Consider the following 65,715-nt stretch of genomic DNA (forward strand, 5'->3'; position numbering starts at 1 on the left):
TAATATATAGTTTTACTTATCTTTCTTCAAATATTTATTACATATAATTTAGTTGATAGAGACTTTTTTCATATGATCTTTTTATAAAAGTAGTTTGATTCTATAAATATTTAATTTTCTGTCATAATCTATAATATCAAGACAAAAGTTTTTTTTTTTTGAAATAAAAAGCTCAACACAATAAGGTGGAGCATCAACGTCTCAACAAAAAAGTACTAAACAGATGAAATAAACTGATTCCTAATCATCTTCGACAAAAGTCATCAACAACCCAAAAGATCAAATACCACTCTACTCTTTGTAACTCTTAATCGACCTGCTGACTACTCCTGTAACACCTGATTCTTGATTCCTGAAAATTCTGTTATTCCTTTCCAACCAAGTGCTCCAAATGATAACAATGAAACCAAACTCACCAATATTTTATTAATTTGACTACACGATTGACCCCCTGAACCACGTAAACTTACGATCATTCAGCTTTATATCCACCAGTTCGATAATGCTGTTAACACACTAGCGCCTTTTCTTTCTTCCAACTGCACAACCTCATTGAAGACACCCATGTAGCAAAGAGGAACTTGACATATTTTCGATAAAAAAAACTCAACTCTTCCCACACAGCGAGCTTCTCTTCCCTTGTATGGGCACCATACACCAAGCAACCAGCACAAATAAAAATTATTGTTTGTCAATTCCCCTTCTATACACAACCATCTCTCTTCTTTGTAACAATTACTTAACCTAAACATCATAATATCCCACATTATTAATAAACCTCCAGAAGCACCTTCTGATCCCACAAATTCCAAACTCACCACATCATTACCCCAAAAATGTACTACATCAAACTTAGAAATTATATCCTTCTTTGTCTCTATCAATCCTAACATAGTCACATTATTTTTACGCTTAAATTTTTTTACCATTTTCCACTTTTCACACCCCCTAAACTCCTCATATTCCACGAACTAAAATCATTTAAAAACTCTATTACACACCTTATTTCGGTTTTTGGGGCGGCACCTTCTTGCTTTCTCTTTCTATTTTGCTTGCCTTTTTTTTTTGTGCCAATACTTCATTCTGAGCTTGGAGAATAGCCATAATGTCCTCATCCTCATCATATAAAACAGCTCCTGATTCGACAGCCAGATCCCAAGCAGCCCTATTTTCAGCCATATCTTTATCCCAACTTCCTCCATGTTCATCTTGATTAGTTTTACCGTCTACATCCTACTCTGAGTCCTCCGAATCTTCTAAGTTCCTTACAGCCCTTTCATCATCCAACCCAGTTTTCTGCACTACTGTATTTTCATCCTCTAAATCTGAATCTTGCACTGCATCACCCCTCATCAAACATATGCCAACATGATGCTTACTACTCTCGTCCAAACTAGCGTGGATCTCATTAACTACACTTGGTGGAATGTTTTTCTCCACTGTGCTGTTCGAACAATTCTCCGCACCTCCGTCAATCTCTGTTCCGGCTTGATTCTGCTTGTCTGATGCATAAGGAGCTTCACACTCCTCCCTGCCCTCCACGCCATCAAGTTTAGCACGGAGATTATCACCTCCGCCACTAGCAGCTGACTTCCGCACTGCTCCCAGACCTGCCTCGTCGGCGCTGTTCACTGTGTCATCAACCCCTTCGTGAACTCCATGACCAGCCACGCCCCTCTCTTCACCGTCGCCCGCAGCAGCAAGCAAGGAGGCCCTTTTAAAATGCACAATGACATACTCTCCGTCGCACCACACAGCCACTTCACCGCCACACCCCACTAACATATTGGGCCTTATATGCTTCAATTCAGCCCCAACTGAACTTTTGTTCAACATCAGATCAATCCCTTCTTTCCGTTTATCCCCGTATTCCCAAGTCTCCGTTCTTTCAGAGATTGCTTCGTTACTAATTGTTTGAGATCCCATAGATTCCGCACTCACCATAACTGGCGGATACACCAAAGGATTATCCGTTCGCGTTTTCAAAAAAATCCTCATGCCACTCATCCAAATCCTCAATAGCAAATACCTTTCTATCCTTGTCATGCTCTGCCTCCCGTAACCCCTGTGGCATCATTACCACCGCATCCCATCCCAACTCCAATGGTTCCCTCTGAATTTCTAGTTCTTCACTTCTATGGTGTTCCAAGACAACTCTCTCTTTCTCGTTCACTTCAATGTCCTTTTCTTTAATTTTTTTTTGTTTTCCATCAAGAGACTGCCTGACATCTTCATAATGCATAGTGGTTTTTTTTCATACATCAATCCTCCTCCTGTACTTAGCCTCACCCACAAAGATCTCTTTGCTCCTTAATCGCATTCCATTCATCTCCTTGATGACCTTTAATGCCCTTCCTTTTGTAGTATACCTAATGAAAGCAAACAGATGGATCCGACCATATTTCTCCTTACGTGCCAAATAGATGTCATTTATCCTTCCTTACCACTTAAATATATGAAACAATTCATTCTTCGAAATATTGCCAGGTAAATTATCCACAAAAATTGTAAACGATTCACTCTCCAATCGGAGATAAAATCTGTAGATCTTTTTTAACATGGGGCTGTCTAATTTTATTCCACCTGACATTAGACATAGATAGTTTATAGAATACAAGAAGTATTTACTCTCATACTTTTATTGAAGCACCATTCTGGCACTCTTCTTCTCTGATTGTGTCGCGAACGGGTATTGTGCGGCGTGGATATAGTAACTCTCGGTGACTGGGACGGCTTGGCTAGAATATCAAAACAAAAGTTAATATATAGTTTTAAAAATTTATATTCTCATAATATTATTACGAATAAAAACACTAGTTATTTTTAATAAAGTTGATTAGTAATGATGAGGTAATTGGTGAAAATTTATTAATGTAATTGTGGTCAAGAATCTTTCTATATTTGTTTGGAATTTATCGAAGTTAAAAGTTAAAGCTTATAAATTCATAAAATACTCTTTTACTTGATACTTTCCTCAGTCTTAGCTATTTATGTTCAGTTATTGGCATTTTGGCTTGATAAACATTTTTTTTATTTAAACAGTTTTTTTATTTAATAAGTAACATGAACAAGCTCAATCTCAAATAATAAAGGAACTAATAAAGATAAGAAATACAAATCAATATCCGGTTGCAACAAGTTCATGTCTATATATATATATAAACTAGAGTCCCAACATATCAGCAAAAATCAATCAATAGAAGAGCGAAAGAATTCAAATCAATCCATCACTATCAAGTTAGTTAATGTATACTCTTAATCCTACATCCTAAACTAAGCATTACTAGTATGATGTAGGTGCAGTTTTAAAACCTTTGAAACTACAAACACTAGGATTTGAACCTCAGAACCTCCAAGTACCAGAAAAGGAAAGAAACAAACAAAAAACACATAGCAAGTAGGCCACACGTAAGCAAACAAAGCATCATAATTAAAGTACAAAAGTCACATTTCGCAATAGATAATTACACACACAAGCAATCAAATTGGATTGGTCTAATAGTTAGTTTACTAGCCTGTTTAAATAAGTATTGAGAGTTCGAATTCCATCTTGTATATACAATAACTCATTGGCCAAATAAACTCTTTGTAGTACCGTGGGAAACCAAAAAAAAAAAAAAAACTACACACAAACAATTTTTTCAAGATGTGTTATATAGTGTTTATAAAATACGCATGTTTCGATTTTATAAAAAGAGCGGTTTCATCTCTCTAACACTCACATTTAGGTAATTTAGACACAAAATTTGTAAGCACTATAGAATTGCACTTTTTTTTAAACCACCATCACAAGTTATATGATAAAAAAAATTTCTGCAAAAAGCACCTGAATTAAAGGTACAAAAAGAAATCATTGTCTAAGAAGAAGAATAGTAAAATGTGGATATATGATATTATTGGTAAAACAAAAAATTATCAACAAAATCAGAAACCATATAACAAACACTCCCAATACTAATCAGCCTTAACTATCTCATATGTGGATTTTACAATATTGTAATTAATACAAACAAAGCAACATATATTACGTAATTAATTAGGAAAAGTTCCATATTGTAGTAGATAACACACATGCAAATTTTTTTAAAAGCCACCATCACAAATGGATTTTTTTTTTTTTTTGGTCTGGACAAGTGGTTTAATAGAAAAGCTGTGCAATAAGCACCTTGTACACCAGCTAATATATATTCGAAAGAAGATTCTATCTTTCTTCTATGTAATACGGGGCCAAAGGCCCAAACAAACATAACAATACTAAACCCCCAATTATCCTAGGCAACTTTAATAATATCCTATGTGGACCGTATTAAGATTGACCTTCAAGCCAAACAAATTATTTCTTATTAGCTATGATGCACGGACACGGAACACGATACGATACGGGACACGTCGATACGCGAATTTTAAAATCTTACATGATACGGAGATACACATATATATAAAATATAAAGTATTTTTTAGATAAATTGTAATAATATTTTGATATTTTATTGATATTAAAATATAAAATAAAAGTTTTAATTATTTTTAATGTCTTATTTTAATTATATGAAGTATTTAAAATATTTTTTGTTTTAATAAATAATAATATATACTATATCTAAATTTATTTTAAGAATATATGTTAAGAATAAGACTGGACACGCAGACACGTGATAGTATTTAGGTGTGTCCAAGCGTGTTCGGAGAAGAATTTTTTATTTTTTATTAAGACACCGTTGGACACAGCAGACATGCGTATCGGACGAGTATCGGTGAGTGTCATGTCCGAAATGCGTCTGACACGTGGACACGATAACTTAGTGAAGTGTCCGTGCTTCATAGCTTATTAGGTACAAATTGCACCCCAAAATATGATTTAATGGAGCTTCTAAATAGTGGATCAATTAATAGAGCAAGTGCTTAATCCAAGTTAATTATATGGAGGTTTATGATTAGCCCTTGATGCCAAACATGTTATTTTTATACATACAAATTGTCTCCAATTATACCAAATAGATGATTTAGAGGAACATGCATGTATAATTACAAAAATATATCTACACACAAAAAATCAATTACTAAATCAATTATTGTATATTTATATATAAATAATATGTTATTTAATTTATTTTTAATATTATTTTATATTTTATTATATATTTTATAATAATAACTAATTTTTAGTATATATGTAACATGATGGGTATAATTAATTAATTGTTGCCACTAATTTGGTAGATAGAAACAAATAAGATCAAGTTTTGTCCAACTTAAGTGGAATACTAGTGTAACCTTGATGCCAAACAAGTTATAGTTATTACTATTCCTTAAATACTAATTGTCTCCAACTACACTTAAAGCATAGTTTAGTGGAATTTGCAATGTAACAAACCAATCCACTATAAGCGGTTATATATATATTGTCAGATAAATTGGACAACTTTTAATTTTAGATATCACAAGACATCCACGTGACATTATGGATTACCATTTAAACTAAGTCTTCAGTTGCAATGATTTATATTTTAAAACACTTTTTTTTTTCTTTTTGAGTATTTGAAATTTTTTGTTGGTATTATTTTTGTTTTTGGTATTATGAGTATTTGAATTTGTACGGACTAATTTAACATGAAAACAAACAGCCCGTTAAGGGGGAAAAAAATCCTACACATACAAAGACGAACAAAAAAAATTGATGATAACAATGAAAAGTGATGACTAAACCAAAAAAAGAAAACTATGAAAAGTGATGACATAAAATTAATTCACTTTTACCAAAAAAAAAATTAATTCACTTCTATTTAGTTTTATAAATTATCCAAACATTTTATTACTAAATATCAAGCATAGGCACAATTTGGGATTATTTTTATTATTATTAGCATTTTTTAAAGCGAAAGAGTGATAAAATGGAACATCATTATTCACCCACTCTTATCATAAATTTAAAAGAGCCACATACTAAATATTATTTTCAATTCCAACCCAAAGAGGGGAAATATGGCAAATAAGAAAAACCGGTACAGACGAAATTCAATGTATCTCGTGCCAATCGAACGGCATAACATTGGGACCACAAAGTTGCCTTACACATTATTTGGATGGAGAGAATTTGAAGATAAAAAAAATAAAAGAAAAAAAAATGGATGGAAAAGTAAGTTTTTTTGTTGTTTAGATGAGAAGAGAAAATAAAAGAAAAAAAAATTAATGTGGAGCTCACTAAATTATTTTTTTTCCACAAATGAGATGAAAATAAAGATAAATATGGTAAATATGAATAAAATTACATATTTATCTTTTATCATTAATAAATTATAATTTATATATAATATAGATAAGGGTATTAATATAATTTTATACTATTATGATTTTCTTTTTTTTTATTTTTTTTTTCATCCGAACAAAAGAAAATTTTTTCTCTATTTTCTCTTTATTCAAACAACATATAAATAACTCTAATTTTCCTCTTATTTTTTTTTTCTTTCATTTTTTTTCTTCTATTTTTTTTCCTATACCCAAACAAAACCTTAAAGTATTGTCTCGTTTTTTTAAATGAACAGCATTGTTTTAAATAATAACAAAAAAAATATTAGTAAAAAAATAGATAAAATTTATTTTATTTAATATTTATTTAATTATTATCTATTCTTTTTGTTTTTTCAATATTATCGAAAAACGGAAATTAAATTAACAAAGATGCTAGTGCATATGTTCATATAATATAGTGATTGAGTTTCAAAATATATATATATATATATTGAAAATAATCTCATTTTTAATATATATTTTATATTTTAATATGTATTTATTAAATTAAATTTGAAACATTAGAATAAAAGCCCTTTGTGAGTGTAACTTGTGAAGCTCCCCAGCTACCAAACGCAGCAACAACAGCAACCATTATCCACCAAACAACTAATTAATGCACTGCACCTACCGCCAAAGGCTGACACATACATTATTAGTCATAAAAATCTAGCTACCGTCTTAATCAAATTAAATTAATTGACACCCCCTCAAGCTAGCTTATATATTAAATGTATGGAATTTGCACTGTCATGGGAAGTTTCAATTATATGTAGACGAAAGTTCGTTAGGCAGCAGCTATTACTCTTATCATCAAGGATTAACTCTTAATTATTATCCAACATATGGATATATACATTGCTATAGAAAGGATCAACTGATTAAGTAATAATTCCCAATTGAGTAAGATAGTAATAATTAATAAACTTACGAGAAAGTATAGGGATAAGTAATTTTTGTGTTTTGTGATCAGTATTTAATCATTAAAAGAAAAATAAATGATTTCATACCATTACATGTAATCTCACACTATTAAAAATATATTATTGATGGTCAATTACAAAAATATTTGGTAACCAAAGAAAATTAGCCAAAAATAGCCATAACTTGCCTTATTTAGCATTTATTAATTATTGTGACAATTAATGAATACTAAATAAGACAAATTCTTGCTGTATTTTTTATTTTTCTAATATTACCTGACCAATTAATAATTACAAAACATAAAAGTTACTCACCATAAAATTCCTCTAAACTTATACCATTTCGGTCACAATAATTGAATAATTTAGGAAAGGACACTATCACACTAATCTCTTTTTGTAGTAGTAGTAATAATAATAATAATAATAATAATAATAATAATAATAATAATAATAATAATAATAATAATAATAATAATGTAGATACATATATGTTTATTCTTGCTGATTGTCCTTTAATTTTGACGCTGGGCGCTACCTATCTATCTTGTTCAAGAAAAGAAGCTAACGGTGGGATAGAAGAATAATAGCTAATTTTAATTAATTATTATAATTATAGCTATTCTTGAATATGAATGTATCTTTAAGAATAATAATGAATTGGGTTATATTTATCATTATAAATCCTTTTTAATTTGGCTTTAATTGTTATAAGTATCAATAATAATTGAAAAAAGAGAATCAAAGCCAAAATAATTAAAGTTTTAGAAGGACTAAAACTTAAATAACCTATATATATTTATAGGATTTTGAAAGTATATATATTTGGTTAGCCAATATATAGTTATCAATATTTTGAAAGTATATATATTTATAGTAATTTTGAAAGTATATATATTTTGAAAGTATATATATTTATAGTAATAATTTTTTTAAGTAAAACAGTAAAACTTTTTATAAACACCAAAAAAGTCATCATCACTGATATATTTTGTATTTTTGTGCATATTTTTTGTTACAATTTAAAGGAGTCTATTTTTATTATATATTTATGAATAAATTTGATTGTAAATATGAGCATAGAATTACTCTCTAATTCTATTATAAGTAGTTAATTTAGTAGTATATTTAAGTTGCATGATTATTTTTTTCCACTTTGCATTATTGAATTAGTAAGCATAAGATATTTTAAAAATATCATGACATATACTTCGGTTTGAATTTAAGAAAATGATGCTGCTGATGGGAGTGCTACGAAATGGATTTGATAAATAATTTAGATTGAGAAATTTGACTAATGAGGACATGAAATAATGACCATGAACATAGATATATATATATGATGGCCTTCAGACTGAGTAAAGGGTAAAGGAAACAAAACCTAGTCAAATTCGTCCGGTTTGGATTAGAAATTAATACCTTTAATAGTTTAGAGTCATTATCACACACATACCGTGAGATCGATAGATTCAATTTAAGTTATTATCATTATTTATTCATTAGTAAATAAAATATAACTCAAATAAAAAAAAAGGTGGGGGAAGGTGTGACACCAAAACCCCTAATGTTATAGTATATATAATTTGAATATCATCAATCAAATTGAAATTGGTTAAAAGGTAAATATGTTACTTTGGTAACTCTGGTTTAAGCTTTGATTTTTATTTTATTATTGTTATCTTTTTTTTGTTGTTGTTGATAGCATACTCTTATTAACATTATTCCTAGGAACAAATTGAATAAGTCAAATTTTTAATAATAAAAAGACTAGAATGTTATACATAATAATAATAATAATAATAATAATAATAATAATAATAATAATTCATTTAAACAGGTTATTAGTTGCATTCTGTAGATTATTATAAGAAGAGTAAATGGTCTTATATATAGGTACATTCAATTACGTAACGCTACACTAATAAAAATAACTATTTTTTATATTGATAGCGTGAATGATTATAAAAAAAAAGATATAATTATACGATCGTGTAAAATATTTTATATTCTAAGTATATTAAAATTAAACTCTTTATTATAAAAAAAAATTTAAAATAGTCCCTGACAATTATCTCGAAAGACAACGAGGTCCTTGACAAAAAAAAATTCAACCCAACTCCTGACAATTACTTCGAAGGGACAACGAGGCTCCTATGAAAAAAAAAAGTCAATATTATTTTTTTTGACACAAAAACTAATCAGTCCCAAAAAAAATTAAAAACCGAATTGGATATTTTTTTTTTTCTTAAAAGATTAATTGTCCTTTCGAAATAATTGTCAGGACCAGATAAGATATTCACTCTTATTATAATAGATTGAGCGATGAGTGTTATTTTGTCTTGACGGATGGGTCATCAATGAAGGACGATGCAAATTAAAATGTTGACTTCTGACTCATTCTTCTTCCTACCATTCACCTTCTAGCTGATGAGGTAGTGTTGGCATGGCTACACAGTCAAACTCAACCTTAACGACGAAGCAACAACAAAATCATGTGCATATCTCATTCTCATGAGAAATCATTTTCACGAGAAATTACTTTATTAACTCTTGACTTTTAATGTTATCCAATAATTAATTTAATTCTTGAGTTTTAAATTAAATATATTTGATCCCTTAACTTTATACTCATGAATCAAATTAGTTATTTTGTTATCAATGTATTTAACAAAATAATTGTATGTACAGTTAAAAGATCAAATTGCATCTCCTACTCTTAATGTTATGTAAGCTAACTTGAAAATTAATTATCACAATAACACTTATAACTAGTCATATAAATATTATATTAATTAAATTGGTGATAAAAGAACCAATACTTGATTTATGATTATAAATATTAGAAATTACACTTAAAATATTTCAAAATTAAACGACTATTATAAAAATTAGAAATTAAACTGAAAATATTTAAGACTTAAAAGGCCAAATTGATTATCGCAAAAAATTTAGGACCAAATTAATTCTTATCAGTCATCTTCCATCACAGCTAGGTCAACTTAGGCCTATTTAAAATTATTATTTATGTATATATTTTTTCTAAAATGTTATATGTATGTAAAGTTTGAATTCTAAACCTTTAAATTAAAAATTATATTATTTACCATTTATCTCAAAGATTTTTATTAAATATAAGAAACAAATTGTTTGCATTTTATTAGATCATTCTTAGGCCATTTAAATTTTTAGTCTAATTTAATTTTTTATTTGTTAACAGATTCGTTAACTAGTTTAAAATTATATTAGATTTTTGAAAAAGTTAGTTTTATGCATTAAAAAAAAAGCCTTGAATATAGTATGAATCAAACTCGGACTGAACAACTATAATAGAGATATGTTTTTTTAATGATAAAAGTCTGACCTCGTCTCATCTATTTTCATCTGTAATTACAATGAGGCCAATAAAATTATATATGCATGGATATATTAATAAGGATATTGATACATTCAATTTAAACAAAAATCTTCAATGAATGTATCATAAATATTTTAAAAGATTTAATTTTTAGGTTTTTAATAATTTTTTTATGTCAAACATTTTAATGAAGCAAAATCATATAAAGGAAAACAAAGATTAAGAGTTAATTGAAAATTTCACTACTCCACGTAAATAAATCAAATAATAATAATAATAATATCATAAGATATTTAATTGTCTTAATAAGCTAAAAAGTAAACAAAAACAAGTAGCTATTCAATGATTTATCCACAACAAATATCATCATAATTCAATCTTGAGACACATTTTATTTTTTATATATTTAGGTAATGGATTGAAGTACTAAAAAAAAGAGTAACGGGTGATGGTTATCTCCATTTAGTGTATTATTATAGTGGCTAGTAGGACTGTGCGAATTTTAAAGTATGGCCCAGCACAAGCAATATTACATGTTCACTACTAAGTATTAAATGATATTCGTACTATACCACATACATAACATACATACCTCATACCACAAAAATATCCAACACTATTTATGAATTTATGAATATTTATTAAGATGCCATATGTCTAAGGAACTAGGACTATTAAAATGGGATACATTTATCAGATTAATATATTTATTTATTTAAATAGATAAATTTTATTTCTAAAATTAAATTCATTTAAATTTAAAATAAATTGAGTTTAATTATCTTAAAAAATAACAAGTTAAATGAGCTAATTCGCGGGTTAAAATAATAGCCCATTTATTTTTTACACTTTTATTCAAAAAATAATATTTTCAGTTGATATTTTTTTAATTTGACTGAAAATCTGACTTATTAATTAAAAAAAATACTGTTTATTTAAAGTTTTTTATTTAAATATGATATTTAATTTTTTATTAAAATATTTTTTAAAATATAAAATAAAAGGGTGAATAGGCCAATTCGTTTAATTTATCGGATTGACCATAAACAGTCCAAATTAAAAAATTATAGCCTGCAAATGAAACGAACTTAAACGGCAGCCTATTTAACTCATGAACTTAGACGAGTTGAGCCTAAATAAATCAGCTTAGCCTGTTTGATAGTTATATCTAACATTGTGATTGTTATTTTTTTTAGATTATTCGTACCAACTCCACTCTAAGCGAAAGAAAAACAAAAGATTAGTAATTTATTTCTTTCTATATTATCATCAAAGATGGACCAAAATTCACGAGTTTTTAGTCACACAAATTACAATTTAAAATATACCAAACATAACACATTAAAACAACTCACATCAAACATGCAATACATCAATAAGTTCATAAAAAAAATATTACACACAATTATTTTAGGTCACAACAACTTTTTTAATAAATAAAAAAAAAAATATATATATATATATATATATATGTTTTTTACTTTTTTAAAACAGTAAGCTTAGAAAATTAGTTTTTAAATAATTTTTATTGTAAAATTATTTTTTTTACCTTCATTCTTTTAGATTTTATAGTTTAATATTTAACATTTGGAGTTAAAATTTATAATTAAAAAATTAGTTACTATCAACTTAAAAAAAATTAGTTAAACTATTTTTAAAAGTACTGATACTATTAGCGAGATAATTAAGTAATAAATACGAAAATATAATTAATTTTTAAAAAATATTTATGTTAGATGTATATCAAATTCGGTTATTAAGATCGAATATATATTAAAATATAAAATATATATTAAAAATGATTTAAACAACACATGTATTTATATACAAATATATAGTAATTAATTTGAGTATATAAATAATATTTGTATGAGTTAAACTACAAATATATTTGTACATAAATATATGGTAGCTGATTTTAGTATATAAATAGTAATTTTATTTAAAAATACATAAAAATAAATAATCAATTTATTTTAAAAAATTCCAATTATTATGTTGGGTGTACAAAATATTTTTGTTAGAAATTAAAAATAAAATAACTAATCCATTCAGTCATTCACGAATTACGAAATATGCACACAAAAATAGTGAAAAACAAAAACTACAAGGAGATAAGTCAATATTCATTAATATCTGAATACAAATGGTATCTTATTTATTTATAAAGGGATAACTACTACTACTAATATTAAATGTCCACTTTCATTAAAGAAGTACTTTGCATGAACTTAGTTAACTCAAATTAAGATTTAATAAAGGCAGTATCAATGAAGGATTATGCGATACATTATTTGTTTTGGTTATATTATGTCAAACATTATTAGAAAAAAATAATTGAAAAATGAAGGGGAGAAAATGGTAGATGCCTGTAACGAAGAGAATGATTTTTGAAAGAGTACATATAATACATAGAAACTAGAAAGAATAAATTAAAATGGCTTTTTTACATTGGAGAAGGAGAACAAAAAAAAAAAAAAAAAGAAGAGTTTGAGTATCAATGGTGGCTATTTTTTGTTTTGCATCCTTTGCTTCAATAGAAGCCCTAACTTTTGCCTACCTCGTCCTTCGCCTCACCAACCTACCCTGTTTTTTGTTTTTAATTTTGTATCCGTAATCTCTATTACTAAATTAAAATTTATTAATACGGTGTTATTACATCTACATGGCTCTGTTCTTCTTCAATTAAAAAACAAATTTCATCACATTGGTAATTTGTATTTGCGTGGACAATTTTCAATTTAACAATGAGAAAAGCCAAGTGAATGGTGAGTGGCATTTTGGATTAGATGACATTGTTAAATAATTAAAGTGTGTGGTTGGAGGACCATTTGCAAACAGAGGTTTATATAAAATTAATTTTTTTAAATTAATTTTGATCAAAAGTGAATTAGTATTAACTTGATTTATGTAAATTAAATTGATTTTTTAGTATTCTTAATATTCTTTAATATTTTAATAAGATTAATAGAATTATAATACAAAATAAAAAAAATATTTCATACAAAAAAATAACAATAACAGTAAAAGAACTTATATAAAAAACAGAAATTTTATAAAAATTAATAATATGCACAAGAGAGTATTAAAAAAAATATTATAAAAAAAACAAACATATAAATAATGAAGGACATAATTGATACATATAACATAAATTTCAATCCAATGTGAAAAAGTGAACAGAAAAGCTAGAATTTATAGCTTATAAACATGAGTCATAAAAGATGAAGCGTTCAAGGAACTCAAACGCGCTTCTTTCTTCTCCGACACAAATTTAAACACATTCTAAGTTCAATTGATCGAGGAGTAAATTCATTTGTATATATAATTATATAATTAAGTATAGGGAGGTGGAAATTATTGCTGCGGTTGTATTCATGTCCTCTTCTATTGAGAGTTTACAATTTTCAACTTTTCGTGTCAAGTTTCTTTTTTATAATAATAATAATAATAATAATAATAATAATAATAAATCCCTTTTTCCTTTATGAACATGTTCGAATGGGATAACTCTGTTTTGAGCTCTTTAATTATATTTTTAGTCTCTTAGAATTAGAAAGCTTTAGGAAGTCTTGAGAGAAGCCCGATGTTACTGAAACAATCTTTTGGGTGTGTGCATATATGATTAGATGTGATTTAACTAGTTAAGAAATTTTTATATTTCTACAAATCTCATGATAAAAAATATTCTTATTTCTTTTTTTTTGGAAGAATTGGTAAAGTAAGTTGTTTAGATGAATTAATTTTTCATTAGTTAAGTATCTAAACATCAAATTCCCATATATTACTTTCAGGATTAGTCTTATTTCTCAGTGGGGCCAACCATGAAGCTTGAGTTGGGAGATTAATATTGTAGTTTGAACAATTGAACATAATAAACTTGTTCAATAAAACTATTAAAAGTAATAATTAGATGTAATTCACAAATGCACTCCGAATAATCTTTAATATTATAAATATAAAATATTTATAACCTTTTTACATATTTAAAATTATTAGGAATTTAAGTTTATATATATTAATAACAAAAATATTTGATAAAAAAAAATTAGTCAAAAACAACTATAATTTATTTTATTTAATATTTATTAATTATTATTTATTTAATATTCATTAATTATTATAACAATAATTAATGAATATTAAATAAAATAATTTATAATTATTTTTTTTGTCTTCCTAACATTACCAATGTAATAATAACTAAAGAATTTAGTTAGAAACACATAATAATGTTATCAATTAAAAGAAATTAAAATTTTAATACATGTATTATTCCTTTATTAAAATAAAAAAATATAAAAAAAAAAACTTCCTAACAATAATTAAAACATGTGTTTTTAACTAAAAACATAATTAAAACACGTTTAAATATAGACTTTTTTTTTTTTCTCAAAATTTAAAATGTACTAATTATAGAAGAAAAACATTCTGGCCAAACATTTTTCCAAGAATATATAATTCTCAAGACTTCATTAAATAAGGACCAAAAGAGTAAAGACACGAGTAAATGCAAAATTTCCACTTTGAATATACACGCTTAGGAAAAGAATTATCCACGAGTTTCTTACGTATTTTCTCGCGAGCTGAAGCTCGAGGAAAAAAAAAAAACAGACCACTAAAAGATCTAGAAAACTTCCTCAGGAAGAAAAATAACTGGTCAAATTCATCTCTTCTAAATAAGAAATTCAATTTACAATTTTTATTTTCTAGAAAAGAAATTTACAATATTTGACCTACAACAATACTTATTCATCAATTTATCAATCAACAACAAAAGCTATAGCCGCCACGGAGATACTCAAATTGAAATCAAAATCATTAGTCTAAGCAACGAAATTGATTTTCTATTTTCCGTTGGATTAAAGTGATAAGTACCTAGATATTAGGACTGTTTTTCATAACAACTCAACAATATCAAGGAACAAAATGAGATGACATCTCATATCATATGTATGTTGTGATTGATGATTATAAATTTATAACAAAACTAATTAATCCATTGGATTACAAAAAAGCAAAGAGAGAAATAACATTTCTTCTTTTAACATTGCATAGGAGGAGGAGGAGTAATTAATAATAATGTACAGAAAGAGGGAAAAAAAAAAAGAGAAAGGAGAAAAAAAAAAGAGAAGGTGAAATTCTGAACCCACCTTTCCTCTTTGTTGTTGAGGTTTTGTTGTTATTTTTGTTGGTTGTTGATGATTCACTGTCCCCAAGCACCCCAAATCCTTTCTCCAATGAAACTCACGAACCTTCTCACTGAACCCTTTTCATCCTCTTCAACCCTCTCACCATCTTCATCACTATGGTTGCTACTATTTTCCACCGCCACCGCCACCACCACCGATTCCAAATCGGTTGACGATGACGACTCAGTACTCTCAGAACTCGGCACTGACCCGTTCCGATTCAACAACTCGCCTGACTGTTGCATCTTATTGCTATTGGAGCCTCTTTTGTTCCTCTTGTCTTTCCTTCCTCCATTGTTGTGGTGCTTCTTTCCTCCTTTCTGAGCTAACCACTCCTCAAACGCATCGATGATCTCGTGTATGAGCTGACGATTCGGCGAAGAGTCCCATCTCACCCAGTAACTCATGTAGCAACGGAAGCAGTTACAGCTGAAGACTGGAGCATGGTCACCGCCGCCTGAGGCGGAGCTGCTCCTTGAAGTGGTGGTGGTGGTGGTGCGGCGGGGGTTGTTGGAGGAGGATGAGCAGGAAATGAGGTATGCGAGGACTTCCCTGTCTTCTGGCGTGAGGGCGGCGGTGAGGGTGAGGATGGTGGCCGGAAGGAAGGAGAGTTGGTCGGAGATGATGGGCGGTGACGGGTGAACAGTCCCTTTTCGGTAAAGCTTCTTCATGGTTGATGATTTTGGAAGTTGAGAGAGAGAGAGAAAGCGTTTGGTTTGGTGTGGTCTTCTTATCTAACACTCAAATGGGAAGAAAGAAAGAAAAGAAAAAGGAGAGAGAGGTTTTCAGCTTTCAAGAGTTGATGAGGTTTTATGCTGAGAATACAAAAGAAAAAAAAAAAAAACCCTCCTCTTACCTAGTCTAAACGTCATTACCGAGAAATCTTTTAAGTCTAATTTTTTTTTTTTAAATTTACATGCTAAATAAGAGTTTAATTTACATGTGAAATAGAGTTTTAAGTGTATTGAATGGACAAAATGAGGTTTAAATTTTTTATATTTATTTTACTAAATTGACTATTCTATCTATGGAAATTTGTTTATTAGAAAATTATAAGCAAACAATGAAAATACTAAATAATATGAATAATGAATATATCGGATGTTTATTTCACTAAGTGTGCAGATAATTATTTTAATATTAAAGTGCAGATGGTTATTCTAATATTAAGATTTAGATGGATAATTTGAAATTATAGTATGTTTTGATTTGATTGGTGGTTGTTCATATTGTTCAAAAAAAATATTAATTACCTAACATAACCTTTGTTTATTTAGTTATTGACATACTAATATGAGTTACTAATTATTATAATTTCATAATATTAACAAAAATTTCATGAATGATTTTTTATTTTAGATATTGATCTAAATTTTTTTTAAATGTATAATTTGACCATATATATTAAAAGTTTAATTTTAATATATTGATAGTATAAAATATTTTATATAATTATTTTATTATATTTATTTATTAAAATAATATAAAAATAGTTATTTTTATTATAATCTTAGGTAATTAAATTCATGTGTTAAATAAATTGATAATACATCGATATATATATATATATATCAAATAGAGTACTATTTTTATCCATAAAAGTTGAAAATGCTGACATATCTACCTATGGAAGATAAAAATTACCATTTGTATCTATACAAAATTGACTTTCGCAAGCAAAATTATCTAAACCATAAATAATTACATAAAATTCCCAAACTATCCCCTTCTCTTCTCTCACGCACGCACTCACCCTCACTCACTATCTGCAGCACCTAAACTATTACTGCCGTAGCATCATCTCCCTTCCTACTCTCTCTTTTTCTCTCTCTCTCACTCACTCACTTTTCCTCTCTCACCTCTTGAACATCAACATAGCCCACCCACTATCCTCTTCAAAATCACAAAAAAGAACAAACTCAATCAAATTGAATAATAGAACATGCATAGATTCAAAATAAAACCCTAATTTCTTAGAACCTTCACAAAAAATTGTCAATTTCTCAAATTCAAAATCACTATTTTCGTTGCAAAAACATTAATTCGATTTTGGCGACGTTGGTCGGGTTAGAAGGACAATTAGAGAGTTTAAGGAACGACAGATCAGGTGGCACCCATTCAATTTGGAACTGTTAAACTAAATGTGAATGGATCAATGATTAATGATAGTAGAATCTTTTGTGGATAGATTCTTAGAGATGTTGAGTGTAAGTTTTTAACCTGTGTAAGTGCTAATCTGAACACTTGCACTATTATTTTGGCCAAATTATAGGCAATTCTATTGTATTTGAGTTTGGCAAAGAACATAGGTTTTACAATCTTGGAGATTGAAATGGATTTTAAGACGATGATTGATTTCTTTTTTCATTAATCGGTGGAGTTACATTCCGTGAAATCTTTAGTTGCAACCATTAGGAGTTGCTGCAATCGATAGAGAACTGGCGTCTGCACCATGTTTTTAGAGAAGCAAATTCGTGTGCTGATCGTCTACCATATTTGGGACATAACTTGTAATATGGATGTTATATTTTTTTCTCTTTATCTTTCTGTATTTCGTTATGTTTTATGACTAATCTATTAAGAGTTTTTTTTCCTAGAGTAATTTTTTTATAGCTTTTTTGGGTGTTTTTTCACCCGTTATCAAAACATAAAAAGAAGTTGATAATTGAAAATTATTAGATAATTTAATAAATTTGACTGAATCATCTAATAGTTTTTGACTATCAACTTTAAATGAAGACAAATATACATGAGTCTTCACCCTAATAAAACTAATTAATTTTCATGACAAACCTACAAAATACAGACACTTTGCTAAATTGTCGTATTTGTGTATCATACATATTCAGATATATTTAGAACACAATACTCACCAATAAGCGTTTGTATGTTTGTTGTGTTCAACTATATTTTAATAAAAAATATATATTTTTTTAAACACTTTTAGACACACCTAACTACTATCCTCTATTAACTGAGTGATTAACAAATGACACGTAATTAATTAGTAGAGTAAACACTTGAAAAAGGGGGTTAGCAGTTAGGGCTGGGTTGCTAGGTATTGGAGTTGGTGACGTAGTTTTGGGGTGGGGGGAGGGAGAATCAGGTGCGAGGAGGGTGTAGGGTATTGCCCTACGCGTCGCTGTAGTGTAGCCTTGTGATTAGTGCAATCAGAGTGATAGAATGGGACCCATTTTTAAAATATGTGTGTGTCGTTGTCATGGTTTCAATTTGAAACAAAGAGCACACTGACTCTTGCAAGTTACCATGGCATTCTTGCAAGTACCGTCGTATTTGAATGAATGAATTAGGGTTTTTCTTTCCTTTCGTTTGGTGGGATTAGTTTGGCCTATCTAAATTATTTCTAACCCTATATGTGGCGGCTTTTTTACTCCCCTCACATGAACTTGTCACCCTCTATTATTAGTTTAGTCTTATTATTTATTATTAACATCATCATACTACATGGTTCCAATGTTACATCAATAATTCTGCTTTGTTAAATTCAAAATGACAAAACACGATTCACCAAGATTTTACCATATTTATTTACTATTCAGCCTCACTTCAAATTAACTTTATATAATCAAAATGAGGTAAATATTAAATTGGTATTCGAAAAATTGTAATGCTGGTAAAATGGTACTTGATTTTTGTTATTAACAAAATAATCTCTAAAAAAATTTTAAAATTTGACAAGCGTATTTTTAAAGGAAATGGATCTTCTCAATTTTTTTTTAACAATTGAGGGAGTAAAGTATGATATCATACCATTAATTTTATAAGTGTGACTAAAAATAAATATGAGAGAGCAATAAAGGATTAGAAATTACACTTTACACTCTCAATTTTTTTTAACAATTGAGAAGATCCATTCCCATTTTCGAACTCGTCGGAACACATCTCCGACGAATACAATGTTGACATAGCCACAGTATTTTGATGATCTGGCAAACACTCCCAACCCGAATCCCTCCTTTCCCAATGCACATTTCTCCTCTCTCCCTCAACACCACCACAACTTCCACAAGTACCTAAAATCCGGTGTCTTAACCCAAATCCGCGATTCGCACATCATCAATGCCATATCTCACCGGATCGAACTTCATTTGCTAGATCCATCTCCTTCGCACTTCTCCTCCTTCCTCCTCGTTGCAGGACGCCGCCGCCGATCAGACTCAAGGCCAACGCTGTCGCTGACGGTTTCCCCTTCTTCTTGCTAGGATCTACGGACCTTACTGTCCGTTGCGGAAGAAGCTCATGGCCGCCAAGCCCGTTATGTTCATTCCCGCCATTCCCGCCGCGGACCCTCTCGATCTGGTAATTGACTCTTTCGGCAGTGATTTCATTGTGGTCAATTGAAAACGTTATTTCGTTTCTGATTTTCTTATTTCAAAGGCAGTTATTCGGCTATAATATTAAAGTGGTTTGGATGTATAGATTGACGTGCTCTTTGTAATACTTCTATTGGATTATATGTGCAAAGGAGCGACACAATTAAGATGCTAAGGGGATGTGGCTGTTCCAGATTTTATCGTTGTGGCTCCGGTGATGATAGCGGTGGTCCTTGATGGTGTTCTTGCCGTTGAGATTGCTGTTGCAGCGAGTGGTGGAGGTTGCTAGAAAAAGCAAGAGAGTGAGAATGCGAGAACAAGAGAGTCCGCTGAGAAAGGGGGAGTGTGTTGGGTAGAGAGGAATTACAACAACAACAACAACAAAGCCTTGTCCCACTAAGTGGGGTCGGCTACATGAATCAAACGACGCCATTGTGCTCTGTCATGTATCATGTCTACAGAGAGACTGTTTACATGTAGATCTCGTTTGACCACCTCATGGATGGTCTTCTTAGGTCTTCCTCTGCCTTTCGCCCTTTGTCCATCTTCCATCTCATCCACCCTCCTGACTGGATGTTCTATCGGTCTTCTTCTCACATGTCCAAACCACCTGAGACGCGATTCAACCATCTTTTCCACAATGGGTGCTACTCCAACTCTCTTCCTTATATCTTCATTCCTTATTTTATCCAATCGCGTATGACCACTCATCCATCTCAACATCTTCATCTCTGCCACACTCAGCTTATGTTCGTGCTCCCCTTTAGCCGCCCAACACTCCGTACCATACAGCATAGCCGGTCTTATAGCGGTGCGATAGAATTTACCTTTAAGTTTTAAAGGCACTTTTTTGTCACATATAAAACCAGATGCACTCCGCCATTTTGACCAACCTACTTGGATCCTATGATTTACATCCTGTTCAATCTCTCCATTATCCTGTATGATGCACCCAAGATACTTAAAACTTCTAACTTTTCGTAGGATGTTTTCTCCAATCTTCACCTCTATATTGGGGTTTTCCCTTCTCAGACTGAACTTACATTCCATATATTCCGTCTTACTACGGCTTATGCGCAGACCATACACTTCTAGAGCTTCTCTCCATAACTCCAACTTCTTATTTAGGTCTTCCCTTGACTCTCCCATAAGGACGATATCATCGGCAAAAAGCATGCACCATGGCACAGGCTCTTGGATATGCTCTGTGAGTACTTCCAAGACTAATGTGAAGAGGTATGGACTTAGGGATGATCCCTGGTGTAATCCTATACCAATAGGGAATTTCTCTGTCACACCACCTTGAGTCTTCACACTAGTTGTGGCCCCATCATACATGTCTTTAATTGTCCGAATATATGCGATCATTACTCTCCTCTTTTCTAAAACCTTCCATAAGACCTCCCTTGGTACCCTATCATACGCTTTTTCCAAATCAATAAACACCATATGTAGATCCATTTTATTACTACGATACCTCTCCATCATCCTTCTTAATAGGTATATCGCTTCAGTAGTAGATCTGCCTGGCATAAATCCAAATTGGTTCTCTGTTACTTGTGTCTCTTTTCTCAACCTCCGTTCTATCACCCTTTCCCATAACTTCATAGTATGACTCATAAGCTTAATCCCTCTATAGTTTTCGCAACTTTGTATATCCCCCTTATTCTTGTAGATAGGTACCAAGGTGCTCTTTCTCCACTCATCAGGCATCTTCTTTGACCTTAAAATCTCATTAAAAAGTATGGTTAACCAGTTGATGCCTTTTTCTCCAAGACTCTTCCAAACCTCAATCGGAATATTATCAGGTCCTACTGCCCTGCCATTTTTCATCTGCTTTAGAGCCTCTTTTACCTCGAAGTCTCGAATCCTTCGATAGTAGTCAAAGTTTTGATCTTCTTCCCTTGTGCATAATCGACCAAGGCTTGGAAGAGTCTTCTGCCCCTCATTAAATAACTCGTAGAAGTAGCTTTTCTACATTTCATTAATCTTCTCCTCTAGAACCAATACCTCTCCATTCTTATCCTTTATGCACTTAACCTGATCCAAATCTCTCGTTCTTCTTTCCCGGCTCTTTGCGATTCTATATATAGCTTTTTCTCCTTCTTTCGTGCCCAAAGACTGGTAGAGACCCTCATATGCTCTTGTTCTTGCTTCACTTACAGCCACTTTTGTCTCTTTCTTAGCCGCCTTATATTTTTCCCAATTATCTGCATTGCGGCATAAAGACCACTTTTTAAAGCATTCTCTTTTTATCTTTATCTTTTCTTGTATACTCGCATTCCACCACCAGGACTCCTTGTCTCTTGGTCTTATTCCTTTAGATTCACCAAAACTTTCTTTTGCGGTTCTTCTAATAACTTCTGCCATCTCCCTCCACATCTCTTCCGCGCTTCCATTCCCATCCCACTTTGCCTCTTCTCCTACCCGTCTTAGGAAGATTCTTTGTTCCTCACCTTTCATCCGCCACCACCTTATCCTTGGGTTCTTCGTATGATATCTTTTCCTCAACTTTTGCTCAACGCGAAAATCCATGACGAGCACCCTATGTTGTGTTGTCAAACTCTCTCCCGGGATAATTTTACAGTTAATGCAAAATTTCCGGTCGACTCTCCTCAACAAGAAGAAGTCGATTTGAGAGCTTGTCATGCCACTCTTATAGGTTATAAGATGTTCGTCTCTCTTTTTAAAATATGTATTTGCGATGAGAAGATCAAAGGTTGAGGAAAAGTCCAAAATAGTTTTACCCTCGGCATTGATCACCCCGAAACCATGGCCTTCATGAATACTCCCATATCCAGTCACTTCTCTCCCAACATGGCCATTTAAATCTCCTCCTAAGAAAATCTTATCTCCCAAAGGTATGCCTTGAACCAAACTCTCTAGATCCTCCCAAAACCTTATCTTGTGTTGTTCGTCCGAACCCACTTGCGGTGCATAGGCGCTAATCACATGGAAAACACCTCCCTCCACCACAAGTTTGATAGAGATGATCCGATCTCCCACCCTCTTGACATCCACTACGTCCTTCTTCCACTGCTTATCCACAATTATTCCAACCCCATTCCTATTCTTCACCTTTCCTGTATACCAGAGTTTGAAACCAGAAGTATCCAACTCCCTAGCCTTTGCACCAACCCATTTCGTTTCTTGTAGACACATAATGTTAATCTTCCTCCTTGTCATGGTGTCCACCACCTCCATGGACTTTCCTGTTAGAGTGCCTATGTTCCATGTCCCAAATCTCAACCTTCTATCGCTTCGACCTTTACCTTTTACCTTGTGAACTAGCTTATTTACCCTCGTCCGTTCACGAAAACGCGAGAACCCTTGCTCATTTAATACTACATCCGGGCACCGATGCAGCGGCTCTTGCTTTGACACCGTACTCGAGCCATACGGCGCGTTGCTTCCGGGCAACGACCTAGCTTTAGCGCAATAATGTCTTTGATTCATGTCATGGGGGTTCGGCTATATTTTTATGTTGGTTGCCGAAGACTTAATACAACCCTCCTCCTTTATCCGGGCTTGGGACCGGCTATGTACCGCAAGTGTAACATAGGCGGAGTTTGGGTAGAGAGGAATTAGAGTTGAAAAAATTTGTCAAATTATCAAAATACGGTAATCACGTCAGCATCGTGTTCGTTGGAGATGTACTTCGGCAAGCTCAGAGCACGCTTGTTAAATTTTAAAATCTTTCGAAAACTATTTTATCAATAACAAAAAATAGGTACCATTTTATCAGCATCAAAATCTTAAGAATACTAATTTAATATTTCCCTCGAACAAAATTAATGTAGTATGATCTAAGAGCTCTTTCGAATGATTGAACGGTGGTAATAAATTTTTGTGGCTCAATGTTACCCTATTTATTTATTTATTTATTTTCACTTTCTTAAGGGATAAAGATCGAAATTAAGAAGATAAGTCTAAGTTGTGTTGGGATTATGTTAAACTTCCATTCCCTTTTATTGTTAAGTACATTTTATATATAAATACAATTTTAATATTTAAAAGTTTTTTTTTTAAATAACTTTGTTTAAAGTCCACCATTTATTATTTAGTTTTATAAAAAACATTACTATGATGTAGAAGCCCCTATGAATGATTAATGAAGCAAAATAGAAATACTGCTGTTATTTAATTTTACAGATTCTAAGCAATAATTTCGTATACTTGCGGTGCAATTAAGTTATTTAATTTTAAGGTAAGAAACTTTTGATATGAAAAAGATCAAGAGAAATTCTCCTATTATATATATCCTATATGCTACGCATGGGAAATAAAACGTGATAAAATAAGAGCTTATATCTTCCCTCGTTGTGTCTTCTTCTTTCTTTTATTTGCTCCACTTTAATGTGTTGAGCTTCCTTTGTTTCAAAAAAAAAAAATATATCTTCCCTCGTTTAGAATAATAACGAAATATCTTCTGTTGTTGTAACTAAGAGCAAAATACATTTTTTTTTTATAAAAGATATTGCGAATTCTGAAAAAACCTCAACCTGTTTTTCTGTTTAGTGTTTAGGGTTGCAAAAAATTTACCTTTATTCAAAAAAGTAGTTGCACTTTCATTTCATGTACTACCATCACCAACACGCATAAGAAATTTAATTCGATACGAGTTTTCACCTTATAATATTCCTATTCAAATATAGTGGCTTGTGGCATGCGTTTCAATGAATAATTTTAACATGGAAAAGTTATCTTCACATGACAAAAAGACGAAAGTGTCATCGCCAAAAATGCAACAGTGCAACATGTGAGACTATAATTATTCCATATACTCAAATGCTTACTAACTACGAGAATTCGGAAAATTTAATAATTCTGGTAAACTTTGAACCGAGCTAAATCTTGTTCAATTGAAGACCGTATCTCAGTGTATGTGTTAATAAGAAATATAAACGGAACAGACATCTCTATTTTGAATGAGCAATTCGAGAAATGAAATAGAATAAAATAAAATTAGTTTGCTGAGTCTAGCACATGAATATTTTTTGGGTGAATAAGTATAGGGAGTTAATGGCCTAAGTATACAATGTATACAATGGAGGTTTAGGAAGTATTAGAGATATGACCATTAGTGTTACATTGTTCTGTCAGGTTACGCTTTTGGGATGAGTGGTTTCATGATATGGTACTAGAGTTCTAGATTCGAAAGGTCAAGAGTTCGATTTTTGGTGAACCCAAAATCAGTTTAAGTTTTTGGGATGAGTAGTTGTATGACATGAGATGTTTATTATCCCTGGTATTCAGATGGTTATTCTGGATAATATGAGTGATGTTCATTTTATTTATGGACCAAAGATTGTACACATTGTACGCTTAGATCATTGGCTCCCTAGCACTACTCTTTTTGGATAGACCCTACAATATACTATTATGAATAATTAAAGGTATTCTTCTCAATTAATAATAAATGTGTACATAACCATAAATAGGGGTTTGTACTAGCAGTAGAGCCCAATTGTTGAAGATAATGTGTTTCATAGTTAATTAATTAAGAATTGCATGCAACGCTACCTCCAAAGTGTTCCATGGCGATGATTCAATTTGGCACTTTACGAAATTAAAAAATAGAAAGGTTTTGGGAGGGGGGAACACAGTTACATAGTTAATTACTAAAAAGTGCTCTTTTATAATTAATTACTACAAGAAAATATATTAATTGGATAACGACTCTAACAAAATGATTACTATTATTAGCAGTATTAATTAATGAATGGAAGGAAGTAGACAGGAGAGAGTGGTGGCGCCACTGTGAGTAAAAGGCAGAAGATGCTTGCAACATGATAGCCAGAAATGAATTTAAAGATTTTCAGATGCTTGCTATTTGTCAAGTACTTCTTGTGTCTTCATTACCCATTATTTCCAAACCAATGACCCCTCACTCACTGCCTCACTCCCTATTCATTGGTTTCACCCTTTGGCGTTTTGCCAAAAGAGAGAAAAAAAAAAGTTATTTATGTATGACAAGTGAAAACATTAGCAAGGTATTAACTATTAAGTCCCACATGATTTAAAAATAAAAATCTAATAGTTTTTATAAGTGTAAGAGAGTTATGCCCTTTTACCCTTTTAAGTTAGATTTTAAAATTGAATTAGATCCATTTAGTTTCTTACACAAGGTAACAAAAAAGGCAATATATAGATTCAGAATTTACAAGTCTAATTGTACATAATTGAATTGAAATGGTACATAGTTCATAATGTCAAAAATTCTCAACTAATTGTACACAGTTGTGAATATTGAATTCATCACTGACAAGTGACAGCATAGCAAAGTTAGGCACTTAGGTTTTGGATAATGGTCTAATTAATATATGGCTAAAACCCTAAAAGTTATATTTTAAACTGCAAATCATGGATTAAGGTATATTTAATGAGACAAGTGCCAACATGGTTCAATTGATAATGCTAGAAAAACAGTAACTTTTTCCAGCTTTTCAGCTAAAACAACACAGTGGTCTCAATCTCAACCCACCTCTGAAATGGTCCCAACAAAAAGAAGCAGAAACAATGCTGCATGGCTACAGTGACAACTTGCAAATAGAGTGTAAGACAAAGGCAAAAAATTTCAAGTGGCTACCATCACTTGTGGTAAAATTACATTCTTTTTTCCTATATGAAGTTTTCCCTATATTTTTAAGGGGAGTAACATTGACACTTGTTTACTTAATTGATTCTGTTTATTGTCACTATTTTTATTTACTGTATGTCTGTATCCATATGCACCTACATAAAGATGTAATAACATTTGGTTAAAGAATATAATATAATTAAGGCTATATTAAAGTTTAATGGTCCTTAATATTATGACCTATGGGCATTATTACCTATGAATTCATAAAGAATAATTAACTGAAAAAGCATATTCTTTTAGCTAAAAGTGAATTATTTCATTCATGGGTTTCCAGAGGAAAGAAAAAGGTAATGGTAAAATGTATGAAAAACAGGGACAGAGAGAGTAATAACACTTACACTTCTGTTTCTAACTTTTAACATTAACAAATGGACAATGAAGCATTGATCAGAAGGCTGCCCCATCAAATCTATCATAAATATTGCAATGCAAGATACGAAATTCCACCATTCCCCCCTTTCAGCCATTGAGGTGATTTACTTTCTTGCAGGCCATACCAAATTCCACCACCAAGGTAAAATAATAAATGAAAAAAAGAGAAAAATCTTGCGGGACCAGAAACGATTACGAAGAAGTCTGTAGGCGTGTCTTGATCCACGACTCCAGATTTCGGAGTTCCTCATTGCTTATTGAGTGAGCAAGACCAGGATAAGCCTGCAATTAGAACAAATGTCAGCATCATGATGAAGATTAAAAAAGAGGGGTCAATAGATGAATCATTAAAAACTTGAAATCTCACCTTAAATTCACAGCCAACACCAATTTTTTCAAGGAAAGGGGGACCTGCTTGTCCAGCCTCAAACAAGACTGTTCTATCAATAATCCCATGGGACCACAATAGTGGTGTCTGCAGATATTTATATAAACTATGTCAACATAAATAAAATAGGTGATAAGTACATACCAAAATTCAGTTGAGTTGAATAGTATTCAGGAACTAGGTATACAAGTTATAATTGCCTTAGAAAACTCGGATATTCCATCAATTGGTACTAAGTTAGTCTAACTTAACTAACATGGTTCATATATTTCTATGTTGGGATATAATGATGTTGATATTTTTCACTTACATCAAACAAGTAATGAGAATAATGAAAATTCTTAAATATTTGTACCCGCTTTGCCTCGGGTGTAATTTGTCCTATGATGGACGAAGATGAGTTAAATGGTACCCAGCCACTAAATACTGCACCTCCACCTAAAGTTTTTGGGTAAAGCAGAACGCTAGCCAAGGTCAATGCACCTGCAAAACGTTACTGCAATTCATTGGAAATTTATACATATGCTTTTCTTTAAAGGAATTAGTGTGATGAAGGAGATGATGAAAGCACCGAGATATGTAGAGACACATATAGAGAAAGGAAATAAGAAAGCAACCTCCTTGACTGAATCCACAGATAAATACATTATTAGGGTTTGTGCCATCAGCTATTTCCTTGTCTATTGTAGCATGCACATTCTTAACAGCTTTAATCAAACCACTCTCATCTTGTGGAGAGTCCTGACAATAAGTAAAATTCTTTCAAACATAAATTGATATGCCAACAACTCCATCCTAAACAAGATATAGCATAAACACTACAATCATAGAAGAATACTAAATTGGACTTCTCAATGAAGTGAATGGCAAAACTAAGAAGTTATAGGATGAGATGTGCAACTAATTATTTCTTACAAAATGTAAGACCTCAAATTGCTCACCCTGTAGACCAAGCTTTCTATTAAGACAAAGTAATTGAATGGAAAAAGAAAAGGAGGAAGCTGACGAATTAAACAAGATCATGATCACTGTCCAGGGGACCTATAAATTAAGAAAAAAGTGCATACTCAAATAGACAATCTAAAAGAACCGTGCAACAAAGAATAAGTAGGAAAATGGAGATATGAAAATTGTGTATTAGTTTCCTTTCATGACTGGAACTGCAGAGAGTCTATTAAACTTAATAAATCAAAGAAAAAAGGGAATGCTAAACTTACAGCAGTTATAGGAATCTCATGAATGTCAAACCATGAGGGCATTACATGACCATCTACAAGATGAAACAAATCAAAATCTCGTTATCTCTCAGACTGGAAAGCATATTATATCTTCATTCTTTAAAAGTATATACAAAGTCAGATTGTCACTATATCATGTTGCAAGGAATTGTGATCTCATCTAATATTGTGGTGAAATGAACATGCTTTAAAACTTCGATGGATGCATAGTTAAAATTTGCCAATCAAGCAAAAACTTAAGACATTGAAGGAATAAAAACAAGAGAACATACATAAGAAATGGATTAAAAGAACCTTTCCTCAAAAATTATAAATGTTGGATCACTATATGTTCAGGCTAAAAGGAATAATTGATGACAAGAGTGCAACTCTATGTACTTAAAATTTCTAGGAATTGCATTTTGGTCAATAATTCACCATCATACATGATGCTAAGCTCATCAAATTCTAAAATTGACGCTAGCCAAATGGTGCCAATACTATTCTCTCCAGTATTAGTTGGGGGATCGACAACACACTTAACATCCCAGCCCATGGCGCTAGTAACAAGTGTAACCAACAACAACAAACAACAACAAATCTTATTCCACCAGGTGGAATCAACTACATGAATCAAACGACAACATTGCACCCTATCATGTCTACACTCTACAATGAGATTGTTCACACATAAATCTCACTTGATCACTTCCTGCAGAGCCTTTTTAGCTCTTCCTCTAACCACTAGTTTATTTTTCATTTGATCCACCCTTCTGGCTCGATTATCTACTGACATTGTCCCCATATGTCTAAACCATTGATACTCCACCGTCTAACAAGTGTAATTCCTTACACGAAATGTGATCCTAAGGAATTTTGTGAAAAAAAATTGAAAAAAAAAAGTATTGTAGCTAGAAATTATTTTGTTCTTGACTCAACCCTTAACACTAAAGATTGAATGAGGGAATCAAGCTTCAGCAAATAGTAACGAACAAGATTCTGATGGGATAAGCACAACAGAATGAAAGAGCCACCACCACTAGAGCAACAAGGACATGGCAAAAAACAGCAAATTCAGGCATCTGATTTGTTTTTCATCTAAATGGAAGCCAAAACAAGTATCCAAAACAGGTAGTATAAAAAACATTGAATGATTCGTTGTCCACAGAAAGCACGAAAAAGCATAATTTGAAGGGTAAAGAGAGATCATGAGAAAGGAAAGAAGAGCTTATTACAGTTGCAAGTGACAGGGGCATTTGGCGCAGAGGGAAAGAGCCATTTGGTGTTCCTGAACTGAGGGGAAGTGAACAAGTTCTTGATGGGTTCGTTGGCAGGGCCAGAGTCACCCAAACCGTGAAGCCAGAGAACAAAGCTTCGACCCATTGAAGAGGAGGAAGAAGAAGAAGACATGGTAGACAAAGATGAAGAAGGGTTTTGGGTTTGTGGGGACTGAAACACGAAGAAAACTGCGCTGGTAAGTGTGACTAACAACACAACAATGGGTTTTATCAAATTCAAAGGCATAAACTTCATCACCGTCCGTCGCAGATTCCACCGTTGGATTTTCGGCTCTCCTCCTATTTTTCCTTCCGTCTCGCAAAAGACATCAATTACCCTTCTCTTTTCCCATTTTTACTTTCATGATTCCATGGGTTTTTTTTTTTTTTTTGACGAGCATTGTTTGCAGGCTAGTATTAACTAAGCCCAACCAATTTCACCACATGTTTTATGATTTCTCACCTAACTCTTAATAAGAGCATGACCGAAAAAAAAAAAATACAAGTGTTTTTAACTTTTTATTTATAACTAATTTGAATTGATATCAGTTGAATCATCTACTTAAATAAATATTTTAAAATTTGAATCTCCTTGTATATATGTAATAATTTATTAATTACAGTAAACTTTTGAATAAAACTCAAATATGTAGTTAGATTAGTCTTTAGCCGGTTAAATTAAGAGATATCATAAAAAATAGTATATATATATATATATAGTTTTTATCTTTGAGTTTTGAGATATTTGTTCATAAATTAATGTATTTGAATACAATCTATACAAAATATATATATATAAGATGGGGAGTATTATTTTAAAATGATTTGATAGTTTAAGATAATGCAATAATTTTTTGTGAGATTTGTATTATGATCTTATACACACTTCAACACTATCATGTCAACACTCGAACATACTCAACTTCTTGAACTAAGACTAAGTCAGTATAACCCTCAATATTTAACAAGAAAACTAAGAATACAAGAAAATACAAGAGAAATGAAGCTTTGGTGGAAAGAACATTTTATTGTAAATAACTCTTCATACTTTTATATATATCCACACTCTTCTAGAATATTCTATGACCTTTCAGAGTCTTTTAAAATCTTTTAGGATATTATAATACTTTCTAAAACATTTTAAAATGTTCCGAAACCATCTAAAATATTTTCAAATACATCAAAAAAACAATACAAATACCCTTAATCTTGTAAAATTTATCGTAATACTTGGTTATCTTCTTAACCATTACACTAATTTTTTTAAGGGAAATTTACATAAATAAATTGTTTGCTCTTCAAATTTACGCAATTGCATTCTTTCAAATACGAAGACGCAAATACATTGTTTCATATATCTATAAAAACTGCTACTGTTACGTAAACACATAATCCACTGTAGCCAACCGCGGATTACATGCAAATGGGGAAACACAGAAACCGCTAGAGGCTGTCGCGGTTTCAGTTTATTGATGCTTGACCATAAACCGCTACTGTCAATAGCGGTTTATGTGTATTGGGAGACGTGCGTAAACCGCTGGAGGCAGCAGCGGTTTAATACAATTTTGGTTAATATTACGATATAATATAATGATACAAGAAGCATATAGGATAAAAACAAATGTAATGATTTTAAATAAGATAAAAAATTAAAAAAGATAATTAAAAATGATGAATTATGATTTTAAATGAAACAAAAAATAATTAAAAATTGTAAGTCATAATTTAAATCTTTTAATTTAAAAAAATTATAATTTATAAAATCGTAAATTATAAATTCTTTTGTCATATAAATTGGTACTCGCAATTTATATTGTATATTACACTTGTGGAATACACCAATTTAAATTTATATTAATGTATTACACAATTTCATCTATGATATAAAAAATAATTAGCATCCTAAACATGTTATATTGTTTAAATATTATAAACAAAATAATAAACAAATGTTATAAATAAAATATTTTCAACTCAAAATTAATTAATTGTCCTAGTCTGAAGTTTGATATATTCATATCTTGATTTATTTTGTTATATAATTCGTTGCAAGCTGGTACGAAATGAGTTTTTAAATGTAATTTGTTGAATCTTATATCATATTATTTAAATCAACAAATCACAAATAATTTTTTAAAGCTAAAAATAATTTAGTAGGGTTAGAATTATTAACGACATTAATATAGAAGGAAAAGAGTAGTTTGTGGCAGGCTCCTTCTACTTACCTGAAGCTATCGTTTCCTTCTACTATCATCTAACTAACTTGAGAAGGGATTACATTAATTCACCTAATATTGTATTGAACTAATAGGAGGAGAGAGCTTTAAGTTTGTGGTTCTTAGTGACAAACTACCATTTCAAATCTTTTCAAATCTCTCCTGAAAACCGTGCAGCGAAAAATCGCTTAAGAACCGGCGAACCGGTCAAAAACCGGCCGGTTACGCTAAACGACGCCGTTTTATGTTTTTTTAAAAAAAAGAGACCGACCCGACCCGCTCGAGGAGCACCCTAACCCCCCTTTCTTCCCCCGACCCCATTCATTCATGGAGAACCCTAGCCGCGAAGAAGGAAGAACAATAGCCCCCCTGTCGCCGTTTCGTCCCCTGGTGTCGCCATCCTCAGCCCCAGTAACCCTCCAATCTCCATCTTCGCCTGTGTAACATAATACAGCTGCATACTTTGTATTGCCCAATAAAATTGAAATGCAGCAAAATAGCAATCTGTTAGAGTTTGTTTTGTATAGCTGTGGAATTTGTTTTGTATAGTTAGCAGGTTGGTTAGTTTGTTAGATTTAAATTCTACACCACTAGTTAGTTATTTAATTTTTCCTATTTGTACAGCTATATATACTGCATATAGCTTTGACTCTTCAAATCAATTGGATTATTCCAAAATTCCTTTCTTTCTCAATCACAATCTCGTTCTTCTCTCTTCTGTTTTCTCTACTCAAGGCTGCATCACAAGCCTTCTCCTCTTCAAGCTTGCTCTTGCAAGTTATTTAAATTACAAGCTCGATACCATTTTACATGGTATCAGAGCCTCCAAATTCAAAAATGGCAGATCAGTCATCAGATTCGAATGCGAGTCATTCATTGAATTCCGCTGCAGATTTTGAGAGATTCACTAGTTTCATGCGTCAATTCTCTCAGTTTCAAACACACATCGGCAGATCCAGCTCCTCTTCTGCCATTTCTGATCCGATCAGTCCTTATTTTCTTCATCCAGGTGAAAGTCCTGGAACTTCTCTGATTCCGCTCCAGCTAACGCCTCAAAATTATTACCAGTGGTCGCACGACATGTGGAGAGCACTGAGATCGAAGAATAAGGTGAAGTTCCTTGATGGATCGATTCCGAAACCGACCAAAGGCGATCCTACTTTCAAAGCATGGGATAGGTGCAATAATTTTCTTCTCTCTTGGATTAACCTCTCTCTCAGTTCTGAGATCGCTAAAAGCGTGATGTGGATTAGTTCAGCTCCAGATTTATGGAACGATTTGAAGCATCGTTATTCGCATGGAGATGTTTTTCGAGTAGGTGAGTTGAAAGAGGAATTCTATGCGCTCAAACAAGGTGATATCTCTGTCACCTCTTATTTTACTAAGCTGAAGGCTATTTGGGAAGAATTAGAAAATTTACATGCCATCCCTAATTGTGTTGCTTGTGTGAGTGGTTGTTCTTGTGGATTAAAAATCGTTCGAGATCATGCATCTGAAGAATATGTTGTTAAATTTTTGAGAGGTTTGAATGAACAATATTCCACTGTTAAATCACAAATTATGCTTATGACGCCATTGCCTGAAATCAACACTGTGCTAGTTATGCTAACTCAACAGGAACGTCAGTTGAATTGTGAGTTGTCTGATAGCAAAATTGTGACTAATTCTTTGGAAGTGCAAGCCTCAGCTGGAGGTGGTTCATTCCCAGCAAGAGGCAGAGGCCGTGGGAGAAGTACAAGTAGAGGAGGCACTAAGAAATCCTATGGTCGAGGATACACTTCTAAGATTTGTAGCTACTGTAATCGAATTGGTCATTTAGCAGAAACTTGCTACAAGAAAAATGGTTTTCCTGCTCACTTAAAACAACGAGTAGCTAATCAAATCAGCACTGAAGGGACAGTTGAGAATTCTAGTGCTGAGATCACTGATTCTGGCTCAAATGAAAAGAGTAATGATACAGTACTTGTGTTAACTCCAGATCAGAAAGAAACTTTACTGGCCCTCCTCCAACAACCATTCATGCCAGCTTCCCATAGTGTTAACCACATCACTTCTTTAGCCACCCTCGCTCAGCCAAAAGGTAGGCATTTCTTGAGTATGCATCAAATTTTAATAAAACCTCTTGGATACTTGACAGTGGAGCCACTGATCATGCATCTTACATTCAAGAGTCTTTTAAAACTTTCTTTTACATGAAGCCGGTCTTAGTAAATCTACCTGATGGCTCCACCACTACTACAAACATTTGTGGCACTGTACAACTTTCGAACCATTTGACCCTTACTAATGTCTTATTCATACCTCACTTTAAATACAATTTGATTTCAGTTTCTAAACTCACAAAGTCATTGCATTGTGAATTAAAATTCACTGATTCTTCTTGTGAGATATAGGTACTCCCATCATTGAAGATGATTGGGCAAGCTAAAGTCATTGGTGATCTCTATGTGATGAATGCTCAACCCTGGAAGCTAACTACACCAGTAGTTCATACACCCTTAATAAATTTGACAGTGCAGCAGAATTTAGGAGCCTTATGGCATGCTAGACTAGGTCATCTACCATATAGCAGAATGTCCATAATGAAAAATACATTTCCATTCATCGAGTGCATCTCATCATCTCATGTTTGTGATTCTTGTCACTTTGCTAGACAAAAGAAATTGTCATTTTCTAATAGTAATACACACTCTGAAAATCCTTTTGACTTAATACACATAGATATTTGGGGGCCACTCTCAATTCTATCAACTTCTGGCCATAAATATTTTCTTACTATTGTAGAAAATAAAACAAGGTTCACTTGGATTTATTGCATGAAATTAAAATCAGAAGCTGCGAGGTTGGTGCAAAATTTTGTTCAACTGGTGCAAACCCAATTTCATAAAACTGTGAAACAAATTAGAACAGATAATAGAATGGAGTTTAAAATGAATTCTTTCTACAACTCAAAAGGAATATTGCATCAAACATCTTGTGTTGAGACTCCTCAACAAAATGGAATTGTTGAGAGGAAGCATCAACACATATTGAATGTTGCAAGAGCACTTTTATTTCATTCTCATGTTCCAAAATGTTTTTGGCACTATGCAGTGCAACATTCGGTACATTTAATTAATAGACTGCCAAGCACTTACTTACAACATAAAACTCCTTATGAAGCTCTTTTCAACGCTAAACCAGATTTAACTTCTCTCAAGGTGTTTGGTTGTCTAGTTTTTGCCACTACTTTAAGTGTTGGTAGAAGAAAATTAGATCCAAGAGCTCGAAAATGTATTTTTCTCGGGTATCAATTAGGGACAAAAGGATCCATTCTGTTTGACTTGAAAACAAAAGAACTTTTCATATCAAGGAACACTGAATTTTATGAGCACCATTTTCCTTTTAAACAAGTGACAAGCGATCTCCCTTCCATGCATCAACATTCATTGGACTTGTCAAATTCTGACCCTTTTGCATTTTACTATGATAATTTCACATATAATACAGCTGCATCTCATCATGACACACCAGCACCTCCCACTATGAGCATTGCATCAGATTCATCTATAAGTTCTGCATCGCCAGTGACATCTTCTCATGACATAATTACTTCTGCATCATCCTTAGCATTGGAACCAGCATCAGCACAAGCATCATTAGACCATACATCCACTAACATTGAACCTCCACCTGCTGTACCAATTTCTAGAAGGTCTGAACGAGAAAGAAAACAACCGTCTTATCTTAAAGATTTTCATTGTTTCCACATTTCATCACATAGAGATCCAATGAATGCGCTCCAATTACCTTCAACTTGTAAGTATCCTCTTTCTCATCATTTGTCATATGCATTATTCTCTCCCAAGCACCAAGCCTTTACTTTCTCTCTCATAAATAACCCGGATCCCAAATACTATTCTGAGGCTGTCTTGCATGATTGTTGGCGGAAGGCCATTGAGGCAGAACTCACTGCTCTTGAGCAAAACAAGACCTGGATCATCACTCCTCTTCCTCCTAGGAAGAATGCAATTGGTTGTAAATGGATCTTTCGTACCAAATTCAATCCAGATGGCACCATTGAAAGACACAAAGCGCGGCTTGTTACCCAAGGCTTCACTCAAATTCCCGGAGTTGACTACATTGACACCTTTAGTCCCGTTGTGAAGATGAGCACTGTGAGGGTTCTCCTTGCAATTGCCGCAGTGAAGAACTGGCACCTTCATCAGCTTGATGTGAATACGGCTTTTCTTCATGGCGACCTTCATGAAGATGTTTACATGAAGCTCCCAAAGGGACTGCAGTGTTTGAATCCCAAGTTAGTTTGCAAATTGACGAAGTCTTTGTACGGCTTGAAGTAGGCTAGTCGCCAGTGGAACATCAAACTCTCTGCTGCTCTTGCTGACTTGGGGTTCACTCAATCTGAAAATGATCATTCATTGTTTACTAAATCCACCGGTACAAGATTTACTGCCATCCTTGTTTATGTGGATGATCTAGTGCTGACAGGGAACGATCTGGATGAAATTCGAGCTGTTAAGATTTTCTTAGATGATAAATTCAAGATTAAGGATCTTGGCATCCTCAAGTTCTTTATTGGTATGGAGGTAGCGCGCAACAAAACCGGTATTGCACTGTATCAAAGGAAGTATGCATTAGACTTAATCACGGATTGTGGCTTACTTGGTGCCAAGCCAGCTTCTACGCCTATGGAGTACACTACCTTCCTGTCTAAGGATTCAGGTTCTCCTCTTCCTGATGCAACCATGTATCGCAGATTGGTGGGCAGACTTCTATATCTTACAAATACAAGACCTGACCTTAGCTATTCAGTTGGGTGCTTATCTCAGTTCATGGATTCACCCACTGATGCTCACTTGACGGCAGCCTATCGAATCCTTCGATATCTTAAGCAATCCCCTGCAACAGGCCTATTTTTCTCAAGCAACAATTCCTTTACACTGTCTGGTTACACAGATTCTGATTGGGGTGCTTGCAAAGACACTAGAAAATCTATTAGTGGCTATTGCTTCTTTCTTGGCAACACTCTCATTTCTTGGAAAAGTAAAAAGCAAGCCACAGTTTCAAGGTCCTCCTCAGAAGCTGAATATCGTGCCCTTGCTAATGGCACTTGTGAGCTTATTTGGTTACTCAAGCTTTTAAAGGAATTTGACATTCACCCTCCTCTTCCGGTTGATATTTTTGTGACAATAATTCGGCTATCTACATTGCATCAAATCCTGTGTTCCATGAGAGAACCAAGCATGTTGAGGTAGATTGTCATGTGGTTCGAAATAAGTTTAAAGAAGGAATTTCTAATCTCAGGCACATTGTCTCTAGCGATCAACCTGCAGATCTTTTCACTAAACCCCTTGCTCCCAAACCATTTTCTCACTTGCTTTCCAAGCTGGGCTTACTTGATTTGCACAACCCAAGTAATACCAGCTTGCGGGGGCTGTAACATAATACAGCTGCATACTTTGTATTGCCCAATAAAATTGAAATGCAGCAAAATAGCAATCTGTTAGAGTTTGTTTTGTATAGCTGTGGAATTTGTTTTGTATAGTTGGCAGGTTGGTTAGTTTGTTAGATTTAAATTCTACACCACTAGTTAGTTATTTAATTTTTCCTATTTGTACAGCTATATATACTGCATATAGCTTTGACTCTTCAAATCAATTGGATTATTCCAAAATTCCTTTCTTTCTCAATCACAATCTCGTTCTTCTCTCTTCTGTTTTCTCTACTCAAGGCTGCATCACAAGCCTTCTCCTCTTCAAGCTTGCTCTTGCAAGTTATTTAAATTACAAGCTCGATACCATTTTACAGCCTGGTTCCTGCCCAGTAGCCCTCCATCTCCATCGGCTTCATCTTCTCAACAGCAGCACGCAGTAGCCCTCTCATCGCGCGGTCGGCGGTCCTCAACAGTCAACACCGGTAGCCCTCCATCGACCCAGGTGAGTGACTCGTCCTCTGCTCATCTTCTTTGTTCTTCGCCTCTGCTCATGTTCTTCCATCGACCCCGGTAGAAACATGCATGAAATTGAACTTCCTCTGTGAACTGAACTTAGAATTATGTTTTATTTTGTTGGTCAATTTGTGTTTGGTCTATTTGTTTCCTCGGCTCAATTTCTGTTTGCTGCTGAGCATAAGAAATAAAAAATCTGAACTGTGAACTGTGTGAAGTGTGAACCTGCTCTGTGAAATTGGCTCTGTGAACCGTTCAATTTCTGGAACTTCATCTGTGAACTGTTCAATTTCTGTGAACTTAGCTCTGTAAACTTCCTCTGCTCAGTGCTCATCTTCTTCCTTCTTTGTTCCTCTGCTCAATTCCTGTTTGTTGGTTAGCATAAAAAATTAATAATCTGAAAATTAACTGGCTGTGGCTGATCTTCTATTTTGCAGCTCAATTCCTGTTTGTTGCACAATTTCTATTTTGTTGGTCAATTTGAACTGTGAACTTGCTCTGTAACTGAAGACATTCTGTTTTCTGTTGCTCTCTATTTGTCAATTTTATACAAACACGGTTTGGTATGTAACTAAAGACATTCTGTTTTCTGTTGCTCTTTTTTCTTTGTTGCTCCATATCTTTTGTGCCCCCCCTTCTCTTTTCCCAGTTAAGATTAAATGATTCTTCCATTATGAACTTTGGTTGCATTCGGCAAGTATTGTTTAATGTTTATACAATGCATATCGTCTTAAATACAGATTGATGTCTGAAGGATTTGTTTCATACCTGGAGTTGTGGAAAAAAAAATGGAGTTTCATTTAAAAGATTGTAACATCATTTGCAGTATCAGCTACTTTGTTGATGTAAATATCAATATTATACTCTAGTATGCTATCTTGTATTGCTTCCTTTTGTAAATATCAATTTCTGACTTTCTGTGAACTGTTCAATTTCTGACTTGGCTGTTTTTACTTTTTAATTTCATATATGCTTTATTAATTTCAGTTATGGAAGATAATATTAATCAAGAAGTATCTGCTAATAACAATGTTTTATGTAGTGTTTTAAATTTCGAAAATATTTTAAGATTTATATCAGACTATAATTATATTTTAGGATGTGTATTTATAATTTATTTATTATTCTATTCTAAAACGGTTTTTTCGGTTGAACTATCGGTTGAACCGGTTAGACTAGTAAACCAGTGACTAGAGCGGTTTAATGACCGGTCCGGTTTTCTGAACGTTGCTCCCAATACACATAAACCCTTACTGTCAGTAGCGGTTTATGGCCAAGCATCAATAAACAGAAACCGCGATAGCCTCTAGCGGTTTCTGTATTTTCCATTTGCATGTAATTCGTGGCTGGCTATAGCGGATTAATAAACAGAAACCGCGATAGCCTCTAGCGGTTTCTGTGTTTTCCATTTGCATGTAATTCATGGCTGGCTATAGCGGATTAATAAACAGAAACCGCGATAGCCTCTAGCGGTTTCTGTGTTTCCCATTTGCATGTAATTCGTGGCTGGCTATAGCGGATTATGTGTTTACGTAAATCACTACTACCAGTAGTAGTTTTTATAGATATATAAAATAATGTATTTGCGTCTTCAAGAATGCAATTGCGTAAATTTAAAGGACAAACAATTTAGTTATGTAAATTGCCCTTTTTTAAAATTGTTGTTGAAAAAGTCTTTAACGTGTATATAATATTTTTCTTTCTATTTCAATTTGATTGCAATTTGTTTACGGTGAAATTTTCTAGGAGGAAGACTTTATACAAAAAAAAGAATATTCTTACGTAATTTGTAAGGGATGAAATTTTGTGGGAGAATTTTGCTAGGAAGACAATGAGAAATCTTTACAATATATATAATGGATTGAAAATTCGGCCCAATAATAAAAAAAAAACACCACTTAAATTACCCAAACTAAAAATCTTATTCAGTTATTCTAAAATTTTAACCATCTTTTATACTCTAATTTACCAATTTAACATTTTATTTCCCAAAATTTCTGTTGCCGCTCATTCATCAACCATCTCCCTTCACCGGCGTCATTCTTCCGCTCACCGGACATCATTGTCGCCTCCTGGGTTCATCAAGCCGTCGCCGCTTCACCAACCACCCCATTCACCGGCGCCACTCTCTCCCTCACTTAAAATAATCATCCGACTACCTAATGAAATTACCATCCAATATTTCTTAATTGTATATACTTAAACCAAATCGAACAAAATAACAATCCACTTAAGAATAAAAATCATTCGCATATCTAGTGAATTGAATATCCAACATATTTTAATTATATAACTAAACTCAATCCAATCAAAATAACCATCTACATAAGCATTAAAATAATCATCCATATACCTACTAAAATAACTTTAAACAGGCCATTGAATTAATATTAATCTGTCCGAGAATGGCATAGAGAAGTCTAGCCTTAACAGCTTTTTGAAACTCCAATTTTATTTTCACCCTTCAATCCTTCACCAGTTTGATCCAGAGAGAAGAAAGAGAAAAAATTGCATTGGAGCACATCACAAAATGCCAGCACTCTAGTAGGCTAACAAATCCAATAGTTAAATGGGACACAAGAAGCACACAAACGGTGTTTATATTACTTTTTTTTTCCCTATTGTGATAGCTGCTGATAAAAATGAACGAATTAGAATATAGAACCATGAAGAGACAGCATCAACATAACAATGAATCATCATCATCATCAGGAATACCAACACCTCAATAACGATGAAAAAGAAGAAGCTCGATGTCCCTTTGATGATAATGCAGCGGCCACGGAGAAGTACAGAAGAGACTGCGGAGGTATCCGACTCTCTTACGGAAAAATAAGGTGCAGTTTCGGTTGGCAGGAACCCCACAGCGACGTTGGAGGTGGATGCGGTGGCATCGGCACGGTCTCCGAGACCTAGAGGACAGCAGCAAGTTTTGGGAATGAAACAGAAGTTGAGAAATTACGATGAAATTAGAAGTAACCGTGTATTGAAATGCTAATTCTAAATTTTTAAATTTTAAATTTTAAAATTAAATAATTAATTAAAAATCTGATATTTAATTTTTAATTATTAATTTTTTTAATTTATTGTACATATTGTATTGTACACTAATATCATCATTTTCTCATACTTTTTTTTAGGAGTGTGCATGGTTCGACCTGGCCCCGAACACTTTAGGGGCTATTTTGGTGTGATTTCACTGGGTTTAGGATCGGGTAAGGGTCTAAAAAGTAGATCCGGTCATTATTTTGGGTCGGGTCCGGGTCATGGCTCGGGTCACCCGAAGTCGGCCCGGTGGCCCGGTCATCATACACAATTAATATTTTGTGTTATTAGTGATGAATGATGGCTATTCTTAAGTGGAATTTAAGTATTATAAATCTTAATATTTTGTGTTATTAGTTATTATAAGATTATAAGTTAATGTTTTATATTTAAAATGCATAAGATTTTAGACTAATGCATAATATTGTGTTATTTATATTGATTTAAATATTTGGTATTATTAGACAATATTAGTATTGATTATGCTTATGCTTTAATTTTAGAGAAGAGTTGGTTCTTGTTATATTTTTCTAAGTGAATTTTACTATGTCAAATAATGGTTGGAGTCTTAGAAATTTGGATATTTTCACATGCTAGCTTATACGAAGGTATCAAGGTAATGTAATGTTAACGGCCCGATTTTCACCCGATTTTTACCCGGTATAATCGTGGCCCGAAAGTGTATAGGTTTCATCGGGTCTAGAGCCGGATTTGGGTTTAATAAATAGGCCCGATATATATTTCGAGCCGAATCTGTATCACATCAAACCCGGTTTCACCCAATTCATGCACACCCCTACTTTCTCTTAGAAATGGATCATTTCCATTTTTTTTAATACTTGAGAGAATAAAGTGTGATATCTCATATTTAATTTGGAATCAAAATTAAATAAAAGAAAAAGAACAATAAAAAATAAGATCCTACACTATTTAATTTTTTTTTTTTTACTAGAGAGAGAGATCCACTCCCGTTTTTCTTTGTGGGATGAAATTTGTTTAGTCTGCATATGGAATTACCTAGGTTGTTAAGCAACTTACGCAATAAATAACGGAGACGCACAAATAAATCTAAAATCGAATGCCAAACACCAAAACACATGCAACAAAAGTCGCTGAGATTTTCCCGTGACGCCGCGAGTGTTACTGTGCTCTGCACTCTGCAGATGAATTTACCAATTTGCCCCAAACCAAACTTAGCTCAACGTCAGAAACATATACTTTTAACCATGTTAGAGCCACGTGTCAGGATCTGATTGAATGGCGCTGCGAAGTGGATCCTCTCCGCAGTTGTTCGAGCCTACTATATAGTTTCCTTTGGTCGCAGAAAGTGAACCCCATTTCGCAAAATCGAAAGCGAAGAAGAAGAAAAATCATGGCGGCTTCAAAGCTTCAAGCTTTATGGAATCACCCAGCTGGTCCCAAAACTAGTGAGTTACCTCATTCGTTTTTCCTTTCGTACTCGATATTTTTTTCTATACTTTCTTTTTGTCTTATTTATTTTCGTCTATCGAAGAGTTTTCTATTCGATTCGGTTCTTCGAATCTTCATTCCATAGCACATAAACTTCTCAATCGCAATCCACTTCCAATTTTTATTCCTGAAGCTATAGGATTTGACTAGCTGAAAATTCCTGATTTATTGGAAGGTCAAATGGACTCGCAGATTTTTTTGCTCAATTTTTTACCTTTTATTTTATTTTATTGAGGGGGTAAACATTATGTCTAAGTGTTCACGGTCAATAGTCTTAAATTAATCCTTTTTTGGGGATATATTTTTCGAATTGCTGGGATTCGTTTATTTTATTTGTTTAGGTTCCATTTCAGTTTAATTCAGCCTTTTTTTTTGGGGTATTTTGTCCAAATCTAATTGAATGTGATGAATTTCAAGTTTTCATTCATTGGGAGTCCTATTACATCATGAATTTGGTGGTTAAGCGAAGAAAAGTAGAAGAAAATTGTTGGGGATTTGACAGATGAAGGTAGCATAATGAGGCATTATGGAGAAACAAGTTAATTTTAGATTTATTCATGTTATACTTTTATGCAAATGTTGTGACCTGGATGTTCCTAATCTACCCGAGGATAGATAGATTCCGGTCTTTAGCCATTGAGATAAAATGTATTGTAATTTATTGATCAACATTCGTCTGTGTATTCATGAATTGGTTAAAATAATATGATCAGAGGTGGCTTGCTTTTCTTGTAGTGAAATTTAAAGATCACTCACAAAGAGCACCAAAGGGAATATAATTTTCAGTAGAAAGTCATTCTTTCTGCTCTAATCCACCTCGTTATCTCTCATTTGGTTGCATTGAACCACTGTTGCTATTGAGCGTTAAAATGAAAATTGGCTACCCTTTGCAATGCTTAAAAAACTCATTTCACTTATTATGCAGTTCACTTCTGGGCACCAACATTTAAGTGGGGTATCAGCATTGCCAATATTGCCGATTTCGCAAAACCACCTGAGAAAATTTCCTATCCTCAGCAAATAGGTAAGGGATACATATTGTAATATCATTTACTGTTATATATTATGGACATAAATATGCAGCATGCTGCATGCATGTCTGAATTCCCTAGAAGGCACAAACATGCAGAAGTTTAAGATTTATACAGAATTATGAGTAATCATATCCATTTTTCTTTCTTTTTTTTTATGCTGTTCAGCAATCAGCTTTTGCAGATACATTACCATGCATTAGATTTTATTTATATCTGTGCTGATTCCTGTTATCTTCCCCAGCTGTTACTGCTACTGGAGTTATCTGGTCACGTTACAGCACTGTTATCACTCCAGTAAGCTTCTTTTTCCCCCCCTCAAAAGAAGGATTGCTTCGACATGTATTTGTGGCCTAATACATGGATCTTCTTTTTTCAAGCAAAATGTTATCATTTGGCTATATTCTGCTTTGCAGTTGCATACCTCTCTTTGAATGTTGCAAGAGCATGACATACAAATTTGACTTAAATGGTTCCATAACATCAATTAGGATATGCCCATGGTAGTTCTAACTTCTAATGTGCAACTTAGGAGGACATAAAATTCCCGTTTTTCATCAAATAATTAATTAAATCATTAGATCATGATGTATATACTACAGCCTTCTCACTCTGATGTATTCATTTTTTCCCTATAGAATTTGGTATCTCATCTTTTGTCCCTACATTTGTTATCCTTGCATATTTTGTCTGCAAACCAAGTTGCTTCCTTCATGCCTCCTTGTGTGTATGAGCATACAAGATTTGTATGCTAGTAATGAAAATAGCCATAAGAGACATGTAAACTACTTTGTATATCACTTCCTGCGTATTATCAAGATTATAGTTTTTCTTTTTGGTTAATGTAGAATACATTTTGCATGATCCAGATGCATTTATGGTAATTATTTCTTATGATGCAGAAAAATTGGAACCTATTCAGTGTAAATCTTGCAATGGCAGCAACTGGCATGTACCAACTCTCACGTAAATTGCGGTGAGTTAATACCCCAAAGTGGTGGGTACTTCATGAAACTTGGCCATTGTTTTTTGGCAATAGTTATAATTTTCTTGAGAATCCGTAAGGTGTTCGTTATGCTATTTTTTGCTATGTTTTGCCAATGGTTATTATAATCAGCAGTTAACACCTTGCCCATCATACATATATATTAACTTGTACTACTTTCCAGGCATGACTATTCTTCTGAGGCAGCTGTTGCAAAAGAATGATGACGAAAACATTTGAAAATCCCAAGTTACTGTGTCTATGGAGGGGGATGGCCTGTTTGTAATTTCCACACACAATTGAATTCTTGGTTTTGAACTAGTAATTTCATCTGTACTTTTTGGCAGGGCAAGAACTGTTGGGTCATCCTCTATTGTGTATTTTCTCTTTTATTTGAATGTTGTAGAATAAGGGATTTTACACAAGTAGTGAAATGAATGTCACAAGTCTCGATATTTCTTTTTGCTAGCCTTGCCTGTGTAGTTAATTTTTCAAAGTGAACCGGTTTTCCGGTTCCCTTCCCATCATCACTTTTATACTTGATAGTTATGTGATTTCATGGATAGCTTAAGAATTTGCAGCCTTCTATTCTAGGGTATACCTGATTATTATATCATGATTTCTAAGATAGCATTTGGAAGAGAGACAGAGATTGAGAGATTGAGGCTGAGGGACAGAGATTGGAAGACAGAGACTGAAATAAGTCTTAGTATTGTGTTTGGTATAAAAAGGGAGATAGAGATTGAAATAAGAATGAAGTTCTAATTTAATTTGCACAAAGTATAAAGTTAGAATTAATTAATTGAAGTGAGGGTATTTTAAGTATAAAATATTAAAATTTTAGTCTCCACTTGCAAAATCTTCAGTCTCCACTTTTTGGAAGTACTAAAATATTGAAATTTTAAAGATAGAGATTGAAATTTTAATAAGTCTCTGGGCCAACAAACATGATACTGTTCCAATCTCCCAGTCTCTATTCCAATATCTCAAAACAAATGCTATCTAACTTCATTCGATTTAAAGGGATAATTAAGTATGCCAAAAAGGCATGAAAACTCTAAAAAGACCCGTGCATTTGCCCGGACACATACACAATGGAGTATTATCGTGCTGCTTTCTATATTTACACAGCTGATAAATAGAATGCTTATTATCACGATAGGTTGATATATTATGGGAATTAACCTACAACTACAAACAAAAGGCCTCTGTGAATTTATCTGACAACATTGCAAAGTTGAATCAACTTGAAATAGCACAATTTCATCAATATATTGAGTACAAAAATCCACATCAATTCCACAATATCCCGCCTCAATAGATATTAGGGGAAAAAAATAAATATGTCCAATGGTTGGGGAAAAGGAATACTATGACCATCCCACCAAGGACACTGAATAAGAAAAATATTATAGGCATATGCCGGTACAACAATCCAATCTAAAATGATCAATGGGTGAACACAAAACCAGGTGAAAATATACTTTTGTTGATCAAATACACGTGTAGATTGGTGCACTAATGCTCACTATCCTGAGGACTTCTGTTCACTTTGTGTTACTGGCCATCTCTTGTTTGATTAGTTTTTGAATCAGAGTCATTTTCATCGTCATGTGATGTTAACCCCAAACTTAAATCCAATGTGCTTTCATTTAGATCTTGGCGTACTACTTGATTTTTGTCCTGAGGCTGAAATATAAAGTCAAAATTATATATGAAATTAAAACGAAGTCAGATCAGAATGCTAATTAGTCACTTTATGGACTTCAAGTTTTGCCAGGAATATTAGACATTTTTAATTACATGATAATCAAGCACATTCATCTTTTTTCAAATTGCATAATGCTTGTTTAAACCAATAATATTCTCCAAAGTCCAAAGTGACAAACGAACCATAATGATCATCATCTATTTTTTTAACCCAAAATGATTCCCTTCCATAAATTTATGTAAGCTAACTATGCATACAGTTTTGCTTCCCTCTATAGTTCTATATGACTCGCTGGAAACAATGAAGAAAATGTGCAGAGACATGAAGCCCAATCACAGGCAAAGGTTTACCTGACTTTCATCTGCAGGGACATCATTTATGTCAGGTTTTTCATCCATAGTCTCAATTTTGTGACTTGGTTCTGCTGCAATTGGATCGGTATCAACTGGCTTATCTTCTTCAATCTTTTCAGCACCATCAATTTCTGCAGCCTCATTCCTTTGCTCCTCTAGTACAGCAACCTGCATCATTAGACAACCCAGATTTCCAATCCTCATTAGCATTTAAACATGAAAAACCAGTATCAACATGTGCAAAAAGCTTAGCTTTACCAGAACGTTCTATCAACCTAAAAAACATTTTTAGCAAATGACATATTCATGAGATCAGTCATCCCATATACATGTAAATTTGAATTACCTGCCCCGAAAGGATAAATACAGAAGTTGAAGAGAGGTATCAAAATCTTTGCACTAATGGACAGGATAACAAATTACTGAAAACTAAATTGGTTATGGGTGAGTAGATCCCCCAAAGGCATTCACTTTCTTTTTTCACATAACTTTTAGCTCTGATACTTGAATAGTCTCACTTTCTGCAAACTTGCATTCATGATTTTCCAAATTCTATCGTCAGATAAACCTGCCACCACATGTTAATAGGGTGGCATTGCCATCAATTACCTTCATTTTGCTATCACTCAACAACTTCAGCACAAGACTTGGGTAGGTATTTCCCATCTTGGCGGATTCATACTAGAACATACTTCAAAACATATAAACAAATTCGGCTCAAATAGAAATAGCATCAACCTCATTCTACATCATATCATTCCTCTCATTCCCATCACATACCATAGCCTAAACAATCACTTCCACCACACTCACAACAGACCCAAATCTTCCCAACTCCTAAATTACTAACAATCCAATAAAAACCCTAATTTCAACACACACACAAAACCCAAAAACCAAAAGCAAAGCGCAAAGGTCAAGACTTTTTCTTTTCCATTTAAATATATAGATAAGAGAGGCGCATTGTAAGTGACATACCGGAATATATTTGAATTTCCTGCGTGGCGGCTCTTCGGGGGCGTCAGAGGGTGGTGGCACAGAATCCTTGGCAGCGGCGTTTCCATTTGAATTGTTGTTGTTGTTGTTTTGAGATTGGGTTATAGGGGTCCACTTGTAAAGAAGCAGATGGGAACCGTTATTACCGTTAGAATGGTGCGTGTGATTGTGATTGTTATTGTTGGCGGCGTTGTTATTGTTGTTGTTGTTGTTGGAATTTGCGGAAGCAGAGGAGGAATTGGGTGAAACGTGGACCCACTTCTTCTTCCACTTTCTCACCGGTCCGGTGAACACAGTCGCCGGTCCGTATCGGGTGGACGACCGCCCCAGCCGGGCCCCGACACCCTCCATCGTCGCAGATCTAAACTCTCCGAACTCCGATCCGCACAATCTAAACCCCAAAACAAAAATTATTTAAAATTTATTAAAATTTTATTATTTTTGAGGGGGAAACAAATTGGAATTGGATTTTGGAGTTAGAGAGTTTGGGACTCCTCTATCTCTGTAGGAAAAAAGGGACTCTTTTTCAGTGTCTCTCGTAAACACAATTGACCGATGATTCCTTTTTATAGTTTCAGTTTAGTTTCCAGGTTTGGGGTTGAGGGAAGGATCGTGTGGCTCAAGAAAGCCACTTCCTTTGAGCTAGTAAATCGTGGTCGTTGGCTGTGTGTACTAGTTCCTCCTCTCCTTAGTCAACTTTAATTAACTTCTTTTGGTGGGATTTATCATTTATCCAATCAACTAAAAGATATATATATATTTTTTTTATCTATTATTACATTGAGATAGTGGTTTACTGTACTAAGGTGGTTTTGTGAAAAATCTTTAGACTTTAGTTTTCAATTTTAGAATTTTTTTTAATATATTATTGGCATAAAAAATTTATATTATTAATTGATTAGCATAATAATGATATAATTTTTATACACTATTAATTTAAAATAATAATCAAATTATATTATTATTATATTGGAAAATTCATTTTTTAAAATTTATCATTTGAATAATCATCGAAATATATAAACACAGGTGAATGATAATATAATTTTTTTATACAATCAAATAATTCATCAAAATCAAACACTCAATATAATATATATATTATTAGAGGAGTGTTAAGGAGTCAGTAATTTTTTTGTTTTGTAATCATCAATAATATTTTTAATAGTGTGAGATTACATCTAATGGTGAGAAATTATTCATTTTTTTATGGTTAAGTATTGGTCACAAAACACAAAAATTACTGGCTTCCTAGACTTTTCCATATTTATTATTTATAAGGTCTTTATTAAAATTATTTTTTTCAATTATGTGATAATATAAAATAATTGACTAATTGATGGTATAAAAAAAGGTGAAAACTCAGGTGAAGTCGACTTCATGTGAAGTTGATACCTAAGAGCCGTTAGATAAAAAATTAGTCAAATCAATCAAATCATCTAACGGCTCTCAAATATCAACTTCACGTAAAGTCGACTGCACCTGAGTTTTCACTATAAAAAAAACTTAAGTCCATATTCTATTTTTTTTTATTGTCTACTGTCTAGTCCATATTCTATTTAAATTAGGAGAACTATTTTCAACTATTATTAATTTTAGGAATATTTTTAATTTAAAGTTTAAATCATCGCTAGTATCTAAAAAATTGTCAAATGCAAATAATCTTATCTAATTTTTTTGGAGTTTCTATTGAAAATATACTCGATCTTCAAAACTAGAGATAAATGATTACAAGATTTAATTCATAATGTTCGCAACACAATATTTATTCATATTTAATCTAAATTTTACGGATATGATTCGATCCGCAAATAGTTAGAATCAGACATTAAATTTTATAAATATATCTACATATCTAATGTGCAAATCTAATTAAATGATAAAAATATTATAAACAAATGAAAAATATAGTGTTTAAGTGCTCTTTTTAATTTGGTTTAGTTAATTTTCGATTTGTGTTCCGCTCTTAGAATGTTAGTATCTTAAAACTTGTATTATTAGTTGTTTGTTGTTGTTGAAATGTTAGATAATTAGATTTGGTTGTTTTATTTATATTATTATTCGTATATATTTGATTGTTTTATTCCTATTATTTTTAAAAATATATTGTTTAATTACCATAACAATGTATTTATTTGCAAATAATTAACTAATAACATTAAAAAACCTATATTAACAATTAACATGCGTTTAAACTCTGTCCCAATGAGCAATGAGTTTTATACATATATGCTTTTGTATACAAATTAAAATCATGGATGTGAGGAGTCTTGAGAATCAGATCAGGTCATGTATGGTGTTATGTTTGGAAATATGTAATAATAAATTCTCCATGGTAGGCTGCCACATTATTATTCATTATTTGACAATACAAGGCGTGTTATAAGAAGACAAGAAAACATGGAAATATGGAATAAGCAGGAACTGTTGCACCTCTATTGTAGATAACATTATTACTCAATGACTAATCAGTCCATAGAGACAACCCTTACTTTAATTTGAATATCTTCTCTTATCCTGTTATCCATATGGGAAATGGTTCACTCTTACCACACCATGCGTCAAACCTGATGCACCTAATTCCTATCCGCCAATCTTAGCCTGATTCAACATTTATATTGGTAGCCCCAATGCTTGTAGGCTAATTTTTTTTTATATGACACCAACTGTGGTGTAATGCTGGGTTATGGAACTATGGGGAGTTTTATACGGGTGTGGCGACGTTCAGGTGAAGAGAAGTAATCGGACGGTCCGATTTATTGCAGCTGAAAAGGGATACAAATCGGACCGTCCGATTTGTGGTTCATGGAGGGCAGTGCATGGAAATCGGACCCACCGATTTCATGCTTAACGTTCAAATTTTTCTTTTGCACAAGGAAATCGGACCCAACGATTTCTTGGCAAGATGGAAAAAAATTTTGGAAGCCATGAAATCGGACCCAGCGATTTCTAGGTGCCACACTTCCGTCAAGCATCCTGCGCTCCCATAGTGCGGTTATACACCACCACTAACCCAATATCAAAAATAAAAAAGTGATGCTTGTAGTAGTTTTGTATGTGACGCAATTAATAAGGTACACATGATATGCATGAATCTATCTATCACAATTTGCTATTATATTGAGTTGACATGGATGCTGTCTTTTGCATTGCTACGGATGGAGGCTGCAAATGTGCAGTTAAATCATGCTCTTTCGGTGCTACTGGAACTTTGGAACTTTTAACTTTAGTAGTTAGAAGCCCCTTATTCGCTTTAAATTAGCTTTTAATAATTTGTGATGTCAATTTAATTTTGGAGGCCACTCAGATAAACACGCCTAAAACATCTTTTTTTAAAGATGTTTTTATATTGTGTTTTAATTGGTTTCTATATAATTTATTCGGTGTTCCTCATCACATATTATTAAATTTCTCAAAAGATTTTCTTTCCAAAAACACTAAAAAATATTTAATTTGGATTAAAACAAAAAAAGTAATAGATTAATTATTAGATTTTTTTAAAAGATTATTTACATAAAAAATATATCACATTTATAAATATATATATATATAACAAGCTCAAGCGTTTAAAAATTTTTATAAATAAAAAAATAATTAATTTATATTCGTACAATATATAAAATAATTACTATATTATTATTATATTATAGATTAAGATTCACTAATTTAATTTTATTTTATTTTTAATATAAGTATTAGAAATAAATAAAATTTTTATAATTAAATGTAGTGTAACAAAATATATATAATATTAATTAGTTCTTAAAAATTTTAAAAAAATAGTTTCTCATTTTAGTAAAATAACTATTTATTAAAGTAGACAAATTAATTATTTTCTTCTCATATACGATTTTTTTAAGACATAAAAGCAATTAATTAGGACATTGGTTAAGATAATTAAAGTCACTATTTCATTAAATTTTTAATTTAAAGAAAAATCCTAGTTAATTTTGGTATAAAAATTTCGAATTTAAAAACATCGATAAAAATTATGTTGAATTTTGATTTATTTGATTTTCATTTAAATTAAGCACTACATAAGTTAAAGTTCTGTTTTGAAGTTATATTCAAGCTTTAATTTGATTTTTAAAGTTTCAATTTACTTAGTTTGATTTTTTAACTTAGGTATCCGTGACTCATATTAGGGTTTTAAGTGTTTAGTTGAAAATAAAAAATAAGGTAAAAAAATTTCAATTGTCACATCAAATAGTCGCTAGAATATATAATGTAGCAGTCGTTAGTCCATTTCAGCATGTCGTTAACGATTTTGTGAGACAGTGACAAAAATGAGATTAGGAACCAATGTGAGTCATAACTATTAAGTTGGGAGACATAATTGTTAGAACTGATTAGGAACCAATTGGGAGACATAATTTGTTGTTGCTTGATTAGGAACCAATTGTGAGTCATAACTATTAAATTGAGTAAATCGAAATTTTTGAAATTAGATTGAAATATAATTGTTAGAACTGAACCAGTGATCGAACCGATCAAGCTATTGGTTCACTGGTTTATTGGTTCAACTGATAAATCACTGGTTGAACCGATAAAACTGGTCTCACGTAAATATAAAATATAAAATAGTTAAAAACTTAAAATTAAAATTTGAAATACATATCTTCACTAACATTTTATGAAGAATCAAGTCTCAACTTCTAAAAATAACTAATATAAAAAAAACCATAAAATTTTAATACTACAATAGTATCTTATTTTGACATAATAAAAAAATAATTAATTCACAAAGCCTATCATCTAACTATAATATCAGTAGATTTTAACACTAACATCAAAACAAATAACCTTAATCACAATACTAGCAATAAAATAGATCAAGTAAATTAATAAATTTTTAGTGAAATTTATATTTATATTAATAATGGTATATAATTAAAATATAATTAATTTTAAAAATAGAAAAAACAAAAATTAAATTAAATTAGATATTTATGTATACTATATAATTAGTATTTGTCAAATATAGTACTTAGAAGTGCAATGGCTAAGTGGCAAGTAGAAGTTATTTTTGCTCCAAGGTTCGAGACCTTGTGGAGACATTTTAAAATTTTTTTCAAGCAGACCAGTTTGGTTAGACCGGTTTGCACCGGTTCTTACCAGTTCACACCGATTTTATTCCTTAAACGGTCCAAAGAATAAACCGAACTGGACTATAATCCAGTTCTAGTCCGGTTCACTAGTTTTCTGGTCGAACCAACTGATCCAGTTCGATTTTTACAACTATGGATATAATAATGGTAATTAAGTTGACCATTCAGTTGTTTTAATGATAATTAAAATCTAATAATAGTTTATAATAAAAGAAACATTCTTTTGCAACAATGAACCTATAGTAATAGTTAGGGGTGTTCATAGATTAGATTATATCCATATAAATCTACAGTATTTATCCGTATCTGATCTGTAATTTGAGAATATGATCTGATCTGTAAGATGATCGGATTGGATCGAATCGGATCCACACTCTAATCAGATAGAAGTAAATATGTTTAAAAAAGTAAACAAAAAAAATTATTGACTTTTTTTTATAAAAATAAATTTTTTTTTATATTTTTTATTTTATAGATATATTTGATATCTGATCCAAACATAAAAAGTGCGAATATCGAATTTGATCTAATGAGTTTAGTGCGGATTGGATCGAAATTTCAGCCATATCCCATCTGTAAACACCCCTAGCAATAATAACTAAAAAATTATAATGATTATATTTTTAACTAAGAGGAAGTGCAAAAAAAAAGTACTAAATACAATAACATTTAATCAAATATTAAAAAAAATTTTACTTTAAAACATACAGTTGGACTTTTTTTGCTCATATATATATATAATAATAATAATAATAATAATAATAATAATAATAATAATAATAATAATAATAATAATATTATTATTATTATGATAATTGCTTTGTATATCACACAAATATAAACGTTTTTTTTTCTATGATCTTAAGAAAGGTTTTGTAAGTCTCTAACTTTGTTGTCGATTTTTGTAGTGTTAGCTCTCATATTATCAATTTGATTCATATATAATTCGGATGATAAATTATTTGGTGACGTGCTTTCTTTTTTACTGTGATATACTTGTTTATTATTATTATTATTATTATTATTATTATTATTATTATTATTATTATGCACATTAAAAAATAACAGGCCAAATTATTGCCATAACATAATAGAAGTATGGAAGTTTATCATTCTTCTCTAATGGAGGAAACAAAATTCTTTTCAATAATTTATTTAACGTTTAGTAGAATAAAAATAAATTTTATTAGAATAAATTTTAGTACGAGTTTAATATGTTTATTCATCATAAAATATTTATAGAATTACTCGTACATAAATTTTGGAAAAAATAAAAAAAACCATGATTTTTTAATTTTATTTTTAAATAAACTTTATTTTTAATTTTAAAATAAATTTTATTTTTATTTTTTAATAATATTAATTTTTTACCGTATATAATTATTCAATTATTTTTTAATCATATATAAATAAATTACTCTTAATAAGACTTTTTTGTGTTATTCAATTATCTTTTTTTAAAAAATAATTAATTATTAAAATAATTAAATTTTTCACAACAAAAATAATAAAAAATTATGAATGAAAAAAATTAACCATCCTGATACTTTTTTGTATTTTTATTCATATTTTAATTATAAAGATAAATATAATTTAATTATATTATTTATGAAATGTGACTATAGATGTAGATAAAATTTAGTTATATTACTTATATATAGTTTCATTGTATTGTATTACTTATAAAGTTAGATTATAATTATGACAATAGAATTGTTCTTGTATTTTTATATGTGTGACTAATTGGTGGTGTTAAAACATTACTCTTAATTATAAATAAGGTTTATAATTTAAAAAATCAAAGACTCAATTAAAAAGATACGAAAAAAATGATGTTAAAATATTCTAACTCTTTAAAATAAAAATATTCGAAATTTAATTAAAAATTATTTAAAATTTAAACTCAAAAAAAATTTATATTCAATGTGTTTTGTATTAAATATATTTAATAACCTATTATATCATATTATATCATGTTGGTTGAAATTAGTTTTTATAATGTTAATTTTTTAATAACACTTTATTAGAAAAAACCATCTTTTCAAAATTTTTTAAAAACTAATTGATATTATATATATTTTATTACAATATATCTTGTTATAAAAAAATTATTTATTTCTAATGCTTATATTAAAAATAAAAACAAAATTTAAATTAGTAAATTTTAATCTATAATATAATAATAATATAGTAATTATTTTATATATTATACGAATAAAAATTAATTATTTTTTTATTTATAAAATTTTTTAAGAGCTTATATATATATATATATATATATATATATATATATATATATATATATATATATTTTGATGAATGTGATATATTTTTTTTATGTAAATAATCTTTTTAAAAAAAATCTAATAGTTAATCTATTACCTTTTTTGTTTTAGTCCAAATTAAATATTTTTTATTGTTTTTGGAAAGAAAATATTTTGAGGAATTTAATAATATGTGATGAGGAACACCGAATAAATTATACCAAAACCAATTAAAACACAACATAAAAACATCTTTAAAAAAAGACGTTTTAAGCGTGTTTATTTGAGTGACTTCCTTTAATTTTTACAAAACTTGTGTAAGCTGTCACAAATATTTTAGGAATTAATCAAATATTAAATATAACAATTTTATTTTTATAACCGATAGAACATTTATAAATGAGTTAAGCTTGAAAAAGTAATTTGAATAATCCATAAAAAAAAATATATAATTGGTCTTAGTGCTTGTTTGGGCGTCATTAAATCGATAAAAAAGATTTTTTTTATTTTTTAGTGTGTTTGACAAATTTCTAATAATAAAAGTAAAAACACTAAAAAAAATCAAAAGAATATTTTTTTTTAAAAGCTAACATTTATATCTTTTTTTTAAAGATTTTTTTTCTTAAAAAAAAGACATTTTTCACATAAGAAATTAATAAAAAAATATTTTTATTTTATTTTATTCAAATATAATTAATAGATAAAAAAAATTTTTTACATGAGATATCTAAATATAAAATACTTTTTATTTTATAAAAAATAAAAAAAATATTATTTAAAAAAAATATTTTTTAAAATTAACATCCAAACAAGTCCTTATATGACCGACTTGACTCAAAGATGATCCAAATTTGTCTGAATTGCTTACAACTGTAGTACTTAATTTGTCGATCAAGAATCAACGACTAATTTCTATTTTTGTCTAAATTTACTTTTTCATAAGTAGAAGGCTGACTATGAAACCTCCCCATATATGTCGTACATATGTATTTAAATATTTATTAATCAATTTATTATTGTAAGTCGGAAAAAATACTATAACTTAGACCTTTTTTATTTTATAACCCTCAAAAAATTTTAAAACTAGTGATTGATACACTAGCCTAAACCTTGTTTTTGGTCATTGGCCTATACCTTTTTTGATTTCAGGCCTAAGCTGGTTTTATTGGGTTGGGTAGTAGGAAGCTGGGCTGAAATCGGTTTACCCTAATCAGGTCCAACTTAAAATTAGCCGAATCTTAAATGGGCCGAACTGGCTGGTTTTGAGAGTTTAGTAATTAAAATCCACCGCCCATCAGATTTGGTATGGACGGTGGAGATCTTTCCTTTGCGCACAGCTGTATAAATAGGTAATGTAGTCACCCTCATTGTTCCCAAATACTCTAGGGTTAGGGTTTCTCAATGTTCGTATGCAAGTTTTTGCAATTGCTCGCATCCAAAATCTAGTCTAACTTCTGATTTCTAACATTATGATTATTGAGTTAATCAAATTTCAATTTCGTTGTTGAAGGCTACATGTACCAAGGGAAGGGTAAAAGGTTTCAATACCCTTAATCTTGAATGTGCCATGGTGGCTGTAGCCAAATCAAGAAATTCGGTTAGGGAAGCTAACTGGCCGGTTGTTGTTAGATCCAATTTTTGGGTCTCCGTCGACACATCTGCTTACCGAGCTTCCCACATTCTGTTTGTGTTGCATTTGAAATTCTAGGTTTTTTAAACCCCTTTTTGATTTGTGATAAATGAGAAGGGGAGAAGAAGGAGATAGCTTTGGATTTTGGCTTTATTTTCTTGAAGACCCTTCTCTTACATTGAACACACTTTTGTTTTCTCGAAAGGGTCACTTTCCAGGCAATCTGCTTCGAATTTTCCAGCTGGTTGCGTCTAACGGTGACTACATATGCTTCTGTGTTCTTTCATTTCTGTTCCCAGAATATTGAAATATTGAAAGCATCTCGAGTCTCAAGAAAGTTGCATTGTTTAAAAAGTTTACCTGTTATATTTGAATTTTTATTATTTTATTTTATGTATGGAGTTCAAATTTATTGCAGTTACACTTGTATAGTTGGGGACTCTGTTTCTCTTGAAAACTTTATTCTCTCTAAAGTGGAGATGAAGAAAGATTGTATTTATTTTCATGATTCGCTTGTTAGTTGTTACCTTAAATTCACTTTGATGGACCACTTAATTCATCAACTATGCTAACTGGATTTTTGACACTACATAATACAGATCCTCTCCCTTTCACTTTTATGGACCACTTAATTCATAAAATATGCTAAATGGATTTTTGACACTACATAATACAGATCCTCTCCCTTTCCTAAGAATCCAGTTCTATACTATATAATGATATTGAATTTCAGAATAAAAATTATCTAAAGGAAACTAAATGCTATCGTATTCCTTGCTAGTTGGCAAAAATATGTAAGATCAATGCATAAGAAGTTTGTTATGCACTTTTTATGCCCTGGCCTAAAGTATTTTTTTTTAAAAAAAAACAATGGATATCAACTCTGGTTACCTAAAATAAGTACATTAAAAAAATTCATAGAAGCCGATGTATTTATGATTACATCCCAAGGGCATCGGAATTAAGTGCAGCTGTCAAATGGCTGATTCTGAATCCAGTTTTATTGACATAATAATCTACCTTACAATTTTGTGCTTTCACGGGCCTTGCTTCAAATCTAATGGGTCTTAAAGGAGTTACAAGAGACTCTGAAGACAAATTTGATGATGCATTTCTAGTTGAAACAGCATTTGTTGTTCTCTTGTAAGAGCTGAACCACTTGGCTTGCATGTACACATTTCTTCTCCATGGAGGAATATGCAGGTCCCTTGTTTTCATGGATCCCTTTATGGCACTGCACATAAGCTTCACAACTTGCTTCAGTTCTTCCACTTTGCCAACAAATATACGCTGGAAAACTTGTAGCAAGGATGAATATTGAATGGTTGGGCGAGCGATTTCGAACTCAGATGCAAGGAAGACTTCAACTATGTATCGCTCTCCTGAGAAATTGACATCAATATACTCATAGTCACCAGACTTTAATCTTCCAGTTTTCTCCCACCGGGATTTGCAAAGCCCTGTTGCAATGATTGTAGAGAAAGGTTCATCAAAAATTCAAAACTAGTCCCATAACATAGTGCAACTATTGTTTCAACTTTCAATAACCATAAATTAGTAAATGCTATTTGGAAAATAAAGATTAATTCACACCAAAAAAGTACTCATGGTCGTTGATAGTTAAGATTGACATGTTTAATTAAATTATTAATTATTATCTACCGACTTTTAATTATTAACTTCACAATTATGTCAGTTTTAATAAGCAGTGATGAATTCCTAAAATAATTCACATAAGGAAATACTCACCAGCATCCAAACCATTTTTCCTCAAGCGAGACATCAATTTGCGTTTGAAATCCGTGGAAGAAGTGACCCCAACAACTGCACAAGCAATCTCAGCCTCTCTTCTAATCATGTCCCTTTCATAATCGCCACAAGCAAGAAGAGCTTGCAACATATCCCTTTTCTCACAATAGGAGAGCTGCGATGATGTTTGAACCTTCTCTTCTTCATCACCCATTTTGCCATGATCCTTCTCTTCACCATTCCTCTCCAAGAAGGACTTCACCATATCAGACAAATCAATGGAACTCACCAGAGAGTGCTCGCTCCCGCTGCTCTCGCAGAGCCCCATGCGCGCCGCCACGTCAGCGTCAAAGGCCGCAGCCACTCTCTCAAACCTCGCCGGAATCAGAATCCTAGCCATATCCAACCTAGAGAAAACAATGAACACTATATCTTAATTGTGGTGCATATACATCTATTTATATATAAAATTGATTTTGGAATGGCGAAATGTTGTGTAAAAATTACTGCTTGAAAGGATAAAGGAAAGGGAAAATTTTGGATGGAAAAGGGGAATGGCGTCAAATTATTTATACATAACGCCATTGTTGACTGGTGGAACAAGTTGAAGCATGAAGGTAGGCCGAATTGTGACAATTTGTTTTTAATTTTGATGAACCTGGCCACCAAATGAGTCCGGATTCATTGCGTCAAAAATGTCTTTACTATTAATCTAGACTACTAGTAATACTTAATTAACGGTAAAAACTCAAATAAAGTTAACTTCACGTGAAGTTGATAATTGAGAGCTGTTAGATGTTATGATAATCATAAGTTGAAATTCAAAACAGTCAAATCATCTAAGCTATCAACTTCACAGTCAAATTATCTAACGACTCTCAGCTATCAACTTCACAATCAAATCATTTAACAGCTTTTTATTATCAACTTCATGTGAAGTCGATTGCACTTGAGTTTTCACATTGTAAGAGATGTTATGATAATCATAAGTTGAAACTCAAAACTGTTGTACATACTTGTGATAGCATATGATAAAAGGGAAAATTTGCACGAGTTTCTTTCTTTCTTGCCCCCTTTTTTTAAGGTAAATGCTACCCAATCCCTCTAAAATAACATGTAAGTTATCTTTTATTATGTGTTACATTGTAATTGGTCCTTATCTTAACCATAGTTAGGTTATTTTATAATTTATTATTTGAGATTTATCAAAGCTCCACTCCATTAATTGAAGCACATTCCACTCCTTCCAAGCACCGTCGCGTTCGTGACAAGAAGCACCAACGTCAACGCCATCTACTGCCCTCCCACACAACCTCTCTTTTTTTAGTGCATCATCCCTTAGTCACGTCGTTGAATTCCGTCACCAATAACTTCGTCGTCCTTCCCAGTATAGCCAAGGTCTCTTTTTGCCATGGATCACTGCTTATCCATATAATTAATGGTTAATTTTTGTTATTAAATTTTTTTATTAAAAAAACATATCTTTATTTAATTACGTGATGGAACATATATTTATATATAAAATATAATATAATAAAATAAATCTATTCAAAGTATTTAAAAGTATAATTAAAATCATGAACATACAAATATAATAATAAAATTTGTACTCCAAACAAATAAATATATTTTTTTATCATACATATATTATTTAAAAAATAAATATATTATTAAAATTAATAACAGAAATTTAAAATGATAAAATTCAACTTTCTTATCGTATTTTTTATAGTATTTTTATTTTTTTAATTTTTAATTTATTAGTACTTTATTATTTAATTAATAATTAAACAAATTATTTTTATGAAAAATTATTTTTTGTATTATATTAGAGAAGAGACCAATATAGCAGTTTAAAAAATAAATTGTATAAATATTTAAGAGATATATATGAAATACATACCTAAAATAAATAAAACAGACAAAATAGGAGTACTCTTGAAAAATAGAGAATTATTTTTATCTATTTTATTTATTTTAGGCATGTATTTCATATTTATCTCTTAAATATCTATCTATATAATTTACCTTTATTTTAAAAATTTTAATATTATCTTTTTTTATTTAAAAATCATTTTTACATTATTTTTTAAACTGTTATATTTATCTCTTCTTTAAGATAATACAAAAAATATTTTTTCATGAAGATAATTTATTTAATCATTAATTAAATAATAAAGTATGAATAAATTAAAAATTAAAAGAATAAAAATACTATAAAAAATAATTGTAAAAAAGTTAGATTTTATTATTTTAAATTTATTTATTAATTTTAACAATTTATTTTTTTAAAAATAATTTATGTACGATAAAAAATATATTTTTTCTAATTTTAATTATACTTTTAAGTACTCTAAATAGAGTTATTATATTATATTTTACATATGAATATATGTTCTATCGTATAATTAAATAAAGATTTGTTTTAATAAAAAAATTTAATAACCAAACTAAACATTACTTAGTATGTATTTCATATTTATCTCTTAAATATTTATACAATTTATTTTTCAAACTGTTATATTAGTCTCTTCTCTAATATAATACAAGAAATAATTTTTCATAAAAATAATTTGTTTAATTATTAATTAAATAATAAAGTACTAATAAATTAAAAATTAAAAAAATAAAAATACTATAAAAAATACGATAAAAAAGTTAAATTTTATCATTTTAAATTTCTGTTATTAATTTTAATAATATATTTATTTTTTAAATAATATATGTATGATAAAAAAATATACTTATTTGTTTGGAGTACAAATTTTATTATTATATTTGTATGTTCATGATTTTAATTATACTTTTAAATACTTTGAATAGATTTATTTTATTATATTATACTTTACATATATAAATATATGTTCCATCACGTAATTAAATAAATATATGTTTTTTTAATAAAAAAATTTAATAACAAAATTAACCATTAATTATGTAGGTAAGAAGTGATCTATGGCAAGAAGAGGCGCTGGCTATACTGGGAAGAAATGTTGTGTGGGAGGGCAGTAGATGGCGATGACGTTGGCGTTTCTTGTCCCAACTATGGTTAAGATAAGGATCAATTACAATATAATACATAATGAAAAGTAACTTACATGTTATTTTAGAAGGGATTGAGTAGTATTCACCTTTTTTTAATATACCTATAGTTATTTTCGTGTAAAAATTAATAATTTAAAATTGGTAAATAATATAATAAATTTAACTAAATTATTGTATAAAAACAATATAAAGACAAATAGACAATTGCACTACGTAACTTAGTCGCACAAAAAAAAGAACTGCACATAACTTTGAACTTTCTATATTTTCTTTTTGTTGCGCCGCTGGCTACACTTTTTTGTTTTCAATATTAGAATAGTAATCGTGTTTTTTTTGAAATGTGGACGGTTAGAGTGTTATTTTCAAATGTAGAATTATTTAATTAAAGAAATAGAAATTGGACTATTCGATTTATTAGAAGTACAAAAATTAGACCGTCTGATTTGTGTAGGTACATAAATCGGACCGTTCGATATGTGTTAAAAAAATTAAAAAATTTGAGATGTAGTAATTGGACGGTCCAATTTGTATACCTCCTACAGATTTAAAAAATACTAAAAATTATCATATTAAGATATATCACTCATATTACTTTTATATCTAAATTTTTTAGTTCGCTGGCTATTGGGTAGCATTTAGTGGAGAGACAGAGACGGAAAGACTGAGACTGAGAGACAGAGACTAAGAGACAGGAATTGAAATAAATCTCAGTATTCTGTTTGGTGTAAAATGGGAGAAAAGAATTGAAACAATAATGAAATTCTAATTTAATTTGCACAAAGGGTAAACTTAGAATTAATTAATTGAAATGAAAGTATTTTAGGTATAAAATGTTATTAAAGTTTCAGTCTCCATTTCTAAAAATTTCAGTCCCTATGTCCCTACTTTTTGTAGGTACTAAAATACTGAAATTTTAGAGACAGAGAGAGACAGAAATTTTAGTAATAATCTCTGAACTAACAAACACGATACTGAATCTCAGTCTCTCAGTCTTTATTTCAATACCTCAAAACAAGCGCTACCTTGTAGACAAGAATTCATTCCTACGACGTATTTTCAACATTTTGAGTTAATTATTTCATTGTATTAAGGAGAATATTAGTATTAACTTCTAATGTTAAAATAGTAATATTTTTAAAATTTTGAAATATGAATTAATATCCAATTGTTAATCATTTCAAATTTTTTTATTTTACCTGTATGCAAAATTAACTCTGCATGGTAATAAGCTTTACCTCTGCACGACAATAAGCTGTTTGCTTTTTGGTAATAAAATTTTTGAATAAATTTGACATTAATCATATCAACAAAGTGGACCCACTAAAAGCATTTAAACGGCAAAAAAAACTCAAATACACCTCTTTTTGAAATATTTTTCAATTTTTTACCACTTGTAACTCTCTTCGACACTTTGTTACATAAGTGATAGATTATTTTAACCATAATTATCAGGTCAAACTGTGAATAAAATTGATGGGACTGCTGAGTCATTAAGTTATTTTTACGTCTTCAATTGAATGAAACGAATCTTCTCACTTAAAAAAAAAAGGAAAAATTGACTTTGATAAGTTTAAAATTTTCACTATTAAATCAAATCCATGAAAAAAGATTATACTTAGTATAGTGAAATAAAATTTTATTTTGATTGATAAAATTTAGTTATACCAATAGTTAGAAAATAAAAATATTATATATGCACAAATTAATCACTGGTAGTGGTATTTGTGTATACTTAAAACATATCATTTTAATTTGTTTTAACTAAATAATTAGCTACCCGAGTAATTAAACTTGTAATAGGTGAATAATAAAAAAGAAAAACATATAGGAACCAACTCATATCCAAGGTATCCAACTAACTTTAAACAACTCTAATTAATAATTATTAATTTAACATTAAAAAATCTGAATAATCAGCATTTATTAACATTTAAAAATATAAAGATTAGTTAACAAATTCCTCTAATGCACGTACCGTATGGTGCATCTAAGTATCTTTTAAATATGATTTTTTATTCAATTTTTAAAAAAAAATTTCTTGAATTTTTGACCAACTAATACGTAAAGATGAGTATTTAAATTAATTAAATAATAATAAATTTTTAAAAAAATTAAAAATTAAAAGATAATTAGCATTTTTATTATTTAACTGATTTTATTTAGTGATGAATGATGAGAGATTGAAGTTGTGCTTCTTAATTGGTAATCAACATTGTGGGCTGCAAATTTTGATTTTTTTAATTTAATTTATTTTTATGAAAATATTATTTACAACAATTTAAAAAAAAAGAAATTATACTAATAATTATACCAAAAATTATAAAAATTGATATTATTTGAATATTATGCAAAGATCCTACTAAGGAAGGGTAACTGTATTTTTAATTAATCTATAATATTTTTTTTATTTGAATATAATAATAATAATAATAATTATTATTAAAAATTATTGAATCAACTATCTTTAAAAGTTCATGTAAAAAGTTAAAATTTAAAATTCTATTAATTTGTTTGTCTAGTTTAAAATTTAAAATTCTATTCATTTATTCTGTATTTGTGTATTATATAATTAGTTATTTTTCTTTATTTTCAATTGAATAGAAATATATAAATTCTTTCTATGTACTTTTTGATGTACTCTCTAAATTTTATTAAAAATAAAAATGAATAATAATTATCACGTGTCATTCTACTACATTTGTACACGTGAGAGTGACATTGTATATACGTACACGGTTGGTATCATATTAACCATTACAACCGTCAAATAAAAAAAATTAACCTTGTTAACTGAGTTATTGGACATTATAAATAAACTTCAGTAGCTTAAAAAAAAAATAGCACTATTTAATCTACTCCTATCTTCTATTTCTTTTCTCCGTATTAGTTATAATGATGAGTTCTAAATTTCCAAAAACTACAATGATCATAAGTTCATAACAAATCATCATCTTCAAAGAAAAATCACGGTGACTCCTCTATTAGTGGAAATGATAATATGCCGAGCCTTGAAATTTACTTCTAAAGCATGTGATAAAACGGGTAAAGTACTATTTGAATCAGCCACCTTGAGAAGTTTATAAAAAATAGGTTTAAAATTTAAAATTTTGTAAGTTTGTTTGTTTAGTTTAAAATTTAAAATTCTGTCAATTTATTTTGTATTTGTGTATTTATATAATTAGTTATTTTTTTTCAATTGAAGAAAAATATACAAGTTATCTTTACGTACTCTCTTGCATACTCTCTCAATTTTATTAAAAATAATAATAAATAATAATTTTTTGTATTAAATTTTAATTTATCACCTGTCATTCTACTACATTTGTTCATGTCACAGTGACATTGTATATACATGAAAGATTATTATAATATTAATAATTATAACCGTAAAAAAAATTTATCTTATTAACTAAGCTATTAAACATTATAAGTAGATTTCAGTAGTTTAAGAAAAAATTCGCATCATCTTATCTACTCCTATCTTCTACTTCTTTTCTTCATACTAGTTATAACAATGAGTTCTAAAAGTTCAAAGAACAACCATGATGATAATAAATCATCATCTTCAAAGAAAAAAACAATGGTGACTCCTCTAGTGAAAATAATAAAATAATATGCCAAAGCCTTAAAATTTGCTTCCAAAGCATGTGATAAAACGGGCAAAGAACCATTTGGTGTTAAGAGTACATGTGTTGAAAAAAAAAAAAATCCATACTAAAGAAAGAAGAGAAGATAGCCAGTAAAAAAATTAAAGGAAATTGCTTTGATAACAATTACTTGAATAGGAGTTATATATGAAAAATAATATTAAAAATAAAAATATATTATATTAAATAATCTAATTATTTGTCCTAATCGGATCTAAAAAAAATTGTTCTATCAATCATCATTCATGCATTTTAATTATATTAATTAATTAGTTAATTAATTAATGACTCACTTTAGCTATAGAAGCAGTAGAAGAAACCATGCATTTTAATTATATTAATTAATTAGTTAATTAATGACCTACTTCAACTATAGAAGCAATAGAAGAAACAAGAGATTAGGTATGCATGTCCATGTCCACATTATTAGCTTATTCTAACAATGTTTGTTAATTGGTGGTCAACATTGACCACTGCAAATTTTGATCTTTTTAATTTGACAATTTTTTTATTTAGTTTATTGTTACAA

General features: G+C 31.0%; 5 protein-coding genes and 1 non-coding gene across 8 annotated transcripts; 2 read left to right on the forward strand and 4 right to left on the reverse strand.

The window, feature by feature from the left end:
- Window positions 1–15,483: 15,483 nt before the first annotated feature.
- LOC107638672 (uncharacterized) lies at window positions 15,484–16,577 on the reverse strand. The gene has a single exon (XM_016342028.3). The coding sequence runs from the start codon at window positions 16,427–16,429 to the stop codon at window positions 15,773–15,775; it is 657 nt and encodes a 218-aa protein (XP_016197514.1). The 5' UTR covers window positions 16,430–16,577; the 3' UTR covers window positions 15,484–15,772.
- A 9,646-nt stretch (window positions 16,578–26,223) lies between these two features.
- Window positions 26,224–30,353, reverse strand: LOC107638673 (putative carboxylesterase SOBER1-like). 3 transcript variants are annotated; one of them, XR_015881421.1, is made up of 7 exons: window positions 29,948–30,351; window positions 28,713–28,765; window positions 28,113–28,236; window positions 27,851–27,978; window positions 27,475–27,582; window positions 27,074–27,389; window positions 26,224–26,827 (listed from the first exon to the last, which is right to left on the reverse strand). XR_015881421.1 is itself a non-coding variant. In XM_088485944.1 (7 exons), the coding sequence occupies exons 2-7, from the start codon at window positions 30,120–30,122 to the stop codon at window positions 27,300–27,302; spliced, it is 678 nt and encodes a 225-aa protein (XP_088342070.1). In that variant the 5' UTR covers window positions 30,123–30,161; window positions 30,249–30,353; the 3' UTR covers window positions 26,970–27,299. The 3 variants fall into 3 exon arrangements, 2 of the variants coding, with proteins under 2 accessions (XP_088342070.1, XP_088342069.1); XM_088485944.1 differs by lacking the exon at window positions 26,224–26,827 and having other exon boundaries at window positions 26,970–27,389; window positions 29,948–30,161; window positions 30,249–30,353; XM_088485943.1 differs by lacking the exon at window positions 26,224–26,827 and having other exon boundaries at window positions 26,970–27,389.
- Window positions 30,354–42,466: 12,113 nt separating this feature from the next.
- On the forward strand, window positions 42,467–45,151 carry LOC107638675 (mitochondrial pyruvate carrier 4). The gene is made up of 5 exons (XM_016342030.3): window positions 42,467–42,624; window positions 43,593–43,691; window positions 43,943–43,995; window positions 44,601–44,674; window positions 44,868–45,151. Exons 1-5 carry the CDS (start codon window positions 42,570–42,572, stop codon window positions 44,905–44,907), a joined length of 321 nt encoding a protein of 106 aa, XP_016197516.1. The 5' UTR covers window positions 42,467–42,569; the 3' UTR covers window positions 44,908–45,151.
- A 769-nt stretch (window positions 45,152–45,920) lies between these two features.
- Window positions 45,921–48,283, reverse strand: LOC107638676 (golgin family A protein). Its single transcript, XM_016342031.3, has 3 exons — window positions 47,726–48,283; window positions 46,745–46,915; window positions 45,921–46,372 (listed from the first exon to the last, which is right to left on the reverse strand). Exons 1-3 carry the CDS (start codon window positions 48,092–48,094, stop codon window positions 46,241–46,243), a joined length of 672 nt encoding a protein of 223 aa, XP_016197517.1. The 5' UTR covers window positions 48,095–48,283; the 3' UTR covers window positions 45,921–46,240.
- Window positions 48,284–56,686: 8,403 nt separating this feature from the next.
- LOC148566569 (small nucleolar RNA snoR109) lies at window positions 56,687–56,797 on the forward strand. Its single transcript, XR_015882747.1, has one exon. It is a non-coding gene; the product is annotated as a small nucleolar RNA snoR109 (small nucleolar RNA).
- A 406-nt stretch (window positions 56,798–57,203) lies between these two features.
- On the reverse strand, window positions 57,204–59,037 carry LOC107635935 (uncharacterized). The gene is made up of 2 exons (XM_016339483.3): window positions 58,495–59,037; window positions 57,204–58,205 (listed from the first exon to the last, which is right to left on the reverse strand). The coding sequence occupies exons 1-2, from the start codon at window positions 58,892–58,894 to the stop codon at window positions 57,685–57,687; spliced, it is 921 nt and encodes a 306-aa protein (XP_016194969.1). The 5' UTR covers window positions 58,895–59,037; the 3' UTR covers window positions 57,204–57,684.
- Window positions 59,038–65,715: the final 6,678 nt, after the last annotated feature.

This window comes from Arachis ipaensis, chromosome B4 (assembly GCF_059453495.1).
Source record: "Arachis ipaensis isolate K30076 ecotype BB chromosome B4, ASM5945349v1, whole genome shotgun sequence".
NCBI classification, from domain to species: domain Eukaryota; kingdom Viridiplantae; phylum Streptophyta; class Magnoliopsida; order Fabales; family Fabaceae; genus Arachis; species Arachis ipaensis.

Coding starts and splice junctions, on each gene's coding strand:
- LOC107638672 (XM_016342028.3), bottom strand. CDS start 16,429: ATGAAGAAGCTTTACCGAAAAGGGACTGTTCACCCGTCACCGCCCATC.
- LOC107638673 (XM_088485943.1), bottom strand. CDS start 30,245: ATGAAGTTTATGCCTTTGAATTTGATAAAACCCATTGTTGTGTTGTTA. Junction 27,979..28,112: donor CTGTGGATTCAGTCAAGGAG/GTTGCTTTCTTA, acceptor AACGTTTTGCAG/GTGCATTGACCTTGGCTAGC. Junction 27,390..27,474: donor GTGTTGGCTGTGAATTTAAG/GTGAGATTTCAA, acceptor TTCTAATTGCAG/GCTTATCCTGGTCTTGCTCA.
- LOC107638675 (XM_016342030.3), top strand. CDS start 42,570: ATGGCGGCTTCAAAGCTTCAAGCTTTATGGAATCACCCAGCTGGTCCC. Junction 43,996..44,600: donor ACAGCACTGTTATCACTCCA/GTAAGCTTCTTT, acceptor CTTATGATGCAG/AAAAATTGGAACCTATTCAG. Junction 44,675..44,867: donor CAACTCTCACGTAAATTGCG/GTGAGTTAATAC, acceptor ACTACTTTCCAG/GCATGACTATTCTTCTGAGG.
- LOC107638676 (XM_016342031.3), bottom strand. CDS start 48,094: ATGGAGGGTGTCGGGGCCCGGCTGGGGCGGTCGTCCACCCGATACGGA. Junction 46,916..47,725: donor GGAAATTCAAATATATTCCG/GTATGTCACTTA, acceptor CTAATGATGCAG/GTTGCTGTACTAGAGGAGCA. Junction 46,373..46,744: donor TCCCTGCAGATGAAAGTCAG/GTAAACCTTTGC, acceptor TTTATATTTCAG/CCTCAGGACAAAAATCAAGT.
- LOC107635935 (XM_016339483.3), bottom strand. CDS start 58,894: ATGGCTAGGATTCTGATTCCGGCGAGGTTTGAGAGAGTGGCTGCGGCC. Junction 58,206..58,494: donor GAAAAATGGTTTGGATGCTG/GTGAGTATTTCC, acceptor TCATTGCAACAG/GGCTTTGCAAATCCCGGTGG.